Raw genomic sequence first — 72,089 nt, 5'->3', positions numbered from 1 at the left:
ATTTTTCACATTTTCACTTTACATATAGCTATTGGATTTTTCAAGTCAGTATTCACACAGCAGTTTCTGCTATTCCATGTATTCCCCCTACATAGTCACTGGTGTGCATACCTTATCTCCCCATAGTGATGTTTTTTTAGGTTTTTGCACCCAGTTCAGACTTAGAATGGTGTTCCAAACGTTATCCTTATTGTTAGTATTTTTTCGTTTGGGAACCCTCCCCAACCACACCTATTGTTAAAAAACTTACCGTGTATGGGAGCTGAGACCCAGGCTATATATGCGTATGATATGGATTGGCAATAGGTGTGGTTGGGGAGGGTAAGTTTTTTAACTGCATGAGAGGACACACACAAGCTAGGGACCCCAACGTAGAGAAATACTTTGGCGTAGTGTTGGGGCTCTATTGCATTGATCAATTCAGTAGCTAAATTTCTCTTGATTCATATGTTCATGGCAGTAATGCAGATTCCATTTTTCACATTTTCACTTTACATATAGCTATTGGATTTTTCAAGTCAGTATTCACACAGCAGTTTCTGCTATTCCATGTATTCCCCCTACATAGTCACTGGTGTGCATACCTTATCTCCCCATAGTGATGTTTTTTTAGGTTTTTGCACCCAGTTCAGACTTAGAATGGTGTTCCAAACGTTATCCTTATTGTTAGTATTTTTTCGTTTGGGAACCCTCCCCAACCACACCTATTGCCAATCCATATCATACGCATATATAGCCTGGGTCTCAGCTCCCATACACGGTAAGTTTTTTAACTGCATGAGAGGACACACACAAGCTAGGGACCCCAACGTAGAGAAATACTTTGGCGTAGTGTTGGGGCTCTATTGCATTGATCAATTCAGTAGCTAAATTTCTCTTGATTCATATGTTCATGGCAGTAATGCAGATTCCATTTTTCACATTTTCACTTTACATATAGCTATTGGATTTTTCAAGTCAGTATTCACACAGCAGTTTCTGCTATTCCATGTATTCCCCCTACATAGTCACTGGTGTGCATACCTTATCTCCCCATAGTGATGTTTTTTTAGGTTTTTGCACCCAGTTCAGACTTAGAATGGTGTTCCAAACGTTATCCTTATTGGTTTATGTCCCCATCCTGGCCGCATCCTGCTACACATGATACCCTTGTGCGTCGCATACAGTAATAAATTAAACAAGTTATACACACCTTCCTCTCATCCTCCTGATGTCCTCCTCCGATGATGGTATGCCGCAACAGACCAGTGTGTAAGTGGCGCAGCGCTTGACGTCACTGTGGGCCTACTTACAGCATGGTCAGCTGCACAGTGCTGGCATATTCTCTGCTCCCCACACCCTGCATTATGAGCATGGAGAGCAGTGAATATTCATAGCCTTAATCAGCGGCCGGCGCATCGCAGTGCAGGGACCCAAGGAGTCTCTGTGCTGCAATGTATTTTAGCTGGATGCGCATACTCAAACGCTCATCCAGCTGAAGCAGGCGCTAGGGCCGGCAGCCCCCTGTAGCCCTGGGCTCGGTCGCGATCGCTGCGACCGCAATCGTCATGACCCTGTCTACAGCTATTCTTCTTATCTATAGTTAACTTTCTGAAGCTAATTGATGGGATTTACTTATTACATTTAAAGTGTGCTAGTGTAAAATAAAGATACGTAACTGTACCTGTGATACATATAAATTAAAGCCCAGACTACACGTGCTGTGTACTTGTATTCTCCACACCATGCAGAGACATCACAGTTATAATAAAGAGAGAGCCTGTTACAATATACAAGTGTGATTTAACTGCATTTCTCAACAGAAGGGGACAGAACCATTGTTCAGAAAAGGCTGAAAAAGATCTGAACAGAACACGAAAAGAAATGTAGTGAGTTATCTGGAAGATGCAGGAGTTAGGGCTGAGCAGAGATCTGTGGCAGCATGTGATGGAAATATTTCAAAAGACTGACCTGCACATCCTACAAGTGTGTATAGGTGCCAGCTGAAAAAACCTAGCAAATACAAAATGGATACAGCCGCACACTAAATGCCATCAATGTATAAGGGAACTCTGGTACTGCATTACTGCTATATGAAAAAAATGAGCTTTTTAGTTTATGAATTGGCCAATGCATGTAAGCCCGGACACCAAACGGCAAGCTAAATCTCAATATTCCGGGTCCCTAACTAAAATGCCACTATCTAGGTTAAAAACATCCTTGTCTGGGCAGCTAGACTAAAAATCTAACTTGAAATGCCACTATCTGGACTAACCTCCATGTCTGGGCAGCTAGGACTCCTGGTATAAGGATTGCTTACATGCATTGGCCAATTCATAAACTAAAAATCTCATTTTTTTCATATAGCAGTAATGCAGTACCAGAGTTCCCTTATGCATTGATGGCATTTAGTGTGCGGCTGTATCCATTTTGTAGCATGTGATGGAGACTTCCAGCCATTGAGTTTCATTTACCAGTCATGCAACATTGACAAAGACATTTGGTCCCAATAGTTAACCCCGGCTGCAGCTAACCCACTGTTGAAGAATACAAACCAAACCAGAATATCCAGTCAAATTTTTCAAACCAGTTTTTTTTTATGCTAAATTACAAGCTTTTCTTGCAATAGAACTACAGAGACAAGAATCAATGATAATAATAAAGCCATTTCAGTAATTCTCTTAAGATTCTTACACATTTGAAAGTAACCTAATCCTGTATCAAAAGAAAAAAAAGAAAACAGTTTTCATTAAATAAAAGTTATAAAACAATATATCAAGCATCCACACTATAGGCATAGGGGCATTGTTACTTGGCAGCTCTAAAAAGGGCAACCATGAATAGGCTTTGGTCTTTACTATGCTGGTGGAGAGGTTAGAATGTGATTGATTGAGTTTGTGGACAGGTGTCTTTTATACAGGTAACGAGTTCAAACAAGTGCAATTATTACAGGTAATGAGTAGTGATGGACAGACCCAGACTCTAAAAGTCCGGATTCGCAGAGATTCAAAAGTTCCCATGCACTGACCCCAGGACCAGAGTTGTCAGGTAACTGCGGGTTACTATCCAGATCCAGCAACTCGGGTAATTTAAAATAAAAAGAAAGGTAAAATAAAGAAAGAAAAGGCAAAAGGAGGCACGTTATACTTAGCAGTCTCTCGTGCGGCTCCTTTCAGGCACTCATACTACTTACGGGGCCACTCATTATCCTTCATACATATGCACTGCTTCCCCCACCCACAGGCAATCAGGGTGACTCTGGTTGCAGTCAGACAGCGTCCCCACCCTGTGTGACAAAGTGTCTGACTGCATTCAATCGTACACGCTGTCTGTGTCTCCATCGTGGTGTAAAAATCAATAAATTAAAAAATTGGCCTAGGGTCCCCCAATATTATGATGCGCAGTTAAAGCATACAGCAACAGGCTGCAGCCTCCAGCCGTTTGTTTATCTAGGCTGTGTATCCAAATAAGAGGGACCCTATGCGGCTTTTTTTAAAAAAAAAAAAAAAATTAAATCATTTTAAAAAGTGGTGTGGTTCCCCCCCCCCCATTTTGATATGCAGCCATGATAAAGCCAACAGCTGGAGGCTGGTATTCTCAGGCTGGGGAGACCCATAGTTATTGAGCCCCCCCAGCCTAAGAATATGGTTTATGAGACCCCCAATTACTAGTTTGTAAGTGAAAAGAAATAAAACACAGAGAAAATCCTTTATTTGAAATAAAATACAAAAAACCCCATCCTCTTTCTCACCTTTGTTAGTCCCCAAAGCATCCAGTTCCTACCTAATCCACACAAGGTAGGTGATCAAATACTTATTTCATTCAATAAAATGCAAATTAAATATTTAAAAATCATAGAATGTGATTTTGTTTTTTTAATTCTGTCTGTCACAGTTGAAGTGTAACTACAATAAAAATTACAGACCTCTCCATTCTTTGAAGGCAGGAAAACGTGCAATGTTGTCAGGGTATCAAATACTTATTTTCTTACCTTTTTATCATGTTATTTACAGCATACTGAGTTTGTTTGTTTCATAGTGAATAAAGGTTACTTATGCCTCTTCAATGCATAAATACTATAAAGAAATTAAACATTTTTGCAAATAACTTGATCCAATCAGACTCCCATTTTCAAATACTTGTTTTCCTCACTAAAGAGGGGGGGAGCCAGCACTGCCTGAGAATGGCATACAAAAAATGTTTTTAGTGTAAATTCACAATTATTCCAACTGTACTATAATGCAAATTGAGATTTTTAGCAAATGATTGATCAATAATTTGTGCCGCCCCTGTCAACGTCAAGGCAAATCTCTATAGGTGGGTCCTAGTCTATATTTATATTTTCAATGTGCCATACGGCTATCTAATTAAATTAAAAGCAGTGCTAGCTCCCGCCCTCTTTGTTGTTTTCCTCACTGTATATACCAGCAATGAATAAACTTACTATATATACACTAGCAGTGAATAAACTTCTTACATAAATAGGTGGAAAAGGCCCATGTGCAAGAACAATATATGGGCCCTTTGCACCCCAAGAGATAATAAAAATGCAAAATTGCACTTGCTTGGAAGGTAGAATTGGGCCCCGTTGTCTATTGGGCCCCTGTGCGGTTGCACAGGTTAAACCCATGATATGTCTGGCCATGCTCCCACCATATGGTTAAATGACCACTTGACTTGCTGAGGCATTTATATATGAAGGCCATTAGAGGGGAAGTTGACTCCTAATTGTTTATACTGTAGAGGATGCTATGGCACATATTCACAAGCCAAATTTGAGAGAGTTGAAGGAAAACAATGCTGCGCTAGCCCTCACTAGTGTAATGGAATGTAGTTCCTGCACCACTCCCAGTTCAGCACCAACACAGCAGTGACATGCAGGAAGGTACAGTGTGATCTGAGCGCCGAACCTTCCTGTGACTGAGCCTTCTTCCAGGAGCAGTGTTGGATAGGATTGGGGGATGCTTTGCAGCGCCACCCATGGTGTACGGCCAGAAATTAGCCGCTGCTGCGAGATGTCGCTCTCCTCCAGGGCTGAAGCTAACACAGCTCAGATAGTCCAGCTCCGCACAGCTGGGGCGAGCCCCAGGGAGGATGAGGGCGATGGGAACGGCTGATGGCGCCGAAGCCAGCCAATCACAGTAATGCCATAACCAAGATGGCTGCAGTATTACTGTGATTGGTTAAGAAGCCCAGAATGTTTAGTGGCTGCAAATCAGGCGCCAAACATGCTGGGCGGGACATTCGAATATTTATCGAGGCGAATACACTATTACTCGCTATATAACGAATACCCCGAATGACGCACTATTTGTTCGAGTAGTGAATAGTGACGAATACATTCGCTCATCACTAAATATTTTGTCTCTCACTGTTAAAATTAACCTACCCTTAAAATTATAGACTGTTGATATCTTTGTCAGTGGGCAAACTTACAAAATCAGCAAGGGATCAACTGCTTATTTTCTTCACTGTATACCCAGCTGAGTTTGAGACTGTGGCTTTAAGAGACTCCTGTGCTAAGCAGGTTCTGCCCAAATACTGGGGTGTGGAGGATGTGCACCTCTTGAATCAGTGGCTCCTGTGTCCACCTGATCCTGTTGGATTCACCTCATATATCAGAGCCATGGGGGGAGGTATGATAAAGAAGATGACTGCATCATAAAGAACACTTTCATCCTATCAGCCTTGCACTCAGCAGTGTAGCACAGAGCTGCTCCAGTTGCAGTGTCTACAAAAGGTGGCCAGTGAGGCATTGATGCAAAGGGACCTCCACATTGATTTGTTCTGGATATTTGTATGTATTTGAAATAGTTGATACCTTTTCATTACAACTGTTATTCCTAATTCCACTAAGTGATCTTCTTGACCATGGATATTTATTTATAGACTGCAGTCGTCGTCTTGGGACTAGAACTCAGCCTGTCCCAGACTGTAAAAGAAAATGCATTCACCTAGGGGCAATCTTTAATTTTTTTTATTTTAAAATGTCTTTTTTTAAATATTTTAGCATTATTTATTGTATTTGTTTTCTTTGGTATTCATTGATGTAAAAATTTTTTGTACCCCAAAAAGATAAAAATATTATAGGAGTGATACTCTGAAGTGCCATGGAATAAATGGCGCTATAAAAATAAATAATAATAATAATAATAATAATACTTTTATTGGCTAACCAGAAAAAATATATTTGCTTTTCAAGCTTTCAGAGCACAGAAGCTCCTTCATCAAGAAGGTTCACAAATCATTTGCCCTGAAAGCTTTGCAAATAGAATTTTTCTGGTAAGGAAATAAAGATATCAGTCCTAGAAAACTTTTGTCTTATTTGGATATAAAATTTAAAATTTTTATTGTACATTGCTTTGGTAGTCATGATGACTCTATGCAGTATACAACCTGTGGGTGGCAGCAATGGGCTTTGCTAATTCTAATTAACAAAACGTTGTGACTAGATACAATGAAGCATTAATTGCCCAGATATTACTATTAGGCATATTTGTGGCAGGCTGTTATAGTTTTGTTGTGAGCTGCCATAAAGTGATTTATGAGCTATTGCTATTAAAAATATCTTTCAGTTTGGATCAAAGTTTCATATTGAATTGATTAGTGTATGCACATGAATATCAATTTCTAGCTGCTGACAGCTATTCCACTATAATATCCAGTTTGTTGGCTTTCCATATGATAGGTGTCTGAAATCTGTTTAATACTACTATAGAAAAAAGTGAATCTTTACTTTTGGACAGGTTTTGCCCATTTATTAAAATAAAAACAGATATTTTATAATGCACATGTACTTGGGGGTCCTATGGGCCCCATGACAAATTCTGTACCTGACAACCACCCCATTGTTTGTTGTTTGGATGACCCCGGTGCCATTGCTAGGAATTGTATGTTCTTCCTACCTGTTCTTTCCTCTGAATTCTACATTCTTCGGCATTGAATTTACAACACCTAGAAGGAAAAGCCATCAATTCATGGAAATCACAGGAAGAATAGACATGGTTGTAATATGCAAATGATGAAAAAATGTTAACAACATTTCAAAACCTCTCGATTTTTTCAATATCAAGTATGATCAAGATTTGCTTAGAGGCCATGGTGGCACTCTTAGGCCATGATGACTGCTTCCATTAGCATGAGCAACATGCAGCCTAGCGTTGTTGCGTGGAAAAACAGGTCTTGAGACACTTTGGAGAATTAATTTTATTTATATGCTACAGTAGGATTACTCTGTACTAGGTACATTACTCTACATTCAGCAACATTAAATCTAATTTGCCAAGTGATGGCCCATTCAGACATTTTATCCAGATCATTTTGTAATATTGTACTTTAAAAGGTCGGATTTTAATATCCTATACAGTTTGGTGTCATATTCAAAGACAGATACTCTACTCTGAATCTTATCCACAAAGTCATTAATAAAGAGATTGAAAATAATCGGTCCTAGCACAGATCCCTGCGGAACCAAACTGCTGACTATAGCCCATTTAGAGAATGTACTATTTACAACAACTCTAAAGGCTGCTTTACACGCGTCAATTTCTCGTGCAATCGCATGTGCGATCGCACCCGCCCCCATTGTTTGTGCGGCGCGGGCAATTTCTTGCCCGTGTCGCACAAAGTTGTAAACCCCCGTCACACGTACTTACCTTCCAAACGACATTGATGTGGGTGGCGAACATCCACTTCCTGAAGGGGGAGGGACATTCAGCGTCACAGCGACGTCACACAGCGGCCGGCCAATAGAAGCGGAGGGGCGGAGATGAGCGAGACGTAAAGATCCCGCCCACCTCCTTCCTTCCTCATTGCCGGCGGGACGCAGGTAAGCTGCAGTTCATTGTTCCCGGGGTGTCACACGGAGCAATGTGTGCTGCCTCCGGAACAATGAACAACCGTCGAGCAGAAGGACGTTCGATTTTTAGGAAATGAGCGACGTGTCAACAAGCAACGATAAGGTGAGTATTTTTGCTCGATCAGACACTCGTAGCTGTCACACGCTACGATATGTCAAACGGTGCCGGATGTGCGTCAATATCGACGTGACTCCGACGACATATCATTAGATATATCGTAGCGTGTAACGTGCCCTTTAGTTTCCTATCTCTTAGTCAATTCCTTTCCCATCTGCATATACTTTCCCCTAGTCCCTGTTTCTGGAACTTTATTGTAGGGCTGTTATGTGGTATAGTATCAAATGCCTTTGCAAAGCCATGAATCACATCAGCTGGATTACCAATATCCAGATTTCCCCTTACCTCTTCCTAGAAACCCAGCATGTTGGTTAGACACGCCTTATCTTTCATGAATCCATGCTGGTTGTCAGTTACTATATTATTCTTTGCGATATATTTTTGCATGTCCTCTCTTAAAATGCCCTCAAAAACTTTGCACACCACTGATGTCAGACTTACCGGATGGTAGTTGCCTGGATTCACCTTCTTATGGTTCTTAAATATTGGTACCATGTCAGCAATCCACCAATCCTGATACAAGCGAGTCTAAGAAGATGACATACAGTGGTCTGTCAATTACTGAGCTCAATTCCCCTCAAGATCCATGAATTAATATCATCTGGCCAGGCGGATTTTTCAATGTTTAACTTCCTCAAACACTGACATATAACTAATTTTAAATTAGTTATATATCAGGTGGCGAACTTTGATTTTTGCCTTAAGGGGCTTTACACGCTACGACATCGCTAATGCGAAGTTGTTGGGGTCACGGAATTGGTGACGCACATCTGACCGCATTAGCGATGCCGTTGCGTGTGACACCTATGAGCGATTTTGCATCGTCGCAAAAACATGCAAAATCGCTCATCGGTGACATGGGGGTCCATTCTCAAATATCGTTACTGCAGCAGTAACGAAGTTGTTCCTCGTTCCTGCGGCAGCACACATCGCTCCGTGTGACACCGCAGGAACGAGGAACCTCTCCTTACCTGCCTCCCGGCCGCTATGCGGAAGGAAGAAGGTGGGCGGGATGTTCGTCCCGCTCATCTCCGCCCCTCTGCTTCTATTGGGCGGCGGTTCAGTGACGCAGCTGTGACGTCGCTGTGACGCTGAACAAACCGCCCCCTTAGAAAGGAGGCGGTTCGCCGGTCACAGCGACGTTGCCGGGCAGGTAAGTAGTGTGACGGGTCTGGGCGATGTTGTGCGGCACAGGCAGCGATTTGCCCATGTCGCACAACAGATGGGGGCGGTTACCCACGCTAGCGATATCGGTACCAATATCGCAGCGTGTAAAGCGGCCTTTATTGAATAATCTCTGAAATAGTGAGTTCATTGGTGAACACGGATGAAAAATGGCTGTTTAATATCTCAGCCGTTTCTCTGTCCTATAATTTTCTTTACTTGTCTACCATCCATTTTTTTCCTTTTGGCATTGAGATATATATATATATATATATATATATATATATATATATATATATATATAAATGTTAGGGGATTTATTTTAATTTTGCTGGTGATTTGTTTTTCAGTAGCTAACTTTACTAGCCTGATTTATTTTTCACATTTCCTATTGAGATCTTTATACTCCCGAAATTCTATTTCTGTATTTTTAGTCTTTAAGATTTTCATTTGGTTTTATCCTACTATGCTTTATACTGTCTTATTTATCCATAATTGTTTCTTTTTATTCCTGGACATTTTATTACCAGATGGTATACGTTTTCTACAGGAGTCTAGTAGTCCTGGAGCATTTTAATAAATTAGAATATCATCAAAAAGATAATTTATTTCAGTAATTCAATACAAAAAGTGAAACACATATACAGTCATATGAAAAAGTTTGGGCACCCCTATTAATGTTAACCTTTTTTCTTCATAACAAATTGTTTTTTTGCAACAGCTATTCAGTTTCATATATGAGGCATTCTCTTGATGAGCTTCAAGAGGTAGTCACTGGAAATGGTCTTCCAACAGTCTTGAAGGAGTTCCCAGAGATGCTTAGCACTTGGTTCTTTTGCCTTCACTCTGCGGTCCAGCTCTCTCCAAAGCATCTCGATTGGGTTCAGGTCTGGTGACTGTGGAGGCCAGGTCATTTGGCGTAGCACCCCATCACTCTCCTTCTTAGTCAAATAGCCCTTACACAGCCTGGAGGTGTGTTTGGGGTTATTGTCCTGTTGAAAAATAAATGATGGTCCAACTAAACGCAAACCGGATGGAATAGCATGCCGCTGCAAGATGCTGTGGTAGCCATGCTGGTTCTGTATTAATCACAATTGTCCGGTGCTTAATATTTACAACTTCAAGCTTAGACTACCACAACTTGGCACCAGAGTGACTGGCCAAGAAAGAAGTGATTCAATACAAAATTACTATCAAATCATTAAATATTTTATTCATAATAATTGCATAACAATAATGGTATAAACAAGAGAGCCACCTGGGGGGCACATGGTTCCAGATATATTAAGATTATAGTTCCAATCCAACAATCCTGTATATCAAAAAGGTGACATAATAGTATACTTTAATAGTTAGGCCCAACCCTCCATATCACACTTGTCAACTATTATAGGTTAATAATGGGTACGGGCTGTAGCACTAACCATCACAGTATATACATATTAAACCACAAGTGTATACGTGGTATGAACAGATAATTTTAACATCAAATATCACCATATACATATATATCACTTTAAACTCCTATCGCTCAGGCAAAGTGCCCTGAAACACTGTAAGAGTCGGAGGGATATTATAGAAAGCCGGTACACAAACCGCTATGTTAAATTTGAGGGATACGCTCAATTCCTATTAATACCTCTACCTACATACCATGGAAAATATCAGCCGGCTACCATCACCATGTATGGGTGTGTTGCCTCAATTCCTGCCATACAGCGGTAAAGGTAGAATGTATTAAGGTGGAAAACGGTATACTGATCAATATGCTAAAGTTTAAGGGATACAATCATTCCCATTAATATTTACACCTGCATATGGTAGCAATTATTGACCAGTTACCGTCACCGTATGTGCGCATCAACTCAGTGCTAACCACTCAGACATCCATTTACAGTGTCAGCCACTATAAGGCACACTTATATACTAAACTTTAGCATATTGATCAGTATACCGTTTTCCACCTTAATACATTCTACCTTTACCGCTGTATGGCAGGAATTGAGGCAACACACACATACATGGTGATGGTAGCCGGCTGATATTTTCCATGGTATGTAGGTAGAGGTATTAATGGGAATTGAGCGTATCCCTCAAATTTAACATAGCGGTTTGTGTACCGGCTTTCTATAATATCCCTCTGACTCTTACAGTGTTTCAGGGCACTTTGCCTGAGCGATAGGAGTTTAAAGTGATATCTATATATATAATTGCGTCTGTCTGTCTGTCTGTCTGTCTGTCTTGCTCCAAAATTGTGTCCTTACGGTGACACAAAGCTGATTGGCCGCTGGGCTCGCCATGGCCCCGCCCCCCCCGCACGGATTGGCCGCTCGCACAGGCTGCGCCCCCACACGGATTGGCTGGCCGCTCGCCCAGGCTCCGCCCCCCCCACAGATTGGCCTCTCGCCCCGGCACCCTGCAGGCATTGGCAACTCGGCCCCGCCCCGCCCCCCTCACGCAATGCACGCTAGCTCTGGCCCCGCCCCCCCACGCATTCCCCGAACCGACACGGTCAGGGAGCCACGACTACCAGGTGAGTACTGTACCCCTGGGAGCCCACATCAGCGTACGCCGCCAAACCAGCCGACACATTCCCTCGCATTGCTGGGGCTGGCCGGCGTATGCTGGTGTGGGCTCCCGTGCGAGCGGGGGACGAGATACGCTGGTAACCATGGTAGCATAGTTACCAGCGCATCAAGGTCCTGCAGCGGCGGAACATACACACACGCACACACATAACAGCACACACACATACACACACACACATCAGATCACACTCACTCTCACACACACCTCACACACACATCACATCGCATCCACACACTCACAACATCCTGGGATATCGCTTGCTTCTCGGTGGTGATACTGTGCTGTGAGCTTCCAGGACCTGCCGGAGGATCACATGGCCAGAAGCATGTGGTATCTCCGGATGTTGTGAGTATGAGCGCGTATGTGCAATATCGTCAATGTGTGTGAGTGTATGCGATCGGGTGTGTGTGAGTGTATGCGATCGGGTGTGTGTGAGTGTATGCGATCGGGTGTGTGTGAGTGTGTGTGAGTGTATGCGATCGGATCTGTGAGTGTCGGCAGAGGAGCACGACGTGCTGGAGGAGGCTGGGAGGAGAGAGGCTGATCCTGGGGAAGGCTGGGATGGGGAGGCTGAGAGAAGAGAGGCTGATGCTGGGGGAGGCTGGGGCTGGGGTAGGCTGGGAGGAGAGAGGCTGATGCTGGGGACCGAAAAGGCTGATGCTGTGAGGAGAGAGGTTGATGCTGGGGGAGGCTGAGGCTGGGGTAGGCTGGGAGGAGAGAGGCTGATGCTGGGAGGAGAGAGGCTGATGCTGGGGGAGGCTGAGGCTGGGGTAGGCTGGGAGGAGAGAGGCTGATGCTGGGGACAGAAAAGGCTGATGCTGGGAGGAGAGAGGCTGATGCTGGGAGGAGAGAGGCTGATGCTGGGAGGAGAGAGGCTGATGCTGGGGGAGGCTGATGCTGGGAGAAGAGAGGCTGATGCTGGGAGGAGAGAGGCTGATGCTAGGGACAGAAAAGGCTGATGCTAGGGACAGAAAAGGCTGATGCTGGTAGGAGAGAGGCTGATGCTGGGGACAGAAAAGGCTGATACTGGGAGGAGAGAGGCTGATGCTGGGATGAGAGAGGCTGATGCTGGGGACAGAGAGGCTGATGCCGGGGACAGAGAGGCTGATGCTGGGAGGAGAGAGGCTGATGCTGCGGGCAGAGAGGCTGATGCTGCGGGTAGAGAGGCTGATGCTGGTGCAGCATGGGGGATGGAGCACGATGGGGGGTGCGCAGCATGGGGGATGGAGCACGATGGGGGGTGCGCAGCATGGCGGATGGAGCACATTTGGGAGTGCGCAGCATGGCGGATGGAGCACGTTTGGGAGTGCGCAGCATGGCGGATGGAGCACGTTTGGGAGTGCGCAGCATGGCGGATGGAGCACGTTTGGGAGTGCGCAGCATGGCGGATGGAGCACGTTTGGGAGTGCGCAGGATGGCGGATGGAGCACGTTTGGGAGTGCGCAGCATGGCGGATGGAGCACGTTTGGGAGTGCACAGCATGGGAGATGGAGCACGATGGGGGGTGCGCAGCATAGGGGATGGAGCACGATGGGGAGTGCGCTGCATGGGGGATGGAGCACGATGGGGAGTGCGCTGCATGGGGGATGGAGCACGATGGGAAGTGCACACCTCCCCCCAACACACACACGCGCGCGCACTGCACAACACACCACACACACACACTGGGAACCACAAACAACTGCCCTACACAGACACCCACACACACAGACAACGCTGCACACACACAACACCCAACACACAAACACCGCGGCACACACAAATATACGCACATACCGCACAACACACACATTGCACAAAACATACCTCCCCCAAAACACAGCACACACACACAAACCGAGCAACACACACACACAACGCTACAGACACACAGCGCTCCACAAACAACGCAACACACATACAACACCGCTCTCACCCCCCGTCACACCCAGACAACACCCAGAACATGTACAGCGCCCTACACAAACACTTGGTAACTACACACAACAACATCTATATATATATATATATATATATAACAAAAATCATACATGAACTACACAATACGTAAATTCTAGAATACCCTATGCGTAGAATCGGGCCACCTTCTAGTATATGTATATGGTGATATTTGATGTTAAAATTATCTGTTCATACAACGTATACACTTGTGGTTTAATATGTATATACTGTGATGGTTAGTGCTACAGCCCGTACCCATTATTAACCTATAATAGTTGACAAGTGTGATATGGAGGGTTGGGCCTAAGTATTATAGTATACTATTATGTCACCTTTTTGATATACAGGATTGTTGGATTGGAACTATAATCTTAATATATCTGGAACCATGTGCCCCCCAGGTGGCTCTCTTGTTTATACCATTATTGTTATGCAATTATTATGAATAAAATATTTAATGATTTGATAGTAATTTTGTATTGAATCACTTCTTTCTTGGCCAGTCACTCTGGTGCCAAGTTGTCGTAGGCATGCTGGTTCAGTATGCCTTCAATTTTGAATAAATCCCCAACAGTGTCACCAGCAAAGTACCATCACACCATCACACTTCCTCCTCCATGCTTCACGGGGGGAACCAGGCATGTAGAGTCGATCAGTTCACCTTTTCTACAAAGACACGGTGGTTGGATGCAAAGATCTCAAATTTGGACTCATCTGACCAAAGCACAGATTTCCACTGGTCTAATGTCCATTCCTTGTGTTCTTAGCCCAAACAAGTCTCTTCTGCTTGTTGCCTGTCCTTAGCAGTGGTTTCCTAGTAGGTATTTTAACATGAAGGCATGCTGCACAAAGTCTCCTCTTAATAGTTGTTCTAGAGATGAGAAGGTGTGTCCAAACTTTTGTTCTGTACTGTATATATTCCAATATTCTAAAGTAAACGCATCAATCTGCTTGCTATGATTGTAAATATGTCCTAAAAGTGAACTGACAGACAACTGTATTATTAAACATATATTTCAGGAAGCCTATTATCTGTAAATTCAATTAAATTGGTCAGAAATCTGTTTATAGCCTTTCTTCAAGAAAGAATTCACACATGTTTATGGTTTTTGTCTGAAATTACAGCTTCATGGAAGTCGGCAGCTACGGTATGTTTTTCAAATCCTGTACAGCCCATATAACCACTTGGCGGTAAGTGCCATATATTTACAATGCTTGCAATATATAATTAACACAAAGCTCCATAAATGTGTGATATAATGATGCTGTGGGCACAGGAGCTGTTTAGATCAGCTGCTATATTCTGGAATGGACACAACGCCGATCAAAAGAGTTGTCTGTAATCCAGATTATTGCAGTTGATGCCATGCCACCCCATGCGTAGACTCTACAGTTTGTACGAGTCATTCAGATTGCTTGTAAATCTTACACTTACAGGCATATAACTATAAAGTGCAAACATTTTGTGTAAGCAATCACATAGTTAAATTCTGCAGTAAAAGAATAAAAGTGTAAAAAAAAAATAAAAAAATCTTCAGAACACTCCTACAGGGAGTATGCAAAACTGTTCATTTCTTTGTTTTATTAAGGAAAACAATTAATATATTAAAGTCCAATGTTTGGCCACAATTTTAATGACCCACATTATTTCAGCCATTGTAAAATTGGCTTCTTACAATAGTGAAATTATGCAACCCTTCCCCAAAAAAGGAGAAAAACAATCAATTAATTTTATAAGTGAGCACAAAATAGTGCTAATCTCACCAAAAGTAAGCCCTCATGCAGCTTTTATGACAGTTAAGAACAGAAAAATAAATGATATAAATTGATTAAAAAGTATTTTTAATTTTACAAAAGTAATAAAACATAAATGCGTGTGTGTTTGTATGTGTGTACATATATATATATAATGTATATATACAGTCATATGAAAAAGTTTGGCCACCCCTATTAATGTTAACCTTTTTTCTTTATAACAAATTGGGTTTTTGCAACAGCTATTTCAGGTTCATATATCTAATAACTGATGGACTGAGTAATATTTCTGGATTGAAATGAGGTTTATTGTACTAACAGAAAATGTGCAATCCGCATTTAAACAAAATTTGATAGGTGCAAAAGTATGGGCACCTCAACATAAAAGTGACATTAATATTTTGTAGATCCTCCTTTTGCAAAAATCACAGTCTCTAGTCGCTTCCTGTAGCTTTTAATGAGTTCCTGGATCCTGGATGAAGGTATATTTGACCATTCCTGTTTACAAAACAATTCCAGTTCAGTTAAGTTTGATGGTCGCCGAGCATGGACAGCACGCTTCAAATCATCCCACAGACGTTCAATGATATTCAGGTCTGGGGACTGGGATGGCCATTCCAGAACATTGTAATTGTTCCTCTGCATGAATGCCTGAGTAGATTTGGAGCGGTGTTTTGGATCATTGTCTTGCTGAAATATCCATCCCCTGCGTAACTTCAACTTCGTCTCTGATTCTTGCACATTATTGTCAAGAATCTGCTGATACTGAGTTGAATCCATGCGACCCTCAACTTTAACAAGATTCCTGGTGCGGACATTGGCCACACAGCCCCAAAGCATGATGGAACCTCCACCGAATTTTACTGTGGGTAGCAAGTGCTTTTCTTGGAATGCCGTGTCTTTTTGCCTCAATGCATAACGCCTTTTTGTATGACCAAACAACTCAATCTTTGTTTCATCAGTCCACAGGACCTTCTTCCAGAATGTAACTGGCTTGTCTAAATGTGCTTTTGCATACCTCAGGCGACTCTGTTTGTGGTGTGCTTGCAGAAACGGCTTCTTTCGCATCCAGCTTCTCCTTGTGCAACGTGCGCTGTATTGTTGACCGATGCACATTGACACCATCTGCAGCAAGATGATGCTGCAGGTCTTTGGAGGTGGTTTGTGGATTGTCCTTGACTGTTCTCACCATTTTTCTTCTCTGCCTTTCTGATATTTTTCTTGGCCTGCCACTTCTGGGCTTAACAAGAACTGTACCTGTGTTCTTCCATTTCCTTACTATGTTCCTCACAGTGGAAACTGACAGTTTAAATCTCTGAGACAACTTTTTGTATCCTTCCCCTGAACAACTATGTTGAATAATCTTTGTTTTCAGATCATTTGAGAGTTGTTTTGAGGAACCCATGATGCCACTCTTCATAGGAGATTCAAATAGGAGAACAACTTGCAAGTGGCCACCTTAAATACCTTTTCTCATGATTGGATACACCTGCCTATGAAGTTCAAAGCTCAATGAGGTTACAAAACCAATTTAGTGCTTTAGTAAGTCAGTAAAAAGTAGTTAGAAGTGTTTAAATCAAGAAATTGATAAGGGTGCCCATACTTTTGCACCGGTCAAATTTTGCTTAAATGCGGATTGCACATTTTCTGTTAGTACAATAAACCTCATTTCAATCCAGAAATATTACTCAGTCCATCAGTTATTAGATATATGAAACTGAAATAGCTGTTGCAAAAACCCAAATTGTTATAAAGAAAAAAGGTTAACATTAATAGGGGTGCCCAAACTTTTTCATATGACTGTATATGTATATATATATATATATATATAAAAATAAATAATTTATTTAAATGAAATTGATATGTAATGGCCAGAAGAATAAAGTTAAAATATTTATACCACAAGTTGAGCACCATTAAAATCAAACCCCAAAAAGAATGCTGTTTTTTCCACCCCTACCTAAATAATTATAAGTTTTTCAGTATACCCTAAATTAGTACAATTCAAAAATGCAACTTATCCAGCAAAAAGTCCTTTAATGGCTACATATATGGAAAAATTTTGTCACATAGGTCCAAAATAGGGGCAACCTGGATTAATCAATTTAAAAATAAACACAAGCAGGTAGTTCTTGCATATATAATGAGTGACCAACATAGATTCATACAAAAATATGTATAGATGTTTTTGAATCATGTGAATTTAATATTAAAGGGGTTTTCTCTTCTCCACAATCCAATCCCAATATGTAGTAGGTGTAATAATAATAATAATATTTGCATATACCTCCAATTAGAAATTTCGTATAGTTTTCCTGAAATTGCAATATCTCTTACCTCATGTGCAGGGCATAGCAGTAGCTTTGGTATTTGTGGTTATGACACGAGGAACTAACTGTCACTAGATGAGTGGACGTAACCATGAATACCTTAGCTGCAATGCCCTACATATGAGGTCAAAACATAGATAATCAAGAGAACTATACTACATTTCTAATTGGAGGTATTTGCTAATATTATTATTTTTACGCCTACTACATATTGAGATTGGATGTTGGAGATGGAAATACCCCTTTAAATCCCCAATGTTAGTTCATTGGCTTTTATGATTGGGTCCTAATTATTTTTCTGGACATGATATTGGTTTGTAACATTCATTGTGTATGCTTATTATAGAGTTATGACACAGGAATCAGGGCAATGCTGCATCTGTCTTAATTTCTTGGTCAGTGAGGCCAACAAAAAGGCCTTTCATGAGTCTGGTGAAGGAAATCATTAGGGGCACTTTGCACACTACGACATCGCAGCTGTGATGTCGGTGGGGTCAAATCGAAAGTGATGCACATACGGCGACGCTGTCGATATCAGAGTGTGTAAATCGTTTTTGATACGATTAACAAGCGCAAAAGCGTCGAAATCATATCATCGGTGTAGCGTTGGTCATTTCCATAATTTCGGAAGGACCGAGGTTACGATGTTGTTCCTCGTTCCTGCGGCAGCACACATCGCTGTGTATGAAGCCGCAGGAGCGAGGAACATCTCCTACCTGTGTCCTGACGGCAATGCGAAAGGAAGAAGGTGGGCGGGATGTTTACGTCCCGCTCATCTCCACCCCTCCGCTTCTATTGGCCGCCTGCCGTGTGACGTCGCTGTGACGCCGCACGACCCGCCCCCTTAGGAAGGAGGCGGTTCGCCGGCGAGAGCGACGTTGCAGGGCAGGTAAGTGCATGTAAAGCTGCCGTAGCGATAATGTTCGCTACGCCAGCTACACAATAGCTACACAATATCGCCTGTGCGACGGGAGCATGGACTATTGCGCTCGGCATCGCAAGCATCGGCTTGCGATGTCGTAGTGTGCAAAGTATCTCTTACTGGTTAATCTGCTCCTGGATAATGACGGCCGCTTTTTATACTGCTGAACAGTGCCCCGGTCATAGCCATAGCCGATTGTCAGTTTAGGTGAGATAAGGGTGCAGGCAGGGAAACCTAGAAAGTTAAATTTAGTGGTATACTATATGTTCATAGCGGTGATAAATATAATTTGAGTGGAACACACCTCTACATTTATTTGTGATCAATCCAAACTGAATTAAAAGAAAATGGGATATATATCGCAGACCTTTACTTTTTCCTCCTTCTGGATCCAAGAAAGAAACGGAATCAAGTAGTGCAGTTGTACTTTTTTGTTTGGCTGTCACCATATTCGTCATCATATTAGTACAGGAGAACAGAAATAGGAATTACATATCCTGCTGCTTTCGATATAGAAGCAAAATGTTCCAGTGTTTAATGAAACCCTATTGCAAACATCAATTTTTAACCAAAAATACATGCAACTTAGCAAAAACAATTGCCACTGAAGGTATCAAGCAGAAACAAGATCCGCCATTGTTGTCAGTTTGGTGAGGAATGAGGATACAACCACACTGATATTGATGACCTATCCCATGTTATGTCATTATGTTTTGTTTGGGCAATCAATTTAATGTACAGTGGTTGTACTTTCTCACCAGCTCTTTAATTACACAGGGGATTCTCATTTTCATAACTAATAGGGGCCCCTGTGTCCTCCATTTATCCTTTTGGATAACCTTATCCTGGTAAATCTCCTGGTGAGACACCACAGCTAAGCCCTGTAGGAGCTACAGGGGGACCTTATACTTGGGGGAATCTGGATAAAGATTCGGGGCCTGAGGCTCCCGGGGGGCTGGGGCTATGGACACCATTGCCTTCATTGTATTCGGTGCCATTATCTGCTTCCTGACGTGATTTTGCTATGAATCAGGTAGTGGGATAACATCACTAGTCTACCTGCATTATCTAAGAGGTACCCATCCAGAAGATCCCTTTTAACCCTTGAAGGAAGGCACATAATGAGCAATGATCTGGAGAGGAAACTCGTTCTTTTTTTGGTCTGTAAAAGAGTTTGGAAAAGGACACAAGACATGGATTCTTAACGAATGTGGATGGTAGGAGGGTGGGACAGATTACACAGGACAAGAACTTATAATGAATGCGGTGGGTGGGAGAGAGGACACCGAATAGAGACTCATATAAATTGAGGTGGTGGGGAGAGAAGACGTGGAACAGGAACTTAAAATCAATAATGAGGGGAGAGAAGGGGGTTAAAGAATGGGAATGTGCAATGAATTGTAGGAGTAAGGCACAATGGCAACTTAAATTAAATTTTTTATTGCGTGGAAGAAAAGTATCTAACTATACTTAATTGGGCATAGTGCTGGATAATGAATTCATATTTTGAACACTGTGAGAGATATTGTATTCTTGAAGTAATATAAATATATATATACACAGTATATCACAAAAGTGAGTACACCCCTCACCAGTGTGTCTTGCCTTCAGGTAAGTATTAGGGTGGGAGTGTCATGGTTTGGGGCTACATGAGGGCAGGCGGCTGTTGGGGGATCAAGGGAACCATGAATGCCAACATGTCTTATTACATATTGAAGCAGAGCATTTATCCCCTTCCTTTGGAAACTGGGTCCCTAAGCAGTATTCCAACATGATAACCCCAAACACACCTCCAAGACGACCTCTGCCTTACTAAAGAAACTGAGGGTAAAGGTGCTGGACTGACCAAGATGTCTCCAGACCTAAACCCTATTGAGCATCTGAGGGGCATCCTGAAACGGAAGATGGCGGAGGTCTCTAACATCCACCAGCTCCATGATGTCTTCATGAAGGATGGAAGAGGATTCCAGTGGCTCCTGTGAAGCTCTAGTGAACTCTATGCCCAAGAGAGTTAAGGCAATGCTTGAAAATAATGGTGGCCACACAAAATATTGACACTATGGGCACAATTTGCCCATTTTCACTTACGGGTGTGCTCATTTTTATTGTGAGCAGTTTTGATATTAATGGCCGTGTGTTGAGTTATTTAGAGGATACACCAAATATACACTGTTGTACAAGCTGTACACTGACTACTTTACATTATATCAAAGTGTCATATCTTCAGTGTTGTCTCAAAAAATATGATAAAATATTTTCAAAAATGTGAGAGGTGTACTCACTTTTCTGATATACTAGGTGTATATACAGTATATAATATATATATATATATATATATATATAAAAATATATATATATAATTAATATATATATATATATATATATATATATATATATACAGTATATGACATTGTTATTTTCAGTGGCACAATGAGCTCCACGACAAAGTGCAAAGATAATTTGTGATTGGAAGTTGTTGACATGAAGATCTGACCAGGTGGAGAAGAAGCAAAAGAAAATGGCTGTAATCCGATAACATACATTTTTGTATTCCTTATGTGCACTGCATGAATTGCAGGTAGATGATGTGAGTAATACTCTAATTTTATAAAAGAAACTCCCTTAATATCTATACTACAGTCAATTAATTAATATACATTGTCCTCTATTTGATATTTATGCTACCATCTCTTATATTATGTCCTCTCCACTCTTAATATGCATAACACCATCCCTTATTAAATAGTGGTCCTTCGTTCTGTATAGCACTATCCATTTCACATAGTATCCTCTCTTGTTAAGTATAGCACTGTTCCATATTACATAGGGGTCCTCTGTTATATCTGATGTCATCCCTCCTAAAATAGTATAATTATTTATAGTACCATGCCTTATTGCATAGTTTCCTCACTTATTATGCATAGCGCTTTCCTTTAAAAATTTGTAACTTTGTTTTATTATGTATAGCACCAACCATTATTACAAAGTGTCCTGACTTGTAATGTATAGCACCATCCCTTATTACAGTGTTGGCCCTTATGGAGGTGTGCCGCTCCCCTGCCAGCAGCCGGGCTGCTTCTGCTCGGATCCGGATCCGCAGTGGCTCAAGGGGTCTCCGGACCCAGGGGTCGTGTAGCCACTCAATGAAAAAGGGACTATGTACAGGGGGATTGAAAGTTCGTGACGCCACCCACGGTGTGTGGTAAGGTGAGGGACCACCGCTGCCGTCGGGGAGCCCGGTGATGGTGTGGCAGTCTGATGTTTAACCCCTCTGTATGTAGGGGGTTTGTGTCCCGGGACCCGTTGGATGGTTGGTGCTCGGGTGCCGTGGGGGATAAGAACAGGGGTTTCCAGTGTACTCACTCAGTCCAGGAAATAACAACACCGACAGCTTGTAAACCAGAATTCTGAGCACCACTGCAGCTTGTAGGGAGCACGCTTGGGTCCGTGCCCTTTGTGTTGCTGTTAGCCTGTGGCCCTGTCCTTGGCACCTCTGTCTCTGTTGGACCCTTAGGTATAAAACTCTTTGGGTCCCGCTCACCCATATAGCTAACGGAGTGAGCTTGCGCTCAGGGTTCACGCGTAGGATTTCTTTGGATTGTATTGGGAAAGTCCTATCCCATCGGTGTTCTAGTACCCCAACTATGGAGCAGGTTGGGGTTGAATCTTAAACTCTTCACCCCCGTCAGGAAAATTACTGGAACACGTGAAGCTACTTTCCAGCCTAGGGTCCACGTACCCCGTTGTGCCCTGGCCCCTGCCCGGTGATAGCTCAAGGCTGCCGGCTGCCCTCCTTGGCTGTCCGTGCCCCCTGACACTATCCCCTGTGACCGGGGTTCCAGCTCCTACCAGGCCCAGACCAACGTCCGCCACCTAGTACTAGAGGAGCCCTGCTCCCAGCCGATGACCTCTCCCTCTCAGATAGTCACCGCTTCACACTCCTCTCCTTTGCTTGTTCTCGCTCAACTCCTCAGCTCAACTGTCACTTTCTTCACTTTCCCCTCACCAACCCCCCATGTGAGCGGCACTATTCCCTTCAGGCCCCCCAATGGTGTGTCTGGTGGGTAAAGTGCGAGTGTTCCTAGGAATTTTATTGGCTAAGCTGTTAGAAACACCAAAGAAACAGGACTCGTAACTAAGGAGGGTGGATACTGTGCAGAAGGGCAGATTGCACAATACCCTGTAGCGAACTTATAGGCCAAGGCGTCACATTCCCCCTTGGTTAAACGTAGCTCATCCGCGAGCTACAGGATACCAGAGGTTTATTTTTATTTTGCTTTTAAACAGGGAAAGGGAAAATATAAGGGTTAACACATCTTTATTAATGGGTCCATCCCACACAGGGGAGGCAATTCACTTAAACGTTACTAAAATTCTGTTAAGAGTTCGTCGCCCAACAGTGGGACGCTACCGGTTTTTATGGTAACGGAGGCTCAACCTACTCCGTTACAGCCCCTTCCTGTGACAGTCCAGTCCCAACGTCCTGGATCCCAATAACCCGCCACCCAAACAACCTGTTCCCCCTGGAAACCTAAGGTGGGTCCTTGACCGGGTTAAGGTCCCGGGTGTTGTATTTTAGACAACTCTGGTTGGCACAGGAGGTGCAACTATTATACAAGACACAAGTTTGTGTTGGTCACGCCAGTCCTGTGACAGTGGTCCATTTTTACTTAATATATTTAAAACTTTGTAACGGAGTCCATGTACCTGTTGTACACATTTCAACAATTTACTTGCAAATCAGGTAATTTTCACCCTTTTCATTAAAACTGGTTGATTAGGCACTTATTTACTAACATTTTCAATATGAAAAATAATAAACTATGCAAAATAACAAACGAAAACACCGATACCTAACAATTCTATGGCATAGCAACTACTGGTACTATAACATTTTTATATTTATTCATGCGCACTGGGAGGGAGGCAGGTAATCAACAGAGGCGGCTGGTACTACTCGCTCATTGACTATAGCGAGCCACTTCACATCTAAGGTGTACCAGCCCCGTTCACCCCAATGGCGGGTGTAGCTGACTACTTCTCCGGCCTCCAGGTTACGACCTGGGTGACCACTGGGGAGATGCTGCTCGACATCTCAGCGGGTGACAAACACTTCCTCTGAAAGAGTCGCTTCCCACAGAAAACCCCATCCCTTTTCAGGGTACGTCTGGCGGTTTCACCCATGTGCTGCGGCCCACGGACATGGAAGGTGGCCTTCCTCAGGTACTCTTTTTCCTTCCAGGTTCGGGCAAGCATCTCCTGCTGTTGTCGCTCTTGCGTGGTCATCACTGGCATCATTTGTTGCTGGTGTGGTTGTCGTTCCCGTAGGGGCCATCAGCGTCCGGCCTCAGCTCCCTATCTGGCTCTGGCTTTACTTGAACTCGGGCGGCCGTCGGGATGCCGCGTGGTAACGGAACAGGCACACATCTTGGTTCCGCTCCCGCTGGTGTAGACTGATGAACCGACTGCTCTGCAGCCGGGGTTGCAGAGTCTGGGTGCTCTGCCTCTGAGGACGGGCCCTGTAATGCGGCCGGGTCTGGTCTTGCCGGTGTCTGGGTGACCGCTGCTGTGGCTGGAATGAGGGCCTTTTTCTGGATCTCTGCAGCCGGAGACCCTGATAAACAAACTGAAGGTTCTGCTGCCGGGGTTGGTGGGGGCAGCGCGACGTCCACTGAGGATGGGGTAGTCTGTAGTGGAGCGTTCACCACGAGCGGGGATGGTCCGGATCCCTCGGCCTCTTTGGCCGGATTTGAGCAATCTACGGGGACTGGGTAACGCTTACCCTCTCTTCACGTGGGATTTCAATCTCACGGGCTCGCACCGCCCCCGCCAGGCTCCTCATCTCTTCCCTCCAGTGGTTCAGAATGAAGAGGAATTGCGTCCGCATCCTCCGGCACAGCTGCTCTGTTTCTTCCTCTATTCATGCCGCGATCCAAGGGACAGCACGTTCTGGGGACCAGTCTCGCTCCGCCATCTTGCCACTGCGTCTTTCAGGAACGTTGTGAGTCCTGGTGTCCCTGCTCCACTTCCGCTAGTTCTGGCCCGCCCCCTCGATCTTTTCGCAGCACTCTCTCGCTGACCGTGGCCCTCTGGGAACTTCCGGTTCCGGCCTCACTGGGAAGACGTGGGGTGGGTCTAAAGAGGGCTTTACACGCTACGACATCGCTAATGCGAACTTGTTGGGGTCACGGAATTGGTGCCGCACATCCGGCTGCATTAGCGATGCCGTTGCGTGTGACACCTATGAGCGATTTTGCATCGTTGCAAAAACGTGCAAAATCGCTCATCGGTGACATGGGGGTCCATTCTCAGAAATCGTTACTGCAGCAGTAGCGAAGTTGTTCCTCGTTCCTGCGGCAGCACACATCGCTCCGTGTGACACCGCATGAACGAGGAACCTCTCCTTACCTGCCTCCCAGCCGCTATGCGGAAGGAAGGAGGTGGGCGGGATGTTACGTCCCGCTCATCTCCGCCCCTCCGCTTCTATTGGGCGGCGGTTCAGTGACGCAGCTGTGACGTCGCTACGACGCTAAACGAACCGCCCTCTTAGAAAGGAGGCGGTTCGCCGGTCACAGCGACGTCGCCGAGCAGGTAAGTAGTGTGACTGGTCTGGGCGATGTTGTGTGGCACGGGCAGCAATTTGCCCGTGTCGCACAACAGATGGGGGCGGGTACCCACGCTAGCGATATCGGTACCGATATCGCGGCGTGTAAAGCGGCCTTTAGTCTTTGCATGCTTTCTCAGAGAAGACTAGTTTTGGCACGAAAAAATGGCGGAAAATTGCGGAATTTGCAGGAAATAGAATCTTGACTCGTGGTCTTCGGCTTTCAAGGTGCATGTCACCCAGGTAAGTGGGTCCTGATCGTATCCTGTTCGTGACGCCAGTTTTTTGTAGGTGTGCCGCCCCCGTGCCAGCAGCCGGGCTGCTGCTGCTCGGATCCGGATCCGCGGTGGCTCAAGGGGTGTCCGGACCCGGGGGTGGTGTGGCCACTCAATGAAAGGGGGACTATGTACAGGGGGATTGGAAGTTCGTGACACCACCCACGGTGTGTGGTAAGGTGAGGGACCACCGCTGCTGTCGGGGAGCCCGGTGACGATGGTGAGGCAGCCTGATGTTTAACCCCTCTGTGTGTAGGGGGTTTGTGTCCTGGGGCCCGTTAGATGGTTGATGCTCGGGTGCCGTGGGGGATAAGAACAGAGGTTTTCAGTATTGGGAAAGTCCTATCCCATCGTTGCGCTAGTACCCGATTTTGGAGCAGGTTGGGGATGAATCTTGAAGTCTTCACCCTCGTCAGGTAAATTACCGGAACGGTTGAAGCTACTTTCTGGCCTAGGGTCCATGTACCCCGTCGTGCCCTGGCCCCTGCCCAGTGATAGCTCAAGGCCACCGGCTGCCCTCCTCGGCTGTCCATGCCCCCTGACACTATCCCCTGCGACCTGGGTTCCAGCTCCTACAAGGCCCAGACTAACGTCCACCACCTAGTACTACAGGAGCCCTGCTCCCAGCCGGTGACCTCTCCCTCGCAGAGAGTCACCACTTCACACTCTCCTTTGCTCACTCTCGCTCAACTCAGCTCAACTGTCACTTTCTTCACTTTCCCCTCACCAACGCCCCATGTGGGCGGCCCTATTCCCTTCAGGCCCCCCAATGGTGTGTCTGGTGAGTAAAGTGTGAAGTGTTCCTAGGATTTTGATTGGCTAAGCTGTTAGCAACACCAAAGAACCAGGACCCGTAACCAAGGAGGGTGGATACTGTGCAGAAGGGCAGATTGCAAAATACCCTGTGACGACCTGATAGGCTAGGGCGTCACACATACACTATGTGCAGAATTATTAGGCAAATAAGTATTTTGATCACATGATAATTTTTATACATGTTGTCCTACTCCAAGCTGTATAGGCTTGAGAGCCAACTACCAATTAAGTAAATCAGGTGATGTGCATCTCTGTAATGAGGAGGGGTGTGGTGTAATGACATCAACACCCTATATAAGGTGTGCTTAATTATTAGGCAACTTCCTTTCCTTTGGCAAAATGGGTCAAAAGAGAGATTTGACGGGCTCTGAAAAGTCCAAAATTGTGAGATGTCTTGCACAGGGATGCAGCAGTCTTGAAATTGCCAAACTTTTGAAGCGTGATCAATGAACAATCAAGCGTTTCATGGCAAATAGCCAACAGGGTCGCAAGAAGCGTGTTGTGCAAAAAAGGCGCAAAATAACTGCCCATGAGTTGAGGAAAATCAAGCGTGAAGATGCCATTTGCCACCAGTTTGGCCATATTTCAGAGTTATTATTATAACAGCATACCAAATAAATCAAAATTGTTTAAATAGCATCATAACATTTCATCCTTTATTAATATAAATATTAAAAACGAAAAAACAATGTTTTTTTTCTTTTAAGGCTACTTTCACACTTGCATTCAGAGGAGTCCGTCACTATGGAGAATAGCGCAGTCCATTAACGCACTGCGCTATTCTCCATAGACTTGGATGGATGACGCACTGTAACGCAAGTGTCAGCGTTGCATCTGCTGGACGATGCAGCGTCGTTATTTTGATGCTAAGTCGGGTGGAAGGAACGCAGCATGTAACTTTTTTGAGCAACGGAATCCTTTGGATTTCACTGCGCATGCTCTCTCTGGCTCCCAGCACCCGTAACCAGGGTACACATCAGGTAACCAAGGAATCCTGGTTACGTGTGACGGGAGCCCGACACTTCCCCGCTTGGCTCCGCCCCCTCCCACACTCCGTATGTATACACACACACACACACACACACACACACACACTCTCACTCACCTGTCCCCCAGCGATGCAGTCCTGCGGCACTGACGTCCTCAGCCATGGCCGCGCTTGGCTCCACCCATTTCGCACTCCGCCCCCCGCTCCCACCCCCCACACACATTGTCGGCGACCGAACGATCAGCTGATCACCCGGCGGCCGGCTACTGTGAATGATCGGCTGATCACCCGGCGGCCGGCTACTGTGAGTGATCGGCTGATCACCCGGCGGCTGGCTATTGTGAGTGATCAGCTGATCGTTCACAATAGTCTGCCGACGGTAAAACTGTAAAAAAAACAAAACGGATTGCGTTGTTTTGCAGCATCCGTTGCATCCGTTGTGCCATTATATGCAACACATCCGTTGCATCCGTCACACAACGCAATGCAATGGATACCGTTCAACGCCAGTGTGAAACTAGCCTTATGTGCTGCAATCTTCCCACTAAGCCACCAGAGCTAACAGTCTAACTAGTTGGGTCCAGTTATATGTCAATTGCCGAACAAATCAATTAGAAGTTAGAGAAGGTCGCTATGATGGCCACAAAAATGTCATACAAAAAAACACAAGAAAAAAACACAATAGACAGAACAAAACACAGTGATATTGCTAAAAAGCACTGGACAGTGGTCCTATTAGAAAAACTTTCGCATAACAAATAATTAAATGCCAGGGTGTGCAGGGTCTCCATCGGAGTTCTAGTCCAGTCCTAACTGTCCCTGTTAGCTCCTGGAGAACAAAAATAAAGAAGACCTGCTACCCCAAGTTCCTGTCCTGACAAGGATGGTCCACAGCTCAATGTATCAAGCTGGACCCCTATAATGACCCTAACTGCGTCCCGACGCGTTTAGTCCTTCGTGACTCCTCAGGGGACATAATGCTCTATATAGGTACGGTCCTTGCTGCCAGCTATCATACACCCATAGTGCTAGAAAGCCCGACACAACCAAAATGGGGTCTTTTAAACTTATTAGCTGCACATCTAATCCAATCAGGCAGGTTTAAACTCACCTGGCGTTGATTCCATCAGAGCTGTGCGTTATGATGTCATGAGTATAATCACATCACCCTCGTATCCTTTGGCTTCCTGGAATGCACAGCTTGCATTCCAATCGGAGTCATGCCCGTGAAGCTAATATGTTTAAAATACCCCATTTTGGTTGTGTCGGGCTTTCTAGCACTATGGGTGTATGATAGCTGGCAGCAAGGACCGTACCTATAGAAAGCATTATGTCCCCTGAGGAGTCACGAAGGACGAAACGCGTCGGGACGCAGTTAGAGTCATTATAGGGGTCCAGCTTGATACATTTAGCAGTGGACCGTCCTTGTCAGGACGGGAGCTTGGGGTAGCAGGTATTCTTTATTTTTGTTCTCCAGGAGCTAATAGGGACAGTTAGGACTGGATCAGTACTCTGGACCCAGAACTCCGATGGAGACCCTGCACACCCTGGCATAGAAGGACGCGGTGAGATCATTCCTTGTCCTTATACTATGATATCTTTTCCTTCTATGTCTGACCACTGTCAGCACTTCATGGAGTAAACATATATTTATTAGGGTTTAATTAGTTTGTCATGCTAAGTTTTTCTAATAGGACCACTGTCCGGTGATTTTTAGCAATATCACTGTGTTTTGTTCTGTTTATTGTGTTTTTTCTTGTGTTTTTTTGTATGACATTTTTGTGGCCATCATAGCGACCTTCTCTAGCTTCTAATTGATTTGTTGGGCAGGTGACATATAACTGGACCCAACTAGTTAGATTGTTACCTCTGGTGGCTTAGTGGGAAGATTGCAACACGTGAAAAGAAGAAAACACTATTTTTTCTTTTTTAATATTTATATTAATAAAGGATGACATTTTATGATGCTCTTTAAACATATTTGAGAGCTGCAACGTTACTGGAGTATCAAAAAGCACAATGTGTGCCATACTCAGGGACATGGCCAAGGTAAGGAAGGCTGAAAAACGTCCACCTTTGAACAAGAAACATAAGATAAAACGTCAAGATTGGGCCAAGAAATATCTTAAGACTGATTTTTCAAAGGTTTTATGGACTAATGAAATGAGAGTGACTCTTGATGGGCCAGAGGCTGGATCAGTAAAGGGCAGAGAGCTCCACTCCAACTCAGACGCCAGCAAGGTGGAGGTGGGTACTGGTATGGGCTGATATCATCAAAGATGACCTTTCGGGTTGAGGATGGAGTGAAGCTCAACTCCCAGACCTACTGCCAGTTTCTGGAAGACAACTTCTTCAAGCAGTGGTACAGGAAGAAGTCGGTATCGTTCAAGAAAAACATGATTTTCATGGAGGACAATGCTCCATCACATGCATCCAACTACTCCACAGCGTGGCTGGCCAGTAAAGGTCTAAAAGATGAAAAAATAATGACATTGCCCCCTTGTTCACCTGATCTGAACCCCACAGAGATCCTGTGGTCCCTCATAAAATGTGAGATCTACAGGGAGGGAAAGCAGTATACCTCTTGCAACAGTGTCTGGGAGGCTGTGGTGGCTGCTGCACGCAATGTTGATTGTAAACAGATCAAGCAATTGACAGAATCTATGGATGGTAGGCTATTGAGTGTCATCATAAAGAAAGGTGGCTATATTGGTCACTCAGTTTTTGGCGTTTTATTTTTGCATGTCAGAAATGTTTATATCTAAATTTTGTGCAGTTATATTGGTTTACCTGGTGAAAATAAACAAGTGAGATGGAAATATATTTGGTTTTTATTAAGTTGCCTAATAATTCTGCACAGTATCAGTTACCTGCAAAAACAGATATCCTCCTAAGATAGCCAAATCTAAAAAAAACCCACTCCAACTTCCAAAAATATTAAGCTTTGATATTTATGAGTCTTTTGGGTTGATAGAGAACATAGTTGTTGATCAATAATACAAAAAATCTCTAAAATACAACTTGCCTAATAATTCTGCACATGGTGTACAGCCATCAATCATTACATAGTGTCCTCTCTTATTATGTAGTACCCTATCCCTTGTTACATACTATATCCTCTTATTATCTATATCTCTATTCCTTATTACATAGGTGAATATGGCACAGTACTGATGCAAGTGTGCCGCCCCCGTGTCAGCAGCCAGGCTGCTCGGATCTGTATCCGCGGTGGCTCAAGGGGTCTCCGGACCCGGGGGTCGTGCGGCCACTCAAATGAAGGGGGTATTTACAGGGGATTGTGTTTAGAGTTTGTGACGCCACCCGTGGTATGTGGTAATGTGGAGTACCCCCGCTGCAGTTGGGAGTACCCGGGGGCGATGAAGTGGGACAGCTAGGTGTTAGAACCCTCCACGGGTAGGGGGGATGCCCCGGGACTCGGTGATGGTGTTTGGGGAGTGCTGTTGGGTGCGAAGGGGGTCACTTTTGTACTCACTCAGTCCATTAAGCTGACACCCGCAACTGGATAAACCAAAATTCTGTATACCGCTGCCACTGACGGGAGATAGTTCGGGTCCCGTCCCCTATGGTGCTGCCTGGTGATCCGTGGCCTGCCTCCTGGCACTAAGTTTACTTCTCTGTTGGTCCCAGTATTATGGAACTAGTCGTGTCCCGCTCCTTACTATGGCTAAATGTGGGAGCTTGCTCTCAGGGTTCACGCTTGGGATTTTCTGGACCGTTTGAGTGTAAAGTCCTATCCCCCTCGTTGCGCTAGTACCCCGATTCTGGAGTGGGTGGAGAGTGGATCTTGAAGGCTCCATTCTCGTCGGGTAAATTGTCAGGTTGCCTAAAGCTACTCCCTAACCTAGGGTCCACGTACCCTGTCGTGCCCTGGTCCCAGCCAGGTGATTGTGTAAGGCCGCCGGCTGTCCTCCTTGGCAGTTCCGTGCTCCTTGCCATGATCCCCTGTGACCGTGGCTCCACCTCCTCTAGGCCCAGACCACCATCTGCTACCTAGATGGCTTCTTAGGAGCCTGGCTCCTGACCTCCTCTCTCCTTCACTTCCAACACAACACTCTCGACTGACTTTTCGAATACTCCTGACCTCCCCTAACCAACCCCCCAAGTGGGCGACCCTTTTCCACTCAGGCCGTCCACTGGTGTGTCTGGTTGGTGTGGTGGAGAGTGTACCTAGGATTTTAATTAGCTGATGTAGGCAACACCATGTAGTTGGGCAGAGGTATTTCTAGGCTTTCCAGCACCTGGGGCAAGAATTCAGTTTGGCGCCCCCCCACCAAGCAATTTGGGTGGTCGTCATGTGACCAGTCACTCATGTGATTTGCGCACTTACAGTCATGTGGTAACGAGCTTCTCTTAATAATTCTCTCAATGTTCAATGAGAAACGTATGAAGAAAAGCTAATTGTCACATGCAAGTATGAAAATCACATATGAGTGGAGTGGCCATGTGGTGACCAGCGAGCAGAGCTGAATTGTGACAGTGGGTATATTACACGCTGTTAGAACTGAGGATACAACACTGCTTAATTTTGTAATTAAAGGGATTGTCCTGATTAGAGATGAAAGTCTGCAGTGAATCTATTCGTGACTTCAGGCTTCTGAATTCTGCTCTGAACACTTTTAGGATTCTCCGGTGCCAGTGACGACAATGGACGGTCATGTGAGCACACGTATGAGATTTGTAGACTTCTGGCCACATTCTGGTTTGATGTGTCCGGCCTCAGTCAATTCATTTTCATTGAGCATGTCTGTTCAGCATGTGACCACATCTATGTAAATCGCATACTTGCAGCTTCATAACCTCCCACTCTCACCGCCGGCATCAGAGAATCTTGACAGTGTGCAGTGTGCGCACTGTGAGAATTCAGAAGGCTGCAGTCACAGAGTGACACAAGGAGTGACTGCAGACTCATCACAAATTTGGACAACCCCTTTAATGCTCCTAACAACATAAATAAAAACATAGTAACCCTTAACTTGTCAGGCGGCACAAGACTTTATTAAAGAGATTGTCCACTACTTTAACATTAATGACCTTTCCTTAGGATAGGTCATCAATGTCTGATTGGTCGGGATGCGGCACCTGGCACCCCTGCCAATCGCCTGTTCTAGGTGCCATGTCGGTGGTGGCAGGTGGCCAGAAGTGCTCAGTTCTGGATCTGCTCTGTCTTCTGATAGTGGCAGCAGGTTCCTATTAAAATCAATGAGGCTGATGTGCAGTACCCAGCCACGAACACCATTAGAGGACAGAGCAGATCCAGAAATAAGCATTTCCGGCCACCTGCACCAAGAGCAGCTGATCAGTGGGGGTCCCATTGTGCTCATATCAGAAGCAATGCACAAGTGGGACCAAGGCCTAATGATGGGACACAGTCAGTATCACAAATAAACATTTACGTTCAGGTACCTTATAGATGATGTTGCCTCTGAGTCATTTCTTTCTATTCACCTTGTCCTGACGCCATGATGACTTTTCACATTCACATCTCATCTCTGCAGATTTCCATCTTCTCCGGTCTTCTGCAGCACATCCCATCACGATGCCCCTAAAATAGGAGAATGATTATAATACTTCTACTTAAAAATATCTGCCCTACACTGTGCCCCAGAATAAATAATGGCCCCTCACTGTGTTCTCTGCACAAAATATGACCCACACTGTCCCTCTTATCTTACATGCCCCACACACTCCCTCTCCTTTCCATACTACTCTTCACACTGTGCTCTCACTGTATCACCCTATACTGCCCAGTCTTTATACTGTGCCCTCTCATCCCACCCCCTCCTCGCTATGGCCTCACACTGTCCTCCAATTCTGCCCCCTCTCCATACCACATCCCTCCACTACCCAGTCTCTATTCTGTGCCCCCTCACATTCTTCTCATCCCTTACTGTCTTCCTCCCTACCTCCTGCATGTCCATATAGTTTTCCACCTCACTCCCCATCCTGCCCACTTGCTCCTCCATGTCACTCTTTATTCTGTGTCCTCAAAATTTCATTCCCATTTGCTCCCCATACCATGTCTATATACGTCACCCCTCCCTCTCCCCATACATCACCCCGCATCCTCCCTCTCCCCATACATCACCTCGCATCCTCCCTCTCCCCATACATCACCCCGCATCCTCCCTCTCCCCATACATCACCCCGCATCCTCCCTCTCCCCATACATCACCCACATCCTCCTTCTCCCCATACATCACCCCGCATCCTCCCTCTCCCCATACATCACCCCGCATCCTCCCTCTCCCCATACATCACCCGCATCCTCCCTCTCCCCATACATCAACCCTCATCATCTCTCTCCCCATACATCATCCCTCATCATCTCTCTCCCCATACATCATCCCTCATCATCTCTCTCCCCATACTGTGCCCAAAGATGCTTCCCCCTCCACAACCTCTCTTCCCACCATACTGTCAAAAGATTGTTCCCCCTCACCCTTACTGTATCTATAGATACTGCTCCCTTCCCATCCTCTCTCCTCCATACTGTCTTTAGATTCTGCCCCCTCCCCACCCTCTATCCCCTCATAATGTGTCCGCTAATAGTTTCCTCTCCCCACCCTCTGTCTCTCCATTCCGTGTGCATAGAAACCTCCCCCATCACCCCATATTGTTCCTCCGTCCGTGTCTTCAGCTCCACACTGGAGCACTTTTCAGTGTTTCTCTGCCGCCTCTGCATTGCGGGCCTGACTTCCGGGTCAGCAGTGTGATCAGCTGACATGATCACATGACAGCCGTCGCTCTGACCCGGAAGTCAGCGCCGGCGTCACGGCTCCAATTGTCCTCGCGTCTGACAGATATGAGGACAATTGAGGAGTGGGAGCCGCGTGCTGCACTTTCTATGAGTGCGGCTGTCACTGTGACCGCCGCGCTCAGAGAATAGCGGCTCCCACTGCAAAGCGGCAACCACAGCCCACGTGGAGACTTTCATAGGGCTGCATCAGGCGCCCGACAGTGCCCCCCTCACAGTTGCGCCCGGGGCAAATGACCCGCCAGCACCCCCTAGATACGCCCCTGAGTTGGGGACCCATAACCAAGAAGGATGTGGATATTGCATGGGAGGGCAGATTGTACAATACCTAGTGGCGACCTGGTAGTCCAGGGGCATCACACAGGCAATCTGTCGCTGCTGTGGTGGCACTTGTGTCACTGTTGTGGCTTCTAACTCTCTGCAAGTTTCATGACTGTTTTCAATTTCTGATCTGGGAACTACAAGTATAAGAATTTCCTGACATACATATACTTTCAGGATTTGATTGGAGCTGTTGTTTTCCTCTCCACAAACTGCCATGATATTGACTTGCAGTGATTGCTAACTCACAGAGCTGTGCCTGCATTATCACTTGCTACTACTTGCTATTATATACAGTACAGCCGCCGCCATCCTGCTCTACTGGTTGGGATCAGAGAAATTTATAATCATGTCTGTTTAACCCCTCAGATATCACAGCAGAAAGTGGCATTGTCACCTTGAAGCAGTCTAGATAATATGGTATTAAAAATGAATCCACATAAAAATATTAAGGTGGATTCACTATTTTTCCCATTCCACCCAAGTTTTCAGTGTTTAATCAAAGACTGCAGTATACAATCGAGTCTTGGCACACTGTTTCTTGTGCTAGAATTCTCACATACATTAGCGTGAGACCTAAATATGAACATGTAACTTTTCTATGTAGAGTATCAGGTGGGTTGGCCCCGAGAATCAATTCCACCCGTGGGTACTAGGCACCACAGACAGAGACTTTACAGCTTTGATGATGACAGTGATCAGAATGGAAACCTTTTTATCAGATAGTTGGGCATGTTCTTTGGTAACTTTTTGTCTAAACTCTTTCTTCAGAATTTATTCTTCTCAATGTTGTTGAGATGTAGAATTCATTTTTATGTCAATTTACTTTTGTGCTATTAATTGTAAATAATTATTTTGCCTCTAAAATTTTGACTTGATTTGATGAAAAAGCGATAGAGAGAGGTGGTTTACGTCTAAGGCAATTTAGAAGCTGAAATGCAATTTTTAACATGCAAACCTAGAAACATTAAAACTGGAGTGTGTGTAGATCAATTAGGGATTTTCATTCTTGGTTTGTGTATATAATTGGGTTCTTCTGACTGAATTCTCGGTTTTCTGCTCAGGCAATTATGAAAGTAATTCTCTGTCAAGGTGAATCATGGAATAGTAAAAACAACGTTATTAGATAGTGCTTACTTGCATGCTGCAATTTATAGAAGTTGTTTTCAAAATCCTTTATACTCATATCAATTACAATCTTGCCTATGCAAAGTTATTTACAGCCTCCTTCATTACTGACTTGTCCTGCAGCTCATTAGACATTTCTGCCAAATTAACTAATTTATTTCTACATCTACTATCTTTCAAATAGGCAAAAGAAAATGGGAATCTGATTGGATCAAGTTATTTGCAAACAATTTGAATTACTTTATAGTATTTATGTATTGAAGAGACATAAGTAACCTTTATTCACTATGAAACAAACTCAACATGCTGTAACATGATGATACAGGTAAGAAAATAAGTATTTGATACACTGCCGATTTTGCAAGTTTTCCCATCTACAAAGAATAGAGAGCTCTGTTATTTTTTATTGTAGGTACCCTTCAACTGTGACAGACAAGACCCCCCCTCCCCCACCCCCAAAATCCAAAAAATCACATTGTATGATTCCTAAATAACACTGGGGAACAAATGAAAAAGCTTGATGTTAGGTATATTCAGTCCCCTGAATCAGAATATGTCATTCATTTTTATTGTAGCAGCTCTACTTTTTGAGATAATGCCCACATATGAATTTGGGATTTTTTTCCTCGACAGCGGTATTAATTATATAATTAAACATAGTCTGTAAGGTATGTGACAAATACTTGAAAACATATTAAATGCAATGTGCATTTAAATAAGTATTAAGATATAAGGCTGATGAAAATGGGCAAATTACAATATCGACTAAGCGAATGGCGGCTGTTCATGATAGGTCTAAGTAGAGCCTAAAATGTGTGTTTTTACTCAATGGAAACAAATAAGGATTAACCCCAGTAGGTAACTCAATTAAGATAACTGAAGGGCAAAACACAATAACTCTGGTCCTACAGAAACTATCATACCACGGTCACCAGTTGCCAATCTATGGGGATCTAAAAATGGTGAATATTGTTCTGGGACAGCAGATAATCCAAGTATAGCTGTTTTTTTCTGTCTCTGGGATAGTACTGTAAATCAAAAAATGAGCACTGGATCAGAAAACAGTGGCCTTCGAGAGAAGACATGATAGTAGCAGAAAACAATTCAATTGCAGAACCATTGTTTGACAGGAATAAGATCATTTTACGACCATTTCGCATTTAATAAAGCAGATTGTAAAGGCTCTAAACAAAGCGGGAAAATACTGTGATTATAAATGCAGAAAATTTACAGCGCTCACCATGGAAAAGCTAAAGGTGGGTATTTTTGACCAAATTTGAGAACTCAAAAAAGATCTACACTTCAAAGATTCATTGAACGATGCTGAGGCAGATGCATGGTATCCTTTTACTATGGTTGTACAGAATTTTCTTGGGAAATCCAAAGTAGATAGTATCCTTTCTTCTAGTTCAGTGTAACTATCTTCTTTACATCACCTCGGCTGTACAATGAGTATCATGGTGCATTATCTCCATAGGAAAAAAGATAAATATCAGCTCACCACATAGATGTCTCCTCACAGTAGGCACCGGGAGTATGTAGAAACAATGCATGGATCCTGTGGCCGGTATCCACGTAGAAGCACAGGAAAAAAGGAGTTTGAATCCAGCACTGATAAAATAAACTTCTTGCTTTATTCCAAAATGTTAAAAACACGATCGTGTTTTTATAGGGAACCTGTCATCAGAAATTTAGCTTGAAATCTAAAAGTTTCCCCCTCTGCAGCTCCTGGGCTGCATTCTAGCAAGGTTCCTGTACTTTTTGTGGCCCCTTTTAAACCAAACTAAATACTTTATAAACTTGTCCTTTTTGCTATGTAAATTTTGTAAATCGTCCACGGGGCGGGCTCTCTGGTGACCGTTGCTGTTCCTCCAGCAGATTTACGCCGCCCCCAACGCTGAATTTCATATCACAGGACGCCACCCCTGGGCGCCCGTGGTCCCGCGCATGCGCTGTGCGACTGTAGCGGTACTGTGCACTGTGTGCACGTGTGACCGCTGGTGACATTTTGCGCAGGCACTAGGTTATGGGCGGCGCTGTGAGTGTCATCAGCAAGTGCCGCCCATAACCTCGTGACCGCAATTTCCCCTCTTCCTCCAACGTTCTGCGCAAGCGCTTGCTGGCCAGATAACCCGACGTCACCTCTTTCCCATCTTGCCCTGCTGCAGGGTAAGATGGGAAGGAGGTGACGTCAGGTCATTTGGCTGGCGAGCGCTTGCGCAGAACGCTGGAGGCAGTGGGGGAAAGCGCGTCCACGAGATTATGGGCTGGTACTTGCGATGCAATCACAGCGCCGCCCATAATCTCGTGCTTGTGACACACGTCACCAGCGATCCTGGCGTGGGCGGCACCTCGGGCGCAGTGGGCGGCGTTCTGATGGATGAAATGGAGCGTGGGGGGACAGCGTCAATGTGCTGGAGGAACAGCAACGGTCAGCAGAGAGCCCGCCCCCATGGACGATTTACAAAATTTACATAGCAAAAGGTACAAGTTTATAAAGTATTTAATTTGGTTTAAAAGGGGCCACAAAAAGTACAGGAACCTTGCTAGAATGCAGCCCACGAGCTGCAGAGGGGGAAACTTTTAGGTTTCAAGCTAAATTTCTGATGACAGGTTCCTTTCAACGTTTTGGAATAAAGCTAGGAGTATATTTTATCAGTGCTGGATTCAAACTCCTTTTTTCCTTATTATCTACATAGCCACTTGGGTCGTTTCTCAGAAAACCCTGGTAAAGTGAAGAGCAAGGTAAGTGGTTCCGCCAAGGTTTAAAAACTGTAGAAAAAAGATATCAACAACACTGGACTACCCACATAATGTCTTGTCTTTTCAAAGTGATTGCCCTGGCGCAACCTACTGCAAGAAATCTTTCAAGGGCCGCTTTTGCTAAGTTTCTTAGTAAATAAACAAAGCCCCAATGACCACTTTTTATGTATGTTTAATTCTTATTTTGTGATGTAAATACTTCATAAATAAAATAAATCTACATGTATGAATTTGTTTTAATAACCAAGAAGGCAAAAATAATAATGTTTAGTAGACACCAGTCCTAGGTTTTTGATTGGTCATATGCATATACATTGGGTATATCACATCTCATTAACTAGAGCTGATAGAAGAAAAATAAAGGCAGATTTAGAATCAGTGGCAACAACTGACCTAAAAACAGGTTACATTTCTCATGCACCAATTTTTTCATTCTCCACTGTAATTAATTTCCATTTTATTGCATAAAACAAGTATTTGATACAAAATAAAAACATAACTTAATGTTTGGTACAGAAACCTTACATAGGTCAGACATTCTCTGTAGTTCTTGACCAAGTTTTCTCACACTGCAGCAGGGATTTTGGCCCACTCCCCCATAAAGATCATCTCCAGATCTTTCAGATTTCGAGGCTGTCACTGGGCAACATTGAGTTTCAGCTCTCCCCAAACATTTTCTATTGGGTTCAGGTCTCCTTAGTTGCCCTGGCTGTGTGTTTTTGGTCATTGTCATGCTGAAAGATTCAGCCATGACCCATCTTTAATTCTTTTACTGAGGGAAGGACGTTGTTGGCCAAAATATTGCAATACATGACCCCATCCTTCCTCCCTTCAATATGGGGCAGTTGTCCTATCCCCTTTGCTGATTATCACCCCCAAAATATGATGTTTTCACCTCCATGTTTCACGTTTGGGATGATGTTGTTGGGTTTGTACTCATCTTTCTTCCTGAAAACATGGCAAGTGAAGTTGATACCAAAAAGTTCTATTTTGGTCTCATCTGACCACATGATCTTCTCCCAGATGGTCATTGGCAAACTTCAAATGGCCCTGGACATGTGCTTGCATGAGCAGAGGGAACTTGCATGCCCTGCAGGATTTTAATCCATGATTGCGTAGTATGTTACTAACCGTATTCTTTGAGACTATGGTCCCAGCTTTCCAGGTCATTGACCAGCTCCTCCCGTGTAGTTCTGGACTGAGTCCTGACCTTTCTCAGAATCATCCTTACACCACAAGACGGGATCTTTCATAGAGCACCAAACCGAGTAAGATTGACCGTCATCTTGTATTTCCTTCATTTTCTAATAATTGTGCCAACAGTTGTTGCCTTCTCACCAAGGTGGTTATCTATTTTCCTATAGCCCATCTGTCATGATTGACTCCTGGCTCAGCTGGAGCTGTGCCTTTTTTTAGTTTCACTTCTGATGCTAATCACGTTAGGGGTTAATCCTTTCTGCCTCGTTCTGGAGGTCAGGCTGCTTTATTAGGGCACTGTTTCTCTTGGACTTCACCAGTGATACTTCTGGCTCTGCTGTGTTCTGCTCTTGAGTGACCTTTTGTCTGCCCTGCCCCCTCCTGACCTCCGTGTTCACCTGACCTGTTAACCTCCTCTGTTGTCTGTTTCCATCAGTGTCTCTCCCGCTGTCTCCCTGTTCGTTCCTTATCTGTTTACCTTAATTTTGTCTTGTCTTCCCACTCCCCCTCGCTTCTAGGCTCTGATTTCCTGGCTACTGACTATTTGCTTCCCTCTGACTACGTTTAGACTTTGCCCTACACGGCTTTCTGCCGATTCTACTGCCATCCGGTGGGCTTGACTAGTATTACCTCTGCTAGGGAATTCCCTGCTCATACGTTTCCTCCACTTTTACGCCCCCTAGTGGTTTACCACTTACCTTCTCAGATAGTTTCAGGAATCCTCTCAGTCCCACATTACTGAGCTGTACTGCCATTGTACATCTTAGAGTACAGCGTGACACCATCCCAACTTTGTGCAAGTCAACAATTGTGTCCCGGGTGTCCTTAGACAGCTCTTTGGTCTTGGCCATGGCGGAGAGGCTGGAGTATGATTGATGGAGTAGGTGGACAGGTGACTTTATACAGATAATGAGTTCAAACAGGTGCAATTAATACAGGTAATGAGTGCAGAGTAGGAGGGCTTCCAAAGAAAAAATAGGTTTATGAGAGCAATGCCATGAATCACCAATAAAAGCCCTGGTACAAAAACTGCCACAATATAATATAATAAAACATGTGGAGATTAGTAATTTCATCACAAAAACACAATTTCACATGAGAGCAGAAACTAATAAAAACTCGAATCATGAAGGAAAGAAGTCATGCCATGATGCGTTAATCTTGCAATTTGAATGCAAACTTGCTAAACAAGAAAATGCCAATAGTTAGACTGCAACTAATATTAAAATAGTTTAGAATAAATGGAAAAAACCAACCAGCATTGAAAGTAGTATTCTCTACTAACTCTATAACTGCTTACAGGGTGCCCACTACCTTCCTTTACAGTAGCTTTTTCCAATTTTGGATTGTCCCACTTCTGGATTGACAAATAGGGTGGAGAGATAAGCATAGCTAAGAGATCATAATGTGCATTTCTGTTTTTTTTTTTTTTTTAAATCAAATAATTTTTTATTAACATTTCAGTTTAACAGGTAAATTCCGCATACACACAGGTATGCACAACAAACCCCCTCCCCCAAACAGGATCCCCAATCAGTATATATTTATTTGAATACTTTATATCCTAAGGTACGTTAAGGCATGTATCGGTGATCGAACAGTAGCTACTGAGAGTATCCAACTGGAGCATCTGCAATCCAACCCAACATTCATACCCATTCTCATGCATTAGGGCTTAGGACAGGTTTGCAGTCAGGGCTCTAGCGCATGTCAGTGTCCTTGGAGCCAAATTCGGGGTATCAAGTCACAGGGCCCACAACTCCTCAAATTTCCTATATGCCCTTCTTTTTTGATAAGTGTATTTCTCCATCCAAAGTGTGTAGTTCACCTTATCAATTAACTCTTTGATATCAGGGATCTTGCTATCCTTCCAGTACCGTGCAATGACTTTCCGTGCCTGGTACAGTATGCGCACGATACCAATCTTATGCCCCTCCTGGACAGGAAGTTCCGCCGTATAGCCAAGAATACATGTCAGTGGCTTACGGTCCATACGGCAGTCATAGACTGAATCAATAAGGTCAAGGACCCCCACCCAATATCTTCTCAAACGTGGACAATTCCACATAAGATGAATTAGATCCGCATCCTTAGCTCCACACTTCCAGCAGCACGAGTCAGGGCTGACACCTATTTTGAATAAAAAGGCTGGAGTTCTATATTTCCTATGTACTAAGAACACTTATGACAGCCTCTGTGACTCACTGACCGACACCAGTGGAATATTTTGCAAAACCTCCTCCCATATTTCCTCTGAAATGGCCCCTATGTCTCCCTGCCATCTATCACGAAGACCACAGGTCACCCCCCTATATTTGGCATCTTGGAGGTACATGTAATACCAGGATATTGCGCCCTTAGTGTCCCCAGCCACCACTGAGGCGCCCAAAATCGGCGTCTGATTCAACGGCGACATACTCACAGATACCGATTGTACCTCGCACGCATGACGCACCTGAAGGTATTGGAAAAACCTGTTGTTCGGAATCCCAAATTCCCCTCTAAGCACTTCAAACGTCTTAACCCGCCCCTCCTCAAACAGTTGCTGTACCTTCTTGATCCCTTTCCGCTGCCATAGCTCAAACCCACATAGTTTGTCCAGTTCAGAAAGATTCGGGTTTCCCCATATGAGTGAGTACTTAGTGACTACCCCCACCTTTAGTACTTCTTTTACTTTTACCCAGGTCTTTCCCATTTCTCTTAAGGTATGGTGTTCAGGGGCAGGGGTTCTCAGAAATCCCCCTGAATCTAATTCCGCAGGTAAGTCTCTCTTCCTCAAAGCATGACGCAATACTGACACTATTGACGACGGAGTTCCCGTACCCTCCCCCTCCCAGTTCTTAAAATGTTGTAACTGGGCTGCCAGATAATAAAGAAATGGGTCCGGAACCGCCAGCCCCCCCCCCTCATTTTAGACTTTTGAAGGGTTTGCAATTTTATCCGCGCAATTCCCCTTTTCCAAATTAACTCTCTGAAAATACTGTTGATTTTGTGAAAAATCCGTTGAGGTAACCAAATTGGTGCATTATGTAACTGGTAGAGAGCCTGTGGCATTAGAATCATTTTCACTAAATTAGCTCTGCCAACCACCGACAAAGGGAGTTTACACCACGCCTTGGTTTTCTGCTGAAATCTGCTGAAGAGAGGGGTAATATTCAATTTCTCAAAGTCTGCCACTGTAATACTTATATATGTTCTGAGGATTTCGATAGCGTAGGGCAATGACAATCAGAGATGAGTTCTTGGTACAAGATATTTTATAATATGTAACCACGGTAGATACACAACGGAAAACACAGCGGTACAAAGACACAAAATACCTTCCCGAAACGGAGCGAAGGGAATTCCCGGGGCCACGCACCGGACTCCCCCAGGGAGACCACCAGAGCGAACCCCTATACAGGGACTGTCCGGCAATCACCCCGGAAGGCCTAAATGCGCAGCAGCCGGGACACAAGGGGCAAGCGGTAAAAGTCCAGGAGTGTCCGTACGGGATGATTGTCCAGAGTGGTTACGAACCAGAGAGAACCGGGCAGGGTGCTGACCGAAGATGGCAGAAGGAATCCGGGCACAGCCTTGAGAAACCGGGTAAGGTCCAGAGTCGGTCGGTCGGTAGTCTTTAGGAGGATCCAAAGGTAATCAGGATTAGCAGCAGCAAAGCAGGAGCACACAGCAAGCAGTATACTCAGGCACTGGACTAGGCTTAGAGGCGGCCTTTTAAGCAGCTGGACAGGAAGTAGGGCAACAGAACAGTAAACTCCATGTTAACCGAGGGCAAGCTCATTCAAAAGAGAACTGGAAAACCTGGAAACCTGACAGCCACCTTCTCACTGATCAAGATTCCCAGGTACTTAAATGAAAGAGTAATCTTCAACTGCCCTACCAAGTTCTCAGGGGTAGGGGGGACGGGTCCCAACGTCATCAAAGATGATTTCCCCCAATAAATTGTCAGACCCGATAGTGCGCCAAAACAATCAATAACATCTATGGCTTCTCTTAGGGAGTTTGGCCAGTCATCTAAAAAAAGGAGCATATCCTCCGCATAGAGTGTGACTGACTTTCTCTGTTAAGTTACCATGACGGAAACCTTTCACGTCTCCTGATGTTCTCAGGACCGCGGCAAGTGGCTCAATGGCAATGGCAAACAACAGTGGGGACAACGGGCATCCCTGCCTAGTCCCTCTAGCCAATGAAAACCCCTCTGACAACAGCCCGTTTACCTTTACCCTGGCTCTAGGAGCCGCATATAACAACTTTACCCATGAAATAAATCTTTCGCCAAAGCCCATTGTATCCAATATCACCCATAGAAAATTCCACTTGACACTATCAAATGCCTTAGCAGCATCCAGAGAGACCACCGCTTTAAACTGATCCCCTTCCGCTGGTAGCTGCAGATTTAGATAGAGCCGTCGGATATTAATGGCCGTAGATTTATTTGGCATAAAGCTCGTTTGGTCAGGATGTATAAGAGAGGATATTATCCATGCTAACCGGTTAGCCAAGAGTTTTGCCAGAATTTTAACATCCACGGGGAGAAGGGATATCGGACGGTAGGATTCCGGCAGACTGGGGTCCTTATCCTGTTTAGGAATTACCACAATTATGGCTTCGTTCATGGAGGGTGGCAGCCTTCCAATCTCTAGTGCCTCACTGAACACTTCCAGCAGCTGGGGGAGTAGTACTGAGCCATAAGACTTAAAGACCTCAGCCGGCAGGCCATCCACACCAGGGGACTTATTACTAGACATTGATGACAACGCAAGCTCCAGCTCTTCCAGACTAAACGGGGCATCTAATGCCCGTGCATCGTCCTGCAGGAGAGTCGGTAGATCTCCCTGCATCAAAAAATCTTGTATATCCTCCACAGCAGGGGACACTTTAGAACTATAGAGCCTCCCAAAGAATTCGCGAAACACCATCTTCACCTCCCTATCAGATCATGTCAGTGAGCCATCACTCTTTTTCAATTCAGCAATAAAGGACACTCCCTGCTGGGCCCGCGACACCACTGCCAACAAATGTCCCGCCCTTTCTCCTTCTTCAAAATAGCTTTGTTTTTTAAAGAATAACTTATCCCCCGCTGTTGTCAACATATGTTGGGATAGCTGTGTCTGTGCGTGTTCCAGCGTGGCCTTATTACCGTCTGACGGATGTGTAACATAAAGTGATTCAGCCTCCTGTACCTCTTTCCGCAGAGTGTTCCCAAATTCTCTGGACACGCTCTTAATCCCATTTACCTCTTTAATCAGGGTTCCCCTAAGGAACGCTTTCATTGTGTTCCATACCATAGCCTTCGAGGCCGACCCCATATTATAAGTGAAGAATACCTCAAGTAGGGTGGGAATCTTACTACTCTTAGGGAATAAAGTTAACCAAAATGGATTAAATCTCCAAGGAATGGGTACTCCCCTCTCCCTTATCCCTAACTGTATCACAACCCGAAGTGGGGTATGGTCTGAAATGCTACGAGGTAAATACTCCACTAAGCTCACCACCCTTGCCATTTGCGCATTGCCCAGGGCCATATCAATTCTTGAGAGCGAGCCGAAAGAGGCAGACAAACATGAGTAAACCTTCACCCCCAGGTTCCCTACTCTCCATAAATCCATCAACTCCACTTCCAACAGCAGTTTCCCAAACAGCGTCAGTCCCCCACCCTCTCCTCCCCCCGTTCGTCTCATTTTGTCTAATTCCACATAAATTATGTTGTTAAAATCTCCGAGGATCAACAAGGGCAATAAAGGTGCTTGCGCCGCAAAGTGAAGAGCATCCTGAAGGACCTGTCCCGAATATGGAGGAGGAACGTAAACCACCACTATTATGTATGCCATCCCTGCCAACTGTGCCAGGAGACAAATATACCTCCCATCCACATCTATTTTGACCGATTGACAGACAAAGGGTACATTATGATGCACCAACAGACTGACCCCTCTGGAGTAGTTTGAATAAGTGGCATGGAAACTATGACCAATCCACCCCGCCTTCAACAGATGAGTCCTGTCTTTAGTCAGATGAGTCTCTTGCAAACATACTATTGAAGATGGGAAAGTCTTCACATAATCCAACACCGCCCTGTGCTTCACCCTATCATTCAACCCTCTCACATTCCATGTCAACGTCGTCACCTGTTCAGCCATTATGTCACAGCAAACCAAATAAGTGCAGCTTGGACTGTCCCCCAGACACCCTCATGACGTCTGGACCACCGATATAGCCTTCCATTTTGTAGACAAACATAGTTCCCCTCCTCCCTCCCCCACCCTCCCAACATCCTAACAACCATAACCAATAACAAGTTGACAGTAGGGTCTATCAAAATACTCCTCTCCAGTAGGAGTCCAGACCGAGAAATAAACTACTGTCCAAAACCACTACTCCTACCCTTTGGGGAACGTGTGCAACTCAAAGGACCCTTTTTGTCCATGGCAAGCTCCTTTTAAAACTTTACATAAGGCTACTTTTTAAGTATAACATTGTAACCCCCTCCCTTCCTCCTGCATCAAACCTTATCATTGTTATAACAATATCTATATAGAAAATCCAGTGGGAGCGGGGGGAGAGAGAAAAGATAAGAGAAGAGGAAGAAAAAAAGAGAGAGAGAAAGAAAAAAAAAAAGGGGGGGGAGGGGATGGAGGAGGAAGCAAGAGGAAAGAATATAGGAGAGCAACCAATAAAGCCCGTGGACCACAGGAAGCCCCAGGAGACATACTTGCGTTCAGCAATGTAATATAACCGTGGCAAACTTCTCCCGACACTGTTCATAGAACTAAGCTTTTCATCCCCTTTTTACAACTCCCCTTCCGTCCCTCACATGAAGCCTCAATATTGCGACCTCCCTGCATCTCAAATATAGAAATAGGAAGGAGAAGAGACGAGAGACTATAAATAATAAAAAAAAAGGAGGACCCCACTCACAGAGGGGAGACTAAGAAAGCCCGTGGACCATAGGCAGCCCCGGGGGACAAACTTTGAATTTAGCATTACAATATAATCAATCCTTCATGTAGAATTATCACCCAAGTGTAGTTGTCCATCAGGCGAGGCAGTCCACGGCGCCACTTCCCACCAACCATTTCCTCTCCTCCCAGCCACGGTTACGGAAGATGACCTTTTTCAGCAGCAATGTCAACTAAAACCGGGGTTGGTAGAGAGGTACAGCAAAGGGAAAGGGCTCCCAATGAGAGAGAAAAACAGACATACAACAAAAGGCAGCTTCATTCAGCTGGTGGGCTCTGCTGCCTCCTTGATTCCCGGATGGCTTTCTCATGTTGGTTCAGCCATTCCAGTGCATCTTTTGAAGCCTCAAAGAAATGTGTAGAATTCATAGCCACCACTCGGAGTCACGCTGGGTACAGCATTGAGTAGGGAATATCCAGTTGGCGCAATCTGCGCTTCATGTCCAAGAATTGTGCCCTCTTCTTTTGGACCTCTGCTGAGTAGTCAGGATAGAGCGACACTTTCTGACCATTTATGGATAGATTTGGGGTGTTTCTAGCTGCTCTCAAGATAATGTCTCTATCTCTGTAATGCAGGATCTTCATAAGCACCGTGCGAGGGGGGCCCTCTGGTGGAAGGGGTCGGGTAGGAACTCTGTGAGCCCGTTCAATCGCAAATAACGGCGTAAGTGTGTCTTTTCCAAAAGTCTGTGTAATCCAGTCTTCAAAATACTCAGCAGGCTTTGTTCCCTCCACCTTCTCCGGCACCCCTACTATGCGTATATTATTTCTGCGCAGGCAGTTCTCCAGGTCATCCTGTTTGGCTTGGATAGCATCGATATTTCTGCCATATCCCTGCACCTTCTGCGTCATGGGCCACAGTACATCATCAATTTCGCTCACTCTCTCCTCCAGGGCTGTGGTTTTTTCAGCTTGCCGCTTCATATCTTGTGTCACACTAGCCAAATCTCTCTTAATACAGCTTATTTGGTACGTGAGGTTATTGAGGGAGGTGTTGAAAATTCCTATAGCCGCCATGACATCTGATAGAGTAGGTTCTCTTTGGGGAGCTGCAGCTTCCTGTGCAGAAGAATCTGATTGCAGGGGCGCCGCCGCAATTCATTTATTGGGGGTGACGGGGGAGGCAAAGATGAGCTCCCCTTCCCATCCTCCATTGTGGCCTGTGGGTATTTTAATTCCCGGGCATTTTCCTGCCGCTGCCTCTGCTGACCAGCATGGGATGACCCCGAAGCTGTCTCCCTATTACCAGAGTCAGATCCTGAGGAGCTATTCCTGGCATATTGGGCCAAGCGTCCTGCAGCAGCCTTCTGCTGTGCCGCAGATGCAGCTCTGCCTCCCTTTCCCGCCACTCCAGCACCCGCAGCACCATCTTGGGTGGCCTTCCCTGCAGCCCTGGGTGGTCCCATCGCTTCCTCTCCGTTCTCCCCCACTGCTGGTGTGTAATCCCAGGGGCCTTCTCTGCAGCTTCTCACTCACCACCGCTGGCACTGATGCAACTGCCTCTGAACCTCAGGGAGAAAATGGAGGGCACTAGGACCCAGTTCACCTCAGTCTTTCCTCGGCGTCTTTCAGGCTGAAATCTCCACACTGACAGCACTCCTCTTTCTGCCCGCTGCCAGGATCAATTGCTGCAGCTCTGGCTCCCTTAGCAGGTAGGCTCTTTTTCCACCTCCGCACCAGGCCCCCTCCTCACTTCCTTACCACCACAGGTCACCCGTTTGTAAAATGGCTGCAGCTGCTTGAAAGCACAGCAAGGCACTGTAACTCCGTCCCTCCTCTCAGCTCTCCCGGTCGCCACACCGCACCCCCGACCTCCACTGCTTGTGTCTCTCTCCAGGGACCTTCAAGGGGTTAATTACAGTCTCCCCCGCTGGGATATATCCAGGATTCAGGTTCAGGATAACCAAGCTTGCCAGACACGCGTCCTCCTAGCTCCAGGCCATAGCCACGCCCCGTGCATTTCTGTTTTTAAACTTTTTATTCAATTGATTTTACAGAAAGTTCATGTAAGTAACAAAAGTATGATGTTGATTGTTGCGCGTAACAAATTGCATATAGTGACAGCTATGCTTCTTACAGCAACAACAGAATATGATGCAGAAAAAGGAATATTGCATTAGGGAATATGGCAGAAACTGTAATTCAAAAAAGTTTGGATCTTAGACAAGGAGAGCTAAAAAAAAATTGGGTTGGGTGGTTAGTACCATTTTGCCTTAACATTCACTACTGGTAAAGTGTATAAGTTTGAAAAGAGAGATGGATGATTGTCATGTTATGTCAGGGCAGCTTTGTATATAGATAAATGTGGATAGCATATTCTATCAAAAGTAAGTCAAATGCTGGACAACTTTTCATTGATCAGAAATTTGTCCATCTTTCTTGTAAGGGAACAGTCTTTTCTTCCATGAGTGCACAATGGTATGTTTTGCAGCAATTACTTGATACCATTTATTCTGAATTATCTGGCATGCTTACCAGATATAAAACATATTGGTGCAACCGTTGAAGCCAGTACAATATCAGGACTTTGTAAGCCAACTCTAGTGAGGTAATGGTAATTGAACATTTAGATTTGGCTAGCCACATTTTCATAATGTACAGTACATACAGATAGAATAACAGACGTACGAGTGGATGGGCACCTAGGGAATAGTGACCACAATATAATACAATTCCACTTGTCCTTTAGTAAGGTGCCTTGGAGGGGGGTTACAAAAACGCTGAATTTCAGGAAAGCAAAGTTTGATCAACTTAGAGAAGACCTTCGCCAAATTGATTGGGACAATGTCCTCAAAAATGGGAGCACAGAAAATAAGTGGGAAATTTTTAAATCGGTATTAAACACCCACTGCGAGCTAGCCATACCATACAGAAATAAAAGGGCTAGGAACAGGAGAAAACCAATGTGGCTTAATAAGGATGTAAAAGGGGCAATGAATAATAAGAAAAAGGCATTTAAAAAGCTAAAACAAGAAGGCAGCGAGGAAGCATTAAAAATATATAGAGAAAAAAATAAAATGTGTAAAAAACAAATATATTTAGCAAAAGTAGAAACTGAGAGACTCATTGCTAAGGAAAGCAAAACAAATCCCAAACTATTCTTTAATTATATAAACAGAAAAAAGATTAAAATTGATGGTGTTGGCCCTTTAAAGAATAATGAGGGTAAAATCATAGAAAGCGATGTGGGAAAAGCAAATGTTTTAAATACTTTTTTCTCAACTGTGTTCACACAGGAAAAGCATATGCCAGGGGAAATGCAGAGTGATCATGTAAATGCCCCATTAAGTATGACCTGCCTAACCCAGGAAGAAGTGCAGAACCGACTTAGTAACATTAAAATTGACAAATCACCAGGCCCTGATGGCATTCACCCTCGGGTATTAAGGGAGTTAAGTAATGTGATAGACAGGCCTCTATTCCTTTTATTTAAAGACTCTATAGAAACTGGGTCTGTTCCACTGGATTGGCGGCTAGCAAATGTGGTACCAATATTCAAAAAAGGGTGCAAAAGGGAACCTGGAAACTATAGGCCGGTAAGCTTAACATCTGTTGTGGGTAAAATGTTTGAAGGGTTTTTAAGGGATACTATTATGGAATGTCTCAATGTTAATAACTGTTTAACTGCATATCAACATGGATTTATGAAGGATCGCTCCTGTCAAACTAACCTGATCAGCTTCTATGAGGATGTAAGCTCTCACATGGACCGAGGAGAATCATTGGATGTCATTTATCTCGACTTCGGTAAAGCATTTGACACTGTCCCACATAAAAGACTGCTAAGTAAAATGAGAAAGCTTGGGCTCGGGGAAAATGTGTGTAGATGGGTAGGTACCTGGCTTAGTGGTAGAAAACAAAGAGTGGTTATTAATGGCGCATACTCAGATTGGGCCAGGGTTACTAGTGGGGTGCCACAGGGGTCTGTATTGGGCCCCCTACTATTTAATATATTTATTAATGATCTGGTGGATGGTTTACAGAGTAAAATATCAGTATTTGCAGATGATACAAAACTATGTAAGGTAGTTAACACAAAGGAGGACAGTTTGCAACTACAGATGGACTTGAGTAAATTGGAGAATTGGGCTGAAAAATGGCAAATGAGGTTTAACACAGATAAGTGTAAGGTTATGCACATGGGAAGGAGAAACAGATGCTACGATTACTTACTAAATGGGAAACTGCTGGGGAAATCAGACATGGAAAAAGACTTAGGCATCTTAGTGAATAAGAATCTAAATTGGAGTGCCCAGTGTCAGGCAGCAGCCACCAAAGCAAATAGGGTGATGGGATGCATTAGAAGAGGTCTGGGGGCACGAGATGAAAACATCATTCTCCCTCTGTACAAATCACTAGTCAGACCACACTTGGAGTATTGTGTGCAATTTTGGGCGCCGGTGCTGAAGAAAGACATTACTGAACTTGAAAGGGTTCAGAGGCGGGCTACTAAAATAATAAATGGAATGGGTGCATTACAATACACGGAAAGGTTATCAAAATTAGGTCTATTTACTCTAGAAAAGAGAAGACTTAGAGGAGACCTAATAAATATGTACAAATATATCAGAGGGCCATATAGAGATCTCTCCCATGATCTGTTTGTACCAAGGACTATGACAAGAACAAGGGGGCATTCTTTGCGATTGGAGGAAAGAAAATTCCTACATCAGCATAGAAGAGGGTTCTTCACGGTAAGAGCAGTGAGGCTCTGGAACTCTCTTCCTGAGGAAGTGGTGATGGCCAACTCACTGAATGAATTTAAGAGAGGAATGGATGCATTTCTTGTTAGCAAAAGTATAGAAGGTTATAAATAGCATAATCTTACAGGTAGATAGAAGAGCGACCAAGATTATTAGAGGAATGGGTGGGCTGCAATACCAAGACAGGATTTTTAAACTTGGGGTTAGTTAGGAAAAACAAAGGCTTAGGGGGATCTAATCACAATGTATAAATATATGAGGGGACAGTACAGAGACCTTTCCAAAGATCTCTTTACACCTAGGCCTGCGACTGGAACACGGGGGCATCCGCTACGTCTTGAGGAAAGAATGTTTAATCATAATCACAGATGAGGACTCTTTACTGTACGAGCAGTGAGACTATGGAACTCTCTGCCGTATGATGTTGTATTGAGGGATTCACAAGTAAAATTTAAGCAGAGCCTGATCGCATTAATTGAAAAATATAATATTACCAGTTATGTATATTGGATTTTATGACAGGGTGTTGATCCAGGGAACTAGTCTGATTGCCGGATGTGGAGTCAGGAAGGAATTTTTTTCCCCATTGGAGCTTATTTGACACATTGGGGTTTTTTTGCCTTCCTCTGGATCAACATGTTAGGCTACGGGTTGAACTAGATGGACTTAGAGTCTCCCTTCAACCTTAAAAACTATGAAACTATGAAACTATGAAACATTACAAGACATACCTCTAATAGCATTTCTGACGATATTTTTTGAAGTCCACACTTTTAGGTGTTCCTGTTCAATTGGTTTTGGCAAATTGTTGCCTTGATAATTTTGCTTTTTGGTTCCAAGATGTCCTATTCTGTGAAATACCCACAATCATCAGAGTGGGCACCTGTGATTGGATGCTGGAGTAACCTGAAACTAACCCATACAGTCTATCATCAAGAATGTATGGGCAGATTCCAGATTACTCCAACTGCCCATCACAGATGCCCATTCTGCGTGACAGTGTCTGACATTGGCTGTTGGGTCCCTCACACATATAGTAGTGTAAAAATAAATTAATTTAAAAACATGAAGTAGCAGTTCATGGCATTTTTGATTCTCAGCGCAGATAAAGCGGATGGCTATGGGCTGCCACCCCCATCTGCTTGGCTTTATCTTGGCTGGCAATCAAAATACAGGGAAGCCCATTAATTTTTTTTTTAATTATTTAAAAAAAATGATTTAAAAAAAAAAATGCTTGGGCTCTTACCATATTTTGATTGCCAGTCAGGTAAAACCAGGCAGCTGGGGACTTGGATTCTCTGTGTGGTAAGCCCAAGCATTTTGAGCCCCCCATGCTAAAAATCGTAACCCGCAGTCGCCCCTGGAAATGGCGCATTGTTTCTTAGCGCTATTTCCAGGCGCTTTACCCAACTTGTGCAGCGGCTGTGATGGCGGTGGCTTGCTGGGTAATAAAGGGAATAATACCAACTTTGTATTGTCAGCTGGTACTAAGCCCAAAATTCATGGTGTCACACCATGGCTACCATGAATTTCGAATAAACAGTAAAAAAAAAAACTAAACATATAGAATTTTTTTTTTTATTAGAAATAAAACAAAAAAAAATTAGTTACTCCATTTTTATTATAAAAAAAATCCTTAGTCCGACGTAGTCCACAGGGAGAGCAAAGTCAGCTCTGCTTAATCGCTCTGTACAGACGAGCGTCTCTACAGAGCGAGAAACAGGCTCACAGAGTATGATTCCACTTGCGTATGACTCGTGCGAGTCTTGCATCGGTATCACCTGATACGGCGCACACTCTTCTGCCAGGAGTGCCTCAGTTGCAAGGAAATACATGCAGGTGATCCACTCATGTCAGGAGAGTGTGCGCCGTGCCGAGTGATACCGATGCAAGACTCGTACAGTGACAGTCAAAGTTCAATCAAGTCCATGGCTCATGAACTCGGGTGAACCGTGACGTCATCGCGAACATGGCGGAAGAAAGCCAAAGACTGCTGAGTGACGAGCAGTGCAGTGAATACTGCCGGAAGTTAATGATCGGACCTGGAAGCAGAAGTGGGTGGGAGACAGCGGCTAAGCGGGTCTGCAGGACGCATCGCGGTACTGGTAAGTATAATCATAATGTTTTTCACTAATGTGCTTTTTTTTTTTACAGCCCCTGGACCTGAACTGGACCTGAGCTGTAACACGAGTTTCCCAGAAAAACTCATGTTCGGCACCGTGTGCACAAACACTATTTGTTCGGTAAGGACCCCAAACTGTACAGTTTGGGTTCACCCATCACTATCCCTGAACATATTTTATTACCAGATGTATAAGTTTTCGAGAGGACTCTAGTAATATATCCATAAACATGCCCATTTATGTTCAATAACCCCAGTTTTAAAATGATTGCACTTCAAACAGCATTAATTGTGCTATAACTGATTTTTTACAGTTTAAAACCATCAGATCCAACTATATATTAATCAGAGTATTCAAATATTGTATATTAAAATAAACAATAGAACATTTTCAGCCCTTGTTAAATAATCTGAGGCATATGTTAAAAGTAGAAATACCTTCAGAAGAAAATCCAGACAGGTTCTAAATGCACAGATCCAAGCTATGTTTCGGGGACACATCCCCTTTCTCAAACATGTGTCTTTGGAACATGTCACAGATATAAATACTCAATGATTAATAGATAAATTTACATAAATATCTTAGTAAGTTGTAAATAATTGAGTGTTACATCTCGTGGCTCTCCTGAGGCAAGGACTGAGGCAGTCTCCCATTCCTTGCCTGCCACGAGCACTCCTACTCAGCAACCCCGAAGGTCTGCCAGACTGCGCAGTGTGCAGGAGATACCTTCTCAGAGAGGCAGCAGAAAGGTGACACCTAGTGGTTCTCCTGTTACAAGGAGTGAAGCGATCTCCCATTCCTGGCCTGCCGCAGACTCTCCTGCTCAGCGGCCCCGAAGGTCTGCGAGGCTGCGCAATGTGCAGAGGTTTACTGCTCAGGGAAGCAGTGAGATTCCCGTTATCTCTGCACATTGTGAGACCGAGGATCCCGCCTCTATTTCCCAGAGGCAGGAGGGTGAGCATGTGCAATGCGTGGTGGGTCCTGATTCGCTCACTGACGTCACACGGCTTGATGACAAGGCTGGTGACGTGGTGAATCCTGACTGGCCAGGCTGGGACGTCGTGGACCCTGATTGGGTCAAGTCCGTCATCTCCGCCTCGCGCCCGCCCTCGGGTGGAGCTGCACCTCCTTAAAAGCTCCCCCTGCCATCATGGCGGCGCGCGACCGTCCTTCTATGTTTGGATGTCTGGCAGCGTGCTGCCACGCCACTGCTCAGGCATTACTGTCTCTTGTGGGCTTGGCCCTTGCTGCTCCGGCAGTACCTCGTTTGCAGGCCGTGTTCCTGCCTTGCTGCTCCGGCAGTACCCCCGTCAACAGGCCGTGTTCCTGTCCCAGGTGAGCTCCTCAAGTCTCCATTGGACTCACCTGGTTATTGAAAGCACACGTGCGTGGGCACCTCTGTGCTACCCTCGTGCCATATTCTCGTGACTTCCACTGGCACACGTGCGTGGGCACCTCTGTGCTTCCCCGTGCAACAGGTACACCGAGCCGTGAGATCTGTGCCATACAACCCTCACGGGTTAGGGCAGATCGGTGTACATAGATCGTCTGTGACATTCCAGACGATCGCTAGCAGCAACCCGCTCACTCTTCACCCACCATAGCGGCGGTCCCTTACACCGCACAATGGACCTTGACCGGCGGAAGCAGTCCATTTCCCATCTTGGCACGCTTCCCCGGGTCCCCCTCGTAACAATTGAGTATACTAAAAAAACCCAAACAGATATATAACGTTAATTGTTACAAAATGTAATTTGCATTGCAATATATGACAAAATTGAAAGTTACAATCCACCAGTAGCAAATCTACGTATTGATGTTAGAGAAAAACATTCCATGTTAATTGTTCATTTACACCCATAGGGGTCAGTGAATTCATAGTAAAAATCCAATAAGCTTCTCGCCGTAGCAGCCTTTTTTATATTACATCTGAATTACTTCCCTAGCACTTCTTCTAAAATTAGCCAAGGTCTGATACATGTCTAGATTCAAAAAGTGTTTAGCAACGCCAGTGACATCTTTTTTTTAAAGCTTTAGATGTTCCTTTTAACTTAGAATCCTATAGAGATTGTTTTTGAATTTTTTGAGCATAATTTTCTTAATGCTGAATGATGTTATGATTAGCCTAATTTTAACCTCTTTATGACACATGACGTACTGGGTATGTCATGGCTCATATCGGGAGAATCACCGCTGGCTGCCGCAGCCCCTCAGAGTCCCGCACATGTCAGCTGATTTGAACAACTTACTTGTGCGGCTTTCAGGTGCGGGTGGATCCGCGATCCACCCACGCCTGGTAACCCCTTAAATCACGCTGTCAAAATGTGACAGCACGATATAAATGCCCACCGCGGTATGCATGCAGTACCTGCCACCATTGGAAGTTATGTGATGTGATCATGTGGAGCCGATGGTTGCCATGGTAGCACAGGGTCATGTGATGATTCCTGTAGATATCATGACTCACTTCCTCTTACTGCCGTCAGAGCGCCGTCTGTAATAGGAGAAGCAGCATTTCAGCAGATCAAAGCTGTGAGCTACAGAAATGAACAGGCAAGCAATCAGATTGCTGATCCTTATAGCCCCCTAGGGGGACTAGTAAAATAAAAAAAAGTTAGAAATGCCCTATCAAAATATAAAATCAATTAATCTGATTGTTAAACGGCGCAGCGGTGAAAAATTCCAAACGCCAAAATTATGTTTTTTGATTGCTGCAAATTTTGCGCAAAATGCAATAACAGGCTATCAAAATGTAGGCGTAGCATCTGCGCAAAAAAAGAAATGTTAAAAAATGTCAGCTACAGGTGCAAAAAATAAGCCATCACTGAGCCCCAGATCCCAAAAAATGAGAACACTACAGGTTTTGGAAAATGGTGCAAAAAGTGCGCCACTTTTTGTGGACAAACTTGTGATTTTTTTTTTTACCCATTAGATAAAAGTAAATGTATACATATTTGGTGTCAACGAACTCATACCGACCTGAGGCATCACACTCACACATCAGTTTTACCATATAGTGAGCACGGTGAATAAAATATCCCAAAAACAATCATGCAATCGCACTTTTTTTGCAATTTTTCTGCACTTGGAATTTGTTTGCCATTTTCTAGTTCACAATATGGTAAAACTCATGTTTCATTTAAAAGTACAGCTCGTCCCGCAAAAAATAAGCCTTATATGGCAAGATTGATGGAAAAATAAAAAAGTTACGGCTCTTGGAAGAAGGGGAGCAAAAAAAAAGTGGAAAATCACCCGGGGGTGAAGGAGTCAATAGTTCATAGTGTTTTAATATATAGATATATAGATAAAATTTTAATTGCAGGTGAGATAGCCATGGAGTTCTATTTTACAGTCTTCAGTAGGATGATTGATACTAGGACCCTTAATTATAAAGAAACAATTTTGAAATGAGAAACAGGAAAAAGGTCGACGTCTATGGGAATTAACTCTTTCATGACCGATGACGTTATGGAACATCCTAAATTATGAAGGGGTGATCACCACCGGCTACGATAATGAGCCGGTGGTGATCCCCGCACATCTGCTGATTTTGTACAGCAGACATGTGTACCTCGCAGGCGCAGGTGGATCTGGGATCCACACGCATCTGTTAAGCCCTTAAATCACGCTGTCAAAATGTGACAGTGCCATTTAAATGCCCACAGCTGGGAACGCACCTTTGCCCACCACCATCAGAGGCCCCTTGACGTGATCACAGGAAGCCGATGGTTGCCATGGTAGCACAGGGTCATGTGATGACTCTGTTGCTATAAAGACGTAGTTCCTGTTACAGCTGGCAGAGCAGCTGCTGTAACAGTAACACAGCATTTTTCCTGATCAGAATGATGCTGCACTGATCAGGAGAAATGAATGAGTGATCAGACTGCTGATCTTTATAGTCCCCTTGGGGGACTAGTAAAATAAAAAAAAAAACAAATAAAAAAGCTAAATGTTCAACTCACCTCCCAATTCACCCCATTGAAAATTAAAGGGTTAAAAAAATAAAAAATATACACAATTTTGGTATCGCCACATTAATAAACACCCGATCTATCAAAATATAAAATCAGTTAATCTGATCGGTAAACGGCTGAGCAGCAAAAAGATTCCAAACACCACAATTACGTTTTTCAGTCATCACAAATTTTGCACAAAATGCAATAACAGTCTATTAAAATGGTACCATTAAAAACATCAGGTCGAGATGCAAAAAATAAGCAGTCACTGAGCTCCATATTCCGAAAAATGAAAGTGCGCAACTTTTTTTGGACAAAATTCTGAATTCTTTTTAGCTCCTTACAGAAAAGTAAACCTATATATGTTTGTTGTCTACGAACTTGTACCGACCTGAGACATCACACCGACACATCAGTTTTACCGTATAGTTAAAACGGGGAATTAAATATCCCAAAAACAATCGTGCAATCCCTCCTTCTTTTTTTGCAATTTTTCCGCACTTGGAATTTTTTTGCCTTTTTCCAATACACACTATATGGTAAAACTTATGGTTTCATGTAAATGTATAACTTGTCCTGCAAAAAAATAAGCCTTTACATGGCAAGATTGACGGAAAAATGAAAAGGTTACGGCTCTCGGAAGAAGAGGAGCAAAAAACAAAAACGATAAACGGAAAATCGCCCAGTCATGAAGGGGTTAAATAAGGTTTGTTTTAATTTTCCTATAGGTTTTACATGAGCGCTAATCAACCCTTGAGCAATGAGTGTACCTTTTTAAATAAAAAAAATAAATTTAGCATGGTCTTTAAAAATTGCAGCATATTTCTGATCATGTTTCAAAATATTCCAATATTTATAAATATTTTTATTAATAAGTAAGTCGCGAATGACTTAGCTATGTTGATAAAAACATGATTTGATAGTTTTTATTATTTTTGTTTCTTGGTGTAAAACATTGTTCTCTGTTTTGTTGTCCTACTTTATCAACAATGTTTTTTAACCCAATTTCAAAACTATGTATATGGCTCTCCTTTTGCTTGTGACATTCCTCATCTGAAGTATAAATGCAAATTACCCTAATGAATTACATTTTAGGGATTCCTTTAAATGTCTGAGGGGAATGATAACTGTTTTCACAACTCACTGTATATAATAATATCTTGAGATTTGACAGTGTAGTACGGATATCGGAGTTCCTGGAAATGGTAACCTCTAGATAATGGATGCTATTTGGCTCTTTTTTCAGGGAAAATTGGATAAGCTGATGACAGACATTGAGGAATGCCAGCAAATCATTTTCAGAACCACTCTAAAGCAAAAAAAACCATTGTCCATATAACGTGTCCATAATACATTTTGAGAACTCAAATCTAAATTAAACACAAAATTATCATCAAAGTTGGACATAAAAATGTTTGCATAACTAGGGGCTACTGGCAACCGCATTAAAGAACCTCATAGTTGGAGTAAAATTTCCTCTCCAGATCTGAACTAGTTTTTTGTAAGGGTCATATCCAACAGAGAAAGAATAAAAATAATAGTAGAATTATTAATAGATGCATCTTCACAAACCTGCAGCGCACAGATGCCATTCCCTGGCATAGAACGCCATGGCTATCAAACCTGCAATCATCAAAATGTTATCTCTATGTTAAAATGCCAATGCAGGATGGTGTATATTGGCCAAACTAGCAGTACTATTAAAATGAACAAAAAAGAGAACCGCACTTGTGGAACCACTGATATGGCTCAATATATATCTCAAGGCTTATGTTTTACATGTCGTGTGTTGATATATGCATCGAGCCACAACTTGGGATCTATGTATTTTACACTCATATGTAATTTTTGATATTCCCTATATTTCAACAGAGACTGTTTAATATATATATTTGTGGGGTCTCTCCTGTTGATTTATTATAAAATGTTCCCTTTCATCTAAGCTTTATGGCATTTGCTGACTGCATAAGGGATTCTCAAGTTTCAGTAACATTTTCCTTGGATTTATCTCTGGGCAGTATAAGATCCCCTCTTTTCTTTCTGTAGGCGCATTCTTGATCCTCCGGAACAACCCATCTATCAGGCGTGGTCTTTTATGCTGCACGCACACTCACTTCTATGTGTGTGTGTAGCGTTTAATGCCCCTTAGACGTGGGTTGGCCTGGTGCGCTTGCACCTATTTACAGACGCATGCGCAGCATTAGCCCCCTGCCTGATGTGGGTCTTGCTTAGTGCACGTGCGCCCACTTCCTCTCCTCCTCCCCCATCGCCGATGGCCTCCGTCAGCACTGACGCAATTGTCATCACTGCTGGAGGGCCGGAAGTGATGTGGGTAGGGGGAGTGGCGTGGACGCGCGTGCCGTACACAGCGATGCCCACACCATGACCACCCTCCCACTATGGCAGCACAACATAAAATGCCCTGTAGCATGTTACACCTGTGCCTTGCACCACTCCACATCTCTTCCCCCTCATGAAGCTTTCTGCGAGACGCGTAGGGGTACACTCCAACTAAAACTCCTTCTGAAGTGACCTTTCACATGGGTGAGTTAATTGTTTCCTCCTTTGGATCTATCCTTCCATCTATATAGATTGATAATTTTGACCTAACTTTTGGGCTCTTTATAGCCCTAGATCAGTGATGGCGAACCTATGGCACGCGTGCCAGACAGGGCATGCAGAGCCGTTTGTGCTGGCACGCGCGCTGTCTCCACACTGCGCCAGTTTGATCTGCTGGTGTGGTCGCGCAGGCAGCTCAAACTGGTGTTTAGCAGAGGAGACATTTCTCCTCGCTGTGACACGCCTCCTCTCCTGGGCTGCAGGCCTGTTGCCTAGGAGACGGAGGAGCGTCAGTAGGCGGCGCCGGTGTCTTGTGGCCGCGTGGGAACTGAAGTGACTGAGGACGCAGCAGTGGAGGAGTGGGGGCCAGTTTTTTTTTTTATTTTTAGCCTCTGTGCGGCTGTGCCAAGATGTGGGGGGGACAGAGCCTGCACGGGGGAAACATGCAGCGCACAGGGGAAACATGCAGCGCACGGGGGACACATGGAGCGCACGGGGACAGAGCCAGCACGGGGGAAAAATTGAGCGCACGGGGGAAACATGGGAGCACGGGAGAAACATGGAGCGCACAGGGGAAACATGGAGCGCACAGGGGAAACATGGAGCGCACAGGGGAAACATGGGAGCACGGGAGAAACATGGAGCGCACAGGGGAAACATGGAGCGCACAGGGGAAACATGGAGCGCACAGGGGAAACATGGAGCGCACAGGGGAAACATGGGAGCACGGGAGAAACATGCAGCGCACGGGGGACACATGGGGAGCACGGGGGAAACATGCAGCGCACAGGGGAAACATGCAGTGCACAGGGGAAACATGGAGCGCACAGGGGAAACATGGAGCGCACAGGGGAAACATGGGAGCATGGGAGAAACATGCAGCTCACGGGGGACACATGGAGAGCACGGGGGAAACATGCAGCGCACAGGGGAAACATGCAGCGCACGGGGGACACATGGAGCGCACGGGGACAGAGCCAGCACGGGGGAAACATGGGAGCACGGGAGAAACATGGATCGCACACGGGAAACATGGAGCGCACAGGGGAAACATGGAGCGCACAGGGGAAACATGGGAGCACGGGAGAAACATGGAGCGCACAGGGGAAACATGGAGCGCACAGGGGAAACATGGGGAGCACGGGGGAAACATGCAGCGCACAGGGGAAACATGCAGCGCACGGGGGAAACATGCAGCGCACGGGGGAAACATGGGAGCACGGGAGAAATATGGAGCGCACAGGGGAAACATGGAGTGCACAGGGGAAACATGGAGTGCACAGGGGAAACATGGAGAGCACAGGGGAAATATGGGAGCACGGGAGAAACATGCAGCGCACGGGGGACACATGGGGAGCACGGGGGAAACATGCAGCGCACAGGGGAAACATGCAGCGCACAGGGGAAACATGGAGCGCATGGGGGAAACATGGAGCGCACGGGGGAAACATGGGAGCACGGGAGAAACATGCAGCGCACGGGGGACACATGGGGAGCACAGGGGAAACATGCAGCGCACAGGGGAAACATGGAGCGCACAGGGGAAACATGGAGCGCACAGGGGAAACATGGAGTGCACGGGGAAACATGGAGCGCACGAGGGAAACATGGAGCGCACGGGGACAGAGCCAGCACGGGGGAAACATGGAGCGCACGGGGGAAACATGCAGCGCACGGGGGACACATGGGGAGCACGGGGGAAACATGCAGCGCACAGGGGAAACATGCAGCGCACGGGGGACACATGGGGAGCACAGGGGAAACATGGAGCGCATGGGGACAGACCCAGCACGGGGGAAACATGGAGCGCACGGGGGACACATGGGGAGCACGGGGGAAACATGCAGCGCACAGGGGAAACATGCAGCGCATGGGGGACACATGGAGAGCACGGGGGAAACATGGAGAGCACGGGGACAGAGCCAGCACGGGGGAAACATGGAGCGCACGGGGGAAACATGGAGCGCACGGGGGAAACATGGAGCGCACGGCGGAAACATGGGGAGCACGGGGGAAACATGGAGCGCACGGGGACAGAGCCAGCACGGGGGAACATGGGGAGCACGGGGCAAACATGGGAGCACGGGGGACAGAGCTAGCACGGGGGGAAGATGGGAGCATGGGGCATATACAAACAGAACACGGGGCAAACTGAGCACGGGAAAAACATGGAGAGCACGGGGAAAACATGGCTGCAAAGATGAAGAGAAACGTGCAAAGATGGGGGAAACATGGCTGCAAAGATGGGGGATACATGGCTGCAAAGATGGGGGAAACATGGCTGCAAAGATGGGGGAAACATGGCTGCAAGGATGGGGGTAAACATGACTGTAAGCATGGGTGGAAACATGACTGCAAGGATGGGGGAAATCATGCCAGGATGGGGTACATTTAGCAGGAAGAGAAACATGCCAGGAAGGGGTACATTTACCAGTATGGGGGATATATTTACCAGTATGGGGGATACATTTACCAGTAAGGGGGATACATTTACCAGAATGAGGGGAAACATGCCAGGATGGGGGTACATGAACATGCCAGGATGAGGAAAAATGCCAGGATGGGGAACATTTATCAGGAAGGGTGACATTTATCAGGATGGGGTACATTTACCAGGATAAGGGAACATGCCTGGATGAGGTACATTTACCAGGATGGGGTCATTTAACAGCATGGGGGAACATGCCAGGATGGGATACATTTACAATGATGGGGTACATTTACCAGGATGGGGTACATTTACTAGGATGGGGTGCATTTACCAGGAATGGGGTACATTTACCAGGATGGGGCCATGATGTGGACAAATATACCAGAATGTAGGAAATATATATCAGGATGGGGGACATGTTTACCAGGAAGTAACCTGGAAGGGGACATAACTACACAATGAAAGGGGAGGGGAGCAACTCGTACGTCTTTATGGGATTTCAAGATGTTCAGACTTTGAAATGTAGATGTGGATTACAGGGTGACATCTGATTGCATTCCATGCTAAAATCTCTGTCTAATATGCTGCAATTTATTTCCAGAAAGATCAATCCAACTGCTGTGTCTGGAAAGGGCAGGGGCTCAGCTTCCATGTGTGGTAAGCACGCATGAGCGTGATGCCCCCTGCTGGAGAGAAGAGAAGACTGCAAAGGTAAGGTTAAAATCAATTATTTACATAATAGGATTGGTTGGCACTTCGGAAAAAAAATGGGTTTAGAACTACAGTTTGGGCACTGTAAAAGGTTCGCCATGACTGCCCTAGATGGATGACAAACTGGTCCTCTTTTGATTACAATTAACCCCCTGATGGACTTTTTTTTCCTTGACTGAGTCTCTTCTGCATGTCAGCACTTGCCATATACTTTTGATTTGTCAGGCTATTATCTAAAGGTCAACTTACCTTGACTACTATGTAGGGTATATTGTGACAATTTTCCCTTGTCCTCATTCTCCTGCACTATATATGTATTGCTATACTGTATCCTTATTTGATATCCCAATCCTCTATATTTAATAAAAAGGAATTTTTATATGCAACCAATTGATATTGGGTGGTATTGATTATGTTGGTACACACTTTTGGCACACAAAGTCCTATCCTCTCTCATTTTCTCCACTATTAAAATTAAACTAACAGAACATCGTTCAGCATAAAAAACTATGCAGAGAAAAATAAAAATAAAAACAGTCTGTACAGAATTGTAAACAAAAAGGAAAAATATCGGAACCTTTTTTGTCAGGCACTGATAAACCCCTTTTGAAGCTAGACATGATGTATCAGACCTTAGATGGTTAATTTGAGAAGTGCTAAATGCAATAAAAACGAGCTGCTACATAGAGAATTATTGGATTTGTACTGTGAATATATTGACAACTATGGGTTTAAATGAACAATTAACAGGGAATGTTTTTCTCTAACATTTGTTAGTGTTGCATTGTAACTTTCTTTTGTCATATACTGTATTGTGAGACTAATGACATTTTGTAACAATGAATGTCTTAAAGTTTTGTGGTATGTTTAATTATTTAAATAATTTCTAAAAGATATTTATGTAACTTTATCAAAGTGCACCAATCACCAGGATTTTCCTATATAAACTAAAGCTAGTGCTGTACTGGCACTATCAGGCTGATTCTATACATGTCATTAGTTGTCAGATTGGATGTATAGTTTTTGGAATACAGGCAAGTAAAGTTACAGAAATGTACAGCTTTTCGATTGACAGCAGCTGCCGAATAGCTAATATGTAGGTCGGGTTTTGCTATCTAATCCCGCTTGTCTGCTGCCTGGCCTCTGTAGATACTAGACTGTATGGGCTGCATTTCTTATGCTGGGTTTACACACTGAGACTTTCTAGCGATCCAACCTGCGATCTCAACCTAGCCGGGATCGCTACAAAGTCTCTGGTGAGCGGTCAAACAGGCAGACCTGGCCAACGACCTAACAGCGATCCGGACCTGCAGAGCGACTAGCTGGTCGTTGGGGACAGCAGGTGAACTTCACCCGACTTCATTTAATGCCGCGCGGCTCTGTGTGCCGTGTAAATAAATAAATAATTAAAAAATCCGGCGTGCGGTCCCCCCCTATTTTAATACCAGCCAGATAAAGCCATACGGCTGAAGGCTGGTATTCTCAGGACGGGGAGCCCCACATTATGGGGAGCCCCCAAGCCTAACAATATCAGCCAGCAGACGCCCAGAATTGCCGCATTCATTAGATGCGACAGATCTGGGACTGTACCCGGCTCTTCCCGATTTGCCCTGGTGCGTTGGCAAATCGGGGTAATAAGGAGTTATTGGCAGCCCATAGCTGCCAATAAGTCCAAGATTAATCATGTCAGGCGTCACCCCGAGATACCTTCCATGATTAATCTGTAAATTACAGTTAAAAAACACACACCCGAAAAATCCTTTATTAGAAATAAAAAACACAAACACATTCCCTCATTACCAATTTATTACCCACAACAAAGCCCTCCTTGTCCGGCGTAATCCACGGTCCTCCAACGTCGCATCCAGCTCTGCTGCATGCAGGTGACAGGAGCAGCAGAAGACACAGCCGTTCCTGTCACCTGCACGCAGCTAATGAAGAGAGCCGTGTGATCGGCTGAGCTGTCACTGAGGTTACCTGGATCCAGCGGTGGATCCAGCGGTGGCCGCGGGTAACCTCAGTGACAGTTCAGCTGATCGCGTTACTCACCTCATTTGCTGGTGATTTCCCCCCCTCTCTCATTCTCACCGATCCCCGATCACCGGCGCTGCACGGCGTTCACACTGCTCCGGCGGCTTTTCCTTTTTTGAAAAAGCCGGCCGCTCATTAAACAATCTCGTATTCCCTGCTTTCCCCGCCCACCGGCAAATGTGATTGGTTGCAGTGAGACACGCCCACACGCTGAGTGACAGCTGTGTCACTGCACCCAATCACAGCAGCTGGTGGGCGTGTCTATACTGTGCAGTAAAATAAATAAATAAATAATTAAAAAATCCAGCGTGCGGTTCCCCCTATTTTAATACCAGCCAGATAAAGCCATACGGCTGCAGGCTGGTATTCTCAGGATGGGGAGCCCCACGTTATGGGGAGCCCCCCAGCCTAACAATATCAGTCAGCAGCCGCCCAGAATTGCCGCATACATTAGATGCGACAGTTCTGGGACTATACCCGGCTCTTCCCGATTTGCCCTGGTGCGTTGGCAAATCGAGGTAATAAGGAGTTATTGGCAGCCAATAGCTGCCAATAAGTCCTAGATTAATCATGTCAGGCGTCACCCCGAGATTCCTTCCATGATTAATCTGTAAGTGACAGTAAAAAAACACACACACCCGAAAAATCCTTTATTAGAAATTAAAAACACAAACACATTCCCTCATTACCAATTTATTACCCACAACAAAGCCCTCCTTGTCCGGCATACTCCACGGTCCTCCAACGTCGCATCCAGCTCTGCTGCATGCAGGTGACAGGAGCAGCAGAATACACAGCCACTCCGGTCACCTGCACGCAGCTAATGAAGAGAGCCGTGTGATCGGCTGAGCTGTCACTGAGGTTACCTGGATCCAGCGGTGGATCCAGCGGTGGCCGCGGGTAACCTCAGTGACAGCTCAGCTGATCGCGCTACTCACCTCATTTGCTGCGTGGAGCTGACCGGAGCGGCGGTGAGTAGCGCGATCAGCTGAGCTGTCACTGAGGTTACCCGCGGCCACCGCTGCATCCACCGCTGGATCCAGGTAACCTCAGTGACAGCTCAGCCAATCACACGGCTCTCTTCATTAGCTGCGTGCAGGTGACCGGAGCGGCTGTGTCTTCTGCTGCTCCTGTCACCTGCATGCAGCAGAGCTGGATGCGACGTCGGAGGACCGTGGATTACGCCGGACAAGGAAGGCTTTGTTGTGGGTAATAAATTGGTAATGAGGGAATTTGTTAGTGTTTTTTATTTCTAATAAAGGATTTTTCGGGTGTGTGTGTTTTTTAACTGTAATTTACAGATTAATCATGGAAGGAATCTCGGGGAGACGCCTGACATGATTAATCTAGGACTTATTGGCAGCTATGGGCTGCCAATAACTCCTTATTACCCCGATTTGCCAACGCACCAGGGCAAATCGGGAAGAGCCGGATACAGTCCCAGAACTGTCGCATATAATGTATGCGGCAATTCTGGGCAGCTGTTGGCTGATATTGTTAGGCTGGGGGGCTCCCCATAACGTGGGGCTCCCCATCCTGAGAATACCAGCCTGCAGCCGTATGGCTTTATCTGGCTGGTATTAAAATAGGGGGAACCGCACGCCGGATTTTTTAATTATTTATTTATTTATTTTACTGCACAGTATAGACACGCCCACCGGTTGCTGTGATTGGGTGCAGTGACACAGCTGTCACTCAGCGTGTGGGCGTGTCTCACTGCAACCAATCACATTTGCCGGTGGGCGGGGGAAAGCAGGGAATACGAGATTGTTTAATGAGCGGCCGGCTTTTTCAAAAAAGGAAAAGCCGCTGGAGCAGAGTGAACGCCGTGCAGCGCTGGGGATGGGGATCGGTGAGTATGAGAGAGGGGGGGACACTTCAGTCACTCGGGGGATTAGCGGTCACCGGTGAATCCTTCACCGGTGACCGCTAATCAGGACGCTACACAGACAGAGCCGCGGAGTCGCTGCAAAGTCTTCACACACTGAAACTTTGTAGCGATGCATGCTGCACAGCGGGAAACAAAGGACCTAGGAATGGTCCTGAACAATTTGTAGCGATCACAACTTCACAGCAGGGGCCAGGTCGCTGATAGGTTTCACACACTGCAATGTCGCTGGGGAGGTCGCTGTAACGTCACAAAACCGGTGACGTTACAGCGATGTCGTTTGCGATGTTGCAGTGTGTAAACCCAGCTTTACACACTCCTATGACATGACAGACATGACTCATACCTAAAAGGAACCCATAAAGCCTAGCATCTACAGAAGCCAGGCAGCAGACCGTGGTGGGAATAGATACCAAACCCGACCCACATATTATCTATTCAGCAGCTGCTACCAATCAAATAACAGTGTATTTCTGTAACTTTACTTGCCTGCATTTCAAAAACTATACATCTGTGTTGACAACTAAAGGTATGTATAAAATCAGCATGATAGCACCGGTATAGCACTGGCTTTAGTTTATATGAGAAAATCCTGGTGATTGCTTCGCTTTAATAAGTGATGAGGGAAAATACTTGGCATTATTCGTTACTTGCACAATTAGCACAATATTCGCTATATCCATTTGTCGACAAGCATTTTGGTATTCGCCTCATGAGTCACGTTCTCCCATGTTTGGTGCCTGCTTTTCAGTCACTAAACATGCGAGGATAGCTTGCCAATCACAGTTCTATCATAGTCATCTTTGCTATTGGCATAACTGTGATTGGGAGGCGCAGTGAAAAAAAAAATAAAATGATGTGCGGTCATTAAAGCTGGAGAATACTTACTGAGTTTCCCCACAGCTGTAACTCTTCTTCCGGGTCTGCTCATAAATCCTTTTGAATATGGTCTGCTTCCCCCCACCCTTGTAACAGTGTCTGTGATTGCTGGTAGTCCTGCTTTCCCCTCCCACCCATTGTGACAGTGTCTGTGATTGGTTGCAGACCTGCTTCCCCTACCCACCCTGTGTTCTGGTGTCTGTGATTGCAGTTCCACTAGCTGTCTGTTTCTCTGAAGTAGAGTGTACCCGAAGTAGACTGTAAAATAATTGGAAAAAAAATGGTGTATGCGCCTTCATATACCCAGTGCAGATAAAGCAGACAGCCTGGGGATGGCCCAATAATCATGGATCTCCCCAGCCTGAGAATACCAAACCCCAGCTGTCTGCTTTATCTTGGCTGGTTATCAAAAGTCACTGGACCTCACAGCGTTTTTAAAATTATTTGTTTAAATAATTAAAAAAGATGCATGGGGTCACTTGTATTTTGATATACGGCCAAGATAATGCACACAGCTGAGGGCTGAAACGTACAGCAGTCTCCTTTATCTGCACTGGGTATCAAAATACAAGGGACCCTACGCCATTTTTTCCAATTATTTATTTATTTTTACACTCTATTTGGAGACCCAGACAGCAAGTGTGACTGCAATCACAGACACTGTCACATAGGGTGGGCGGTGGAAGCAGGTCTGCAACCAGTCACCAGACACTGTCACAGTGGGTAGGCGGCGGAAGCAGGACTGCAACCAATCACAGACACTGTTACAGAGGGTGGGCAGGGGATGCAGTGCATATTCATTGTAACAGGGAAGTTAATTGTGAAATAATATAATTTCTCTTGTGCTGGATATTGTACAAATGGTGTAAAAGACCTTCGTCTCTTTACTAAAAGTGTGAATAATCCTCCCACATGTGCCAAAGGCCTTGCTGCCTTTGTGGAATTGGAAAAAAGGGCGGGAAACTTATACTTATTCCTGCCTTCCTGCACAAAGGACCTATTCCCAATATCACAGATATACTGTATATATTCCCAAGGGTAATAATTTCTCTGTTCCTATTGACTTATTCTGCTTTGCCCTATATACCTGGTGCATCCCAAACAAGCATATACTCAGAGTCACTTTATTGTAATAATAAAATATAACAAGTTTATTATTAACTAACAAGACTACACTTGATACACTATATAATTCTAGCACATGTAATCACTATGAAAAGCATATACTAAATTATATACACATACAATACAATAAGGCAACAGTAAATACTTTACTCTAAAACCCACAGATACATACCACCCACTATGGCACTCACACAGTTACAGCCCACCCAACAATATGACAAGCAGACCCAGAGGCAGTGTGACAGCCATGGGAAAACCCAGTAAGTATAATTCTCTTGCTTTAATCGTCATAATACTCTAACAACATTGTTCCTAGAAGCCAACTGTGAGTCAGAAATGCACCCAGACATCTTCTCCATGCTGTTCCCATTCAGTTTCAGCACTTTTCCATCCATTGCAGCATTTTTACAGCCCTCCTAGACCTACTTCCAAGGTCCTCCAGAAAAATTATTCGAATTTCCCATTGACTTGCATTAAGTTTGTTATTTAGTACGAATACCCGAATAATAGAAATTATTCGGCATGAAGAATCTGAACCCAAATATTTGACTACTTGCCCAACACTTCTAAAAATGAATATTTATATCTGTGACATGTTCCAAAGCCACATAATTAAGTAAGGAGCATGCCCCGAAGTATAGCTTGGATCTGTGCATTCAGAACCTTCTGCTCTGGTGACTGCATCTCATTTTGGAATCTTGATTTTTTTTTTCTGAAGGCATTCCTACTTTTATTATATGCTTCAGATTATTTATCAAGGACTGAGAATTTTCTATTGTTTATAGTAATATACAATATTTGAATACTGTGATCGATATCTAGTTGGATCCGATGATTTTAAACAGTAAAGGGCACTTTACACGCTACGATATCGCTCCCAATATCCCGCCCACCTCCTTCCTTCCTCATTGCCAGTGGACGCAGGTAAGGAGATGTTCGTCGTTCCTGCGGTGTCACAAATAGCGATGTTTCATGCCGCAGGAACGCCGAGCTACCAGCGGCATGCACCACCAACAATATTATGAAAAAGAGCGACGTGTCAACGATCAACGATTTTTGACGTTTTTGTGATCGTTGATCGTCGCTCCTAGGTGTCACATGCTGCGATGTCGGTAACGACACCGGATGTGCATCACTAACGACGTGACCCCGATGATATATCGTTAGCGATGTCGCAGCGTGTAAAGCACCCTTAGGATTCAGTTATAACATAATTAATACTGTTTGAAATGTATTCATTTTGACACTGTTTTCTATATGGGGTGAAGAAACCATATGTTCACTTATAGCCATGATCCTATAATACCTCGAATATTCTTTTTGAATTTATTGGTATAAGATGCACACTTGGTAGCATTGTCTATGGAGCACATACTAAATGAGGATAAACACTACCGAGAAAAGCAGAAAAACAATGGAAAACTAGTAAATAGAGATGAGTGAATCCGTAGTTAATCAGGTTTGGTGGGTGTCACGGGCGTGTCACAGGTAACAATCATGTGGTTTCTGGCCATAGAAGGTCACAGCATTTGGCTGCACAGAATACTCCCTGACTTTCCATTATTCCTATTTTCATGATTCAATGGTATAGGTAGCTTTCCTGCTGGATTGATATCTCCCCCTTTTGCCCTCCACCCAGCTGCTAATCATCAGCATTATCTTGGTGCTTAAATACCCCTTCCTTCCTTGGACTAGTGTTGGTGATATTTTTCAGTTCATTCAAGCCTTGTTTGCAAGCACGTAGATTGTACTCCTCTGTGGTATCATTGCTTAAAACTTTACTGAACTTCTATCTGTGTCATTTGTAGATAAGTAGTTTACACATTTTCCCCCATGTGTCGTCTATAGTGTTTAGTGGGGGTGACGATGAGCTCATCCCGTCCATTCCCTATTTAGGGCCTAGCACTAGGGATACCGAGGGTCAGGTATACAGCCCGGCGCATAGGTGCTGAATCTGCCCGAGTACTGAGGTACCCAAGGGACCAGCAGTAGGTTTGGTCAGGGGGTCACCAGCTTTCCTTTCCCTAGACACAGGGTTCCCCTTCCTTGCCCCTTTCACTGTTCGCTTGGTTCTTCCCCATACCCGTAGTGTGACAGTGGGTCCAGCCGGACATAAAAAAAAAGAAAAAGTGACCCGAACTTGACCCAGGATGCCGAACCCCATATAAGTCTAAGGGACCCGAACTTAAGAGTTTATATTAAATGAAATTAAAGGGGTTGTCTCATTATTCTCTTTTGAGGAGCGCACCACTCTTCTGCCTACTGAATTCCTATTTGTGGAGGGGGGGCAGTATTCCTGATAATTGACTGTTTGGAACACTGACATGACTGAGATAAACTATCCGCTTTGCCTACGCAGCATTGAAGGAGCATAGGGACATGAAGCTGGCCAAATCTCGTGATCTGGCTGCTCTAGTCCGGGGCTTGCAAGCACACATTCCTTGCCTAAGTTTAGTATTTTTTATTCATTTGACATCTTAACATGATTTTAGTAGCATATATAAGTAGGTAGGTAGTGGCACAGTAGCTATAAGAGTTACCAAAAAAATTAATACAGCTAGCTCCCAATATCTTTTTTTTGGCATCAGTCCATACACGTGGGATTAATAGCAGTCATGGCATGTTGGCGCTACCAATAGCAAGTATATTGTATCACTAGTGATCAGGCTTATAAAACTTAACTTATCTAATACCCATTTTGATAGAATAATTGTTTCTACTGATAAGAATTGTATTTCAGCTGTATATTTAGCAAAAGGCATTACAATACTCAATTATTAAGAATAATTTCATTGGTTACAGTGGTCAAATAAACTGGCAAGGACAAAATAGCAGATGTATGGCATGTATGCCAGGGAAAAAAAAATCACTCATTTTGATGGAAGCAACATTTCTGCAAAAATAAACATTTTACTGTTTCCACAAATGGACGCGGCCTCAATATACTGACACATTTACCAAACTTTTCTCCAGAAAATGTTATAAATGATTGTACAAATTGGATATCCCCGATTTGTGCTTAATTTCCATGTCTGTGTAAGGCACCGAATATCTATATAAGGTGGAAGAACACAGCTATGTTCCCTGCATTATAAGCAGACCATGTCCTTGTGATTGTAAAAGGTTAAACATCAATAAAACGGCACAATCAGAATCACTTCTGTTTAATATTTTTAACATATAAATGAGGTTTCCTTT

The sequence above is a fragment of the Anomaloglossus baeobatrachus genome, chromosome 6 (genome assembly GCF_048569485.1).
Source record: "Anomaloglossus baeobatrachus isolate aAnoBae1 chromosome 6, aAnoBae1.hap1, whole genome shotgun sequence".
NCBI classification, from domain to species: Eukaryota; Metazoa; Chordata; class Amphibia; order Anura; family Aromobatidae; genus Anomaloglossus; species Anomaloglossus baeobatrachus.
Note: the sequence above shows the minus strand (reverse complement) of the source record.